Source organism: Mustela erminea, chromosome 15 (genome assembly GCF_009829155.1).
Source record: "Mustela erminea isolate mMusErm1 chromosome 15, mMusErm1.Pri, whole genome shotgun sequence".
NCBI lineage: Eukaryota > Metazoa > Chordata > Mammalia > Carnivora > Mustelidae > Mustela > Mustela erminea.
The window spans coordinates 51,654,491-51,726,579 of record NC_045628.1 but is presented as its reverse complement, the minus strand read 5'-3'; the positions used below and the strand labels follow the sequence as shown (position 1 = coordinate 51,726,579).

The 72,089-nt window shown below is 38.1% G+C and overlaps 1 long non-coding RNA gene across 1 annotated transcript; it reads left to right on the top strand.

Moving 5' to 3' along the window:
* The first annotated feature begins 19,633 nt into the window (after positions 1-19,633).
* LOC116574456 lies at positions 19,634-64,003 on the top strand. Its single transcript, XR_004279321.1, has 4 exons — positions 19,634-19,723; positions 32,635-32,683; positions 43,955-44,073; positions 63,885-64,003. It is a non-coding gene; the product is annotated as an uncharacterized LOC116574456 (long non-coding RNA).
* Positions 64,004-72,089: the final 8,086 nt, after the last annotated feature.

The window sequence follows — 72,089 nt, the reverse complement described above, 5'->3', positions numbered from 1 at the left end:
CTGTTTTATTCTCTTCCCTCTTTTTCTTTAAAACCCAAATCCACTCTGTAGGATTGGTTGAAAGACAAAATTTGAACAACAGACTGCCAGAGTAGCGGTACAGTTACCTTCATTTCTACCATTGTAGCTTTGTAATTATCTAGTCTCTTTCCTTTCATGGCTTCTTTGCTGGGATCTCTCTCATGCAGCGGGTTCCTGTAAAGCCCACTTCACTTCTCCAGCTAGCTTGTCTGAATTGTAGTGGTTTATATTGTCTTTGCCTAAATTGAGGTTCCTGCTACATGTAAAACTGAGATTAGTAAGAGTGTGTAAATGATATCTCATTAAGAGAATATAAAAAAAAATTGTATGATTATTTCAAAACATAGGAAAAGTGTTTGGTAAAAGTCATGCATTTTATGAAAAAAAGCCAGCTGGGAAGAGATTAAATTCTTAATCTAAAAAGTAGACCTAAAAATATCCAGCAGTAAACCTTGTACTTAATGGTAAAACGTTTAAAAAATTTCCTTTGAATTAAAAAATCTCCTGGAAATAAGATAAGGGTGGCATTACCAACGGTTCTGTTTGACATTGTGCCAGGCTTCCTAGCCAATGCAGTAAAGCAAGAAAAAGATAAATGAAATAATGATTGCAAAGAGAAAAAATGGTAATGCTATTATTCACAGGTGATACGCTTATATTTTCAGAGGAACTAAGACTCTATTGAAAGTTTACAAGTTTGCTGAATATAAGCCAATATTTTAAAATGTATTATATCAGCAATATGAGATCAGGTGATAAAAATACCTTTTAGAATTGTATTAGAAATAACAAATGAGTAAGAATCTGTTTAACAAAGGATGTCCAAGATCTCAATGAAGGAAACAAGGCCAACAAAGAAGATCTAAGTAACCGGGGGAAGGGGAGTCAAGACACTCTTGAAGCAGAACAAAGTGGAGGAAGATTTGTATTTCCAAGTATCAGTACTTGATTTAAAGATATAGCAACTGAGACCGTGTGTTTTTTTGGCACAGGACAGATAAATAGGTCACTGGAATACAGGAAAAAAAAAATACCTCTCATATTTGACAAAGGAGAAGATAGTGGGGAAAGTGGCCTTAATAATTAGTGGTCTGGGCCAATTGGATATTCGCACTGAAAAAAAATGAAACCTGATCCTTATTTCTCACTATACAGAAAAATAATTTCGGGTAGAGTGTAGACTTCAATGGCAAAACAATAAAGTTTTAGAAGATAGTATAGGAAAATACCTTCATTATCTCAGGGATAGGGTAATGGTTTTTAAACAGAGTAACCATATGGGAAAAGATTGATAAGTCTGACTACTTCAGGTCTTTGGAGGAAACCATAAAGGGAGTTAAAAGGCAACTTAAAGAGAGAAAGAACTTATTCGTAATCATATTTATGATGCAGTGTCATAGATATTAATAAGGAATTATAAAAATGGGCAAGATGCTCAAATAGGCATTTCAGAAATTGGATATCCTAATACCTAGCACACATATTAAAAGATGTCAACCTCATTAGTAATCAGGAAAATGAAAGTATGACATACCCCATCTGCTTGCATGGCTTAAATGAAAAAGACTGAGAATACCAAGTGCGTTAAGGGTGTAAAGCACCAGGAACTGTCTAGCACTGTTGATGGGGATTGGTATATCATTTGAAGAACAGGTTTTTCCTATTCGCTAGGTTGAAGATGTAACTTATGATCACCCCTGATTCTACCACTAGGGATATAACATACAAAAATTCATACCCATGTGCCTCAAAAAACATGCATAAGAATGGTCATAGCAAATTATTCATAGTAGTTCTAATCCAAAGCCCGTCAGTAATAGAATGGATAAATACATTGTGATATAGTCCTAGAACGTAATATGTGTGATATGATAGCAGCGAAACCAACAGACTGTAGTCACGGACAAAAACATGATCGTCATAAGCATAACTTCGTATTGAATGGAAGAAGCCAGATACAGAAGGTTCTGTGCTGCATTATTACATTTATATGTAGTTTAGAAACAAGCACAAGAGACTATAGTGTTTTGAAATGCGTGCTTATGTGGGAAACCTACAAAGTGAAACTGGCATTGCCCAAGGTGGAGCCCAACTTTAAGTGGGGAGTGGGCATTCAGAGGCGGGAGTATGCAGTGGCCTCCGGAGGTCTTGACAGTCTTTTTATTTTATGGCCTGGGCCGAGTTTAGAGAAATTTTCTTTGTCTCTACCTTTCTTTAATAATGTGGAATTCCACAGTAAAAGTGTCTTCTTTCTTTCCTGTTTTAAAGGAATGTATGTAAAATTCCAGGTCCCCAGTAGGTGCCGCATCCACCAGTATCTACTTAATAAGCATTCTACCTCCCTCTTCCCCTGAGGAGCTCTGCACACCCAGTCTTAAAAAGCAATGAATAGTGTCGGTGTGCATGCACAACATAGACACCATTCCCGCAAGACAAGTTACGCGGAGCATCCGTGGATTGCAAAGGCTCAAGAGGTTCCCCGGCTGCCTCGTCTGATTGCCTTTTCTGCCTGCACCAGAGTTGTCGCGCCTGGGCCTGGGCCTTTACAGAGCCAGAGAGCACATGCTTCATAATTACTGAAACACATGTGCTAAGTCACTGTTTGCTAAGCTGCGATGAGAATTCTCAGTGTTCAGTCGTCCTCAGAATTTCTCATCTCTTCCCTGGGGTGAGCTGCTTTGGTTTAACAGCTGCACATGGGGATTGCATTTAAATCATTTAAGGTCTGAAGTTCAGTATCCCCTAAAAGCAGCCACCATTCGCCATTCTCTCTGCATTCCTCTGCAGGCACACCTGGATTTTTTTTTCCCCCTTTTTTTTTCTTTTTAACTTCAAAGTGAGGAATATCCTCCCAAGGGGAAAGAAGGCTTTGGAAACGCATTAACTCTTCAGATGCACAGGGGTACTGCATGGCCTCTTCTGCTTGCTTCTTCCCAGATGGTGAGGCATTCTTTGGCAGTGGCTCTTTTTAGGTCATTAGCCATCCAGTTCACATCTGAGCGTCCAGAGTGGTGACACACGCAGTGGGGCGTGTGGGTAGTGGAAGGTCAAGAGCAGCGGAAGAGAGTCCAGGAAAGTCAGGGCCTATTTTACTTTTAGGCAATGTTGCCCTTATGATAGACCTGAAACCTCCGATTGCTCAGTTGTTGGTACAGGTGGCTCAGCTTATCATGAAACCATTAGAGTTATGCCTTAGGATAGTAATTTCCTCAGAATCTCATCACACTGACGCACTTACACTGCACCACACACGAGGGCCCCCAGAGCCTTTCGTGAAAACACATTTTTGCTGCGAGATGAGAGAAAGCAGCCGCCACTGGTCTTCGTGGCTGAAACTGAAGGGAAATATTTTGGATGCCACAAACAAATTTCACCACTTAAGGATCACACTCCAGCCCTGCTGCTGCTAATTTTTTTTACTTCCCGTTACCCCAGCTGTGCTGGCAGTAAGCGAGGTGATTGTCAGTTTGCTCAGAATTGAACCGGGAATTGGGGACGATGGAAGGGGTCTTGGAACAACAGAGACAATCGGACTGAGTCGGATTTAGACTTTTAGACGAACAAGTCCTCATTTTCAGAACATACTGTGTTGAGGGGAATGGCTTTTCCATGCAAGCTGTTTTGATAAGCATTTAATAAGCATTCTACCTCCCTCTGGTCGAGCGTCCACTGTGGGCCTGATACTCACTGCTGCTGTATCGGGACTTCTGGAAGGAGGGCTGGTCTGAGGCATGGCGCTGCCTCAGTTATCACTGTGCATGGAGCACGTAGGACAGGAGGGACTGTGCAGTACTAAGCACCACAGGCCCGTGGGAGTTTGGACGGAGATTGTTGGAAAGCAGAGAAGATGTTGGACTCTTCTCTGAAGTGGATCCACAGGCCTTGCTCCTAGCATAGGCAGAGGGCTCATTCCTCTCAGGATCTTGAGAATAATTTGCCAGTCACTGAAACCCCCCTGCCTTTCTCGTTTGTTTGTTTGTTTTCCACAGAGCCATCTGCAGCTGGTGAAAAATGACCCACTGAAACAGGTGAACATTTCTCACCGCTTTTTCCTCTGACGCCACACAGCTGTGACAGACGGTGTCCCAGCAGGGTCCGTGCTGCTCATCTGCCAAGGGGGAGTGCAGTCATGATGGTCCTGACTTAGGTCTGGGGCTCAGCTTCTGTTTGTTCTAACCACCTCTTACCCCCTCAGTATCTACACCCGGTTGGAACTTGGCAATGGAAGTTATCGACTGAAGGACTGGAGAATCTTTTACTTGCTAATGTTAAGAATCTAAATGGGGCTTGAAGGATTGTCCTTCTAAGACAACCTTTAAGGAGAGGGAATCTAAAGACCAAAAATTTAAGGTCAAGGAGGAGTTAAGACTAGGGCTCCAGGTCCTGTATTTTACTGGTTACCTATGGAATTTGTGGAGGAAACGTCATCTGCTTTGGGGAGAGTTTCCACTTAGTGCTTAGTCCTATTTAATACTCATGGTGGTTACTAGTGTAGACATTTGATCTGTTGTGTTAAAAATCTTCTTAGGCTTTTTTAGATACAGATGCTGTTTTACTCTGTGTTTCCAACCAAACTACCTTATCCAAGGGAAGTACAAGAGGCTGCACAGAGTAATGGAAAAGGCTTTGGGTTTTAGAGCCTGACATACTTAAAGTAGAATTCTGATTTCTTATTTACCAGTTAGGTGTAGGATCTTTACCTATCTTTCAAAGAGCAAAAGTTTTTAATTTTTCTGAAGTTCCATTTATCATTATTTTATAGTTTTTGTTTTCTGTGTCATGTGTAAGAAATCTTTGTATAGCCCAAGATCACAAAGATTTTCTTTTATGTTTTCTTCTAGAAGTTAATAGTCTTCCCTCTTATGTTTAGGTCTGTTATCCTTTTGGAGTTAACATTCATATATAACGATTGAAGTTTATGTTTTTTCCCCTACAGCAACCTAGTTGTTCCAGAGTCATTTATAGAACAGACTATCTTTTACTCATTTGATTATCTTGGCACCTTTGTTGCAAGTCACTTGACCATAGTTGTGTGGGTTTATTTTTGGACTTTCTACTTGTGCCAGTGCCCCACTCTCATGATTATGATAGCTTTGTTGTGAGTCTTGAAAGGAGGTAGTGTAAGTTCTTCAAACTTATTCTTGATTTCATGACTATTTTTGCCTATTCTAGGTGATTTTTCCTGGTCATATAATTTTAAAAATTAGCTTGTCAGTGTCTTCAGTGAAGTCTTTTAGGATATTACTGAAATTAAATCAGACATGTGGATCCGGTTTGTGGAGCATTACCATCTTGCTGTTATGTGCCTTCTGAATCAGGATGATGGTATATTTAAGTTTACTTAGGTCTTCTTTCATTTTCATCTGCACTGTTTTGTAGTTTTCAGTGTTCAGTTCTTATACGTTTAGTTCCATTTATTCCTAAATATTTTTATACTGTTGAAAGAGTTAATTTCTTAGTGTTTAATTTCTAATTTCTCATTTCTAGTACATAAAACTTGAATTGATGTTGGAATATTAACCACCTTATGTCCTAAGACTCAATTCACTTGTTAGTTCTAGTAGGGTTGTTGTTTTTTTTTTTTTTTTGGTAGATTCTTTAGGGTTTTCTATGAACACAACTGTGTCTTCTATACATACAGTTCACTTTGTTCCTTCCAATATTTATGTTTTCATTACTTTTTCCTGTCTTATTGAACTGACTAGGCTTTCCCTTGCAATACTGAAGAGAAGTAGGAGAACAGATATGCTTGCTTTGTTCCTGATCTTTGCTAAAAATGATTGAGCCTTTTGTAATTGAGAGTGAGGTTAGTTGTAGTTTTTCGTAGATGTCTTCAGTATAGAAACATGCCTCCTATTCCTAGTTTTTGAAGTTTTTATCATAACTCTTCTCAACTGCATTTTCTACATCTATTGAAAAGATCATATAGTTTCTCTGTTTTATGTTATTTATGTGGTGAGCTACATTGATCGTCATTTTACCAACCATTCTTACCACTTGACCATGCTGTGTTACATATTTTTTAGTATCATTGGATTATATTTGTTAAATTTTGTTAGAACTTTTGCACTCATGCTCATAATGGAAGTTGATTTATGGTTCTCTATTCTTGCGATGTTTTTGTTTGGTTTTGGTATCTGAGTGATTTTGAACATATCAAAAGATTTGGAAGTATTCCTTTCTGTACTGTTTCTGCATAGAATTGGTATTAGTTTTTCTTAATGTGTGATATAATTCATGAGTAGAGCTATTTGGGCCTGAAGTTTTCTTTGTGGGAAGGTATTTAAATTACAAGTTCAGTTCTTTAATTGATAAAGGGTATTCAAGTTTTCTATTTTCTTCTTGGGTCGAATTTTGTACTTTCGGTATTATAAGGAGTTTATTCAATTCATTTAGGTTATTAAATGTATTAACATATTAAGTTCATAAAATTCCATTGTTATCCTTTCTTTTTAAAATGTATTTTTTTTTAAGATTTTATTTATTTATTTGAGAGAAAAATTACAAATAGGCAGAGAGGCAGGCGGGGGAGGGGGGAAGCAGGCTCCCTGCTGAGCAGAGATCCCTGATGCCAGGCTCAATCCCAGGACCCTGACTGAGATCATGACCTGAGCTGAAGGCAGAGGCTAAACCAACTCTGAGCCACCCAGGCACCCCCATTATTATCCTTTCAATGTATACAGGATCTGTAGTGATATACCATCTTTCAATGTTGATATTTTGTTGTGTTTCTCTCTCTTTTTTTTTTTCATGATTAGTGCATATAAATGCTTATTCCTTTTACATATGTTTGAAGTAACTGGTTTTTGGTGACATAAATTTTTGTATATTATTTTCCTGTTTTCCTTTTTATTGTGTTATTACTTTATCTTTATTATTTTCTCCCTTTTACTTAATTTAGTTTCATTTTTCTCTTTGTCTTTTTTTTAAGATGAAAACTCAGATAATTTTTAGATTTTTATTTCTAACTTAGGCACACAGGTATAAATGTCCCTCTGAACACTACTTAACCGCATCTCATAAATTTTGATATCTTGTACTTTTATATTTCTCTGCAATTTTTAAGATGGTTGTCCAGGGTATTACTATGTATATCATTAACTTCATATATCACTACAAATGATACTATCACTTTCTATGAAATATTTAATATTTTTCTACCTTATAGATATATATTCTTTCCCTCATGTTTTAGGATACTCTTATGTAGGAAGCAGAATTATAGCCCCTAAAAATGCCCATTCTCTGTGCATATGTCAACTAATACGACAAAAGATACTTTATAGATGTGTTTGAGAAGAGGACCTTATCTTTGATTATAAGAGTAGGCCATAGCTAATCACATGAGTCCTTAAAAAAGGAGAACCTTTTTCTTCTGGGTCATAGAAATGAGATGGAAGACGGAGGAGAAAAGATATAAAAAGTGACTTGACCTGCCATTTCCTGGGAGATGGAGAAAGAGGTTCATGAGACAAAGGATGAGGGTGGCCTCTAAAAGCTAAGAACAACACATAGCTGATAGCCAACAAGGAAATGGGGTCTCAATCCTGAAAATGTAAGGAACTAAATTCTACCAACACCCTAAATGGTCAAGGAGGCATAAACTCCCCTAAAGCCTCCAGAAAAAAATAAATCCTGACACCCTGATTTTACCTCCATTAAATTCATCATGGATTTATGACCTATAGAATTGTAAAATAATAAGCTTTTATTATTTAATCCACTAAAAGTTGGTAATTTGTTATGAAATTAACACATTAAAGAACTTCCTTCAGCAGTTATTTTAAGCACATTTATGTTGACAACAAATTCTTTTAGTTTTATTTGTAAATATGTCTTTATTTTTCTTTCGTTTTTGAAGAATATTTTCACTGATTGGAGAATTTTTGGCTGACATATTGCTTCAGCTCTTTTAATATGTTGTTCCAATTTCTTTTGGCCTCCATGGTGTTCATGATAAGTCAGCTGTTAAATTAGATTGTTGTTTCCCTTTATGTGATATCATTATTTCTTGCTGATGATTTGCCCTTTGCCTTTAGTTTTCAACATTTGACATAGGCTCTGACATGGGCTTCTCCATTTTTGTTCTGCTTGGTGATCTTTTTTCTTTTTTTAAAGATTTTATTTATTTATTAGGCAGAGAGAGAGAGTGAGAGAGAGAGAGAGCATGCGTGAGAGTTCACAAGCAGGCGCAGGGGTGGAGGGAAAGGGAGAAGCTGAGCAGGGAGCCTGATGTGGGGCTTGATCCCAGGACCCTGAGATCATGACTGGAGTCAATGGCAGATGCTTAACAGACTGAGCCACCCAGGTGCCCTTGCTTGGTCGTCTTTACATATTTTGTATGAGGTGTGATTTATCTTTTTCAAATTTGGGAAATTTTTAGCTATTATTTTTTCAAATATTTTTGTCTTTTCTGGGATTCCAGGTAAACATAAGTTTGACAATTTGATGTTATCTAGGAAGTCCGTAAGGGTAATTCCTATTGATGTCCATTTATTCTCTCTCGTTCATTTACTCTCTCTTCTGTCATATTCGTTTGATTGTTAAGTCCATCTTGTGATTTTTTAAAAAAATTTCATACATTGTATTTTTTAGTTCTCAACTTCTCATTTGACTCTTCTTTATGTTTTCTATTTCTTTACTGGGACATTATATTTTTTCCATTTATTGCAAGCTTATTTTGTTTGGTTTTATTTTGGATAATAATACATGATAGTAATCTGTCATATTAGTAATTAATTTATTGTTTCATAATTCCAGCATCTTATTCATTTAAGACTCAAACTAGATTGATTTTGTTTTCTGTTGAGAATGTCCTACATTGTCTTGACTCTTCAAATATCAGGTAATTTTGGATCATATCCTAGACAATACGAATGTCAAGTTTTGGATATTCTGGGTTACATTATTTTTTTCTCCAATCAGTGTTGTTTCTTTTATTTTGGGGGGCATTAAAAAAAATCTAGATATGAAATGAAAACCCTACTTCTGAACTGGTAACTCTGATTTCACTTCATATTTTTCTTCTTTGACTGAGCTGCATTAATATCTGTTAATAAATATTTATGGTCCAGGCCTCAGTCAGACATGTGGAGTAATAAAAATGAAGGATCCTCTCTTTTCCTTTGGGTTTTCACCATTGTTTTCAACAGCCGTGTTTCACCTGGCTTCAGTTTTCCTGCTGCATGGGCTCAACTCCTTTGTTGGAGATTAACTGGCCATATAGTTGTGGGTTTATTTCTGGGCTGTCTATTCTGTTCTGTTGATCTATGTGGGTTTTTTTTTTAAATTTTTTATTTTTTATAAACATATATGTTTATCCCCAGGGGTACAGATCTGTGAATCACGAGGTTTACACACTTCACAGCACTCACCAAAGCACATACCCTCCCCAATGTCCATAATCCCACTCCCTTCTCCCAAACCCCCTCCCTCAGTTTGTTTTTGCTTTTATACCAGTAGTAACATACTGTTTTGATTACTACAGCTTTGTATTATATCTTGAAATCTGGGATTGTGATACTTCCAGTTTTGTTCTTCCTTTTCCAAGACTGCTTTGGCTATTTGGGGTCTCTTGTGGTTCCATACAAACTTTAGGATTGTTTTTTCTAGTTCTGTGAAAAATGCTTTTGGTATTTTGATAGAGATTGCATTAAATATGTAGATTACTTTGGGTAGTATGGAAATATTAACAATATTTGTTCTTCTAATCTGTGGGTGTGGAATATATTTTTAATAGTTTGTGTCATCTTCTGTTACTTTCATCAGTGTTTTATGGTTTTCAGAGTATAGGTCTTTCACCTCCTTTGTTATTCCCAGGTATTTTATTATTTTCAGTGCAATTATAAATGGGATGGCTTTTTTTTTAAGATTTTATTTATTTATCTGAGAGAGAGACAGTGAGAGAGAGTTTGAGAGAGGAGAAGGTCAGAGGGAGAAGCAGACTCGCCGTGGAGATGGGAGCCCAACGAGGGACTTGTTCTGGACTCCGGAATCATGACCCGTGCCAAAGGCAGTTGCTTAAACAACTGGGCCACCCAGGCGCCCTGGGATTGATTTCTTAATTTCTCTTTGCTACTTCATTATTCTTTGTCTTTTTTTTTTTTTTTTTTTTTACAGTCTTTGTTTTAAAGTCTAGTTTGTCTGTTATAAGTATTGCTACCTCAGTTTTTTTTTTCCACCTTCTTATGCATGATAGATACTTTTCCATCCCTTCACTTTCAGTTTGCATGTGTCTTTAGGTCTCAAATCAGTCTTTCATAGAGACATATAGATGGGTCTTGCTTTTCCATCCATGCTGTCACCCTGTGTCTTTTGATTGGAGCGTTTAGTCCATTTACATTCAAATAATTATTGATAGATGTTATTTATTGCCATTTTACTTGTTTTATGATTGTTTATGCAGTTCTTCTGTGCCTTCCTTCTCTTGTTCTCTTCTTGCATGTTTTATTGGCTCACTTTAGTGATATATTTGGATTCCTTTCTCTTGATTTTTTTGTATTTCTGTTACTGGTTTTTGATTTGTGGTTACCATTCGGTTTGTATGTAACATCTTCTGCATATAACAGTCTATATTAAGTTGATGTTTGCTAAAGTTTAAACCTTACATTCTTTACTCCTCTCTTTCCTACATTTTAGATATATGGTATAAAGGATTACATTCTTTTATTTTGTGACTCCCTTAACTAATTTTTACACACATACTTATTTTTACTGCATTTGTGCTTTCTATTTTTCTTCATTTGGCTTATGACTTTTCCAATCAATTCAAAGAGTTCCCTTTAACATTCTTGTAGGGCTGATTAAATGGTGATGGAGTCCTCTAATTTCTGTTTGTCTGGAAAACCCTTTATCTCTCCTTCTATTCTGAATGATAGACTTGATGTATAGAGTATTGGCTGCAGGTGTTTTCCCTTCAGCACTTTGCATATATAATGGGCACTCTCTTCAAGCCTATAACGTTTCTCCTGAAAAATCCACTAATAGCATTATGAAGTTTCCCTTGTATGTAAATTTTCTTTTCTCTTGCTGCTTTAAAAATTCTGTCTTTATCATTACTTTTTGCCATTTTAATTACTGTGTTTCTTGGTGTGGACCTTGTAGGGTTGATTTTGTTGGGAGCTCTCTGTGCCTTCTGGATCTGGATTTCTCTTTCCTTCCCCAGATTTAGGAAGTTTGTAGCTTTTTTCTTTAAATAAATTTATTTCTTTAAATAAATTTTCGACCCCGTTTTCTCTCCCTTCTCCTTTTGGGATCCCTATAAAGTGAATATTTGCTTGATGGTGTTGCTGAGTTCCCCACATCCATTTTCATTTTTATTATTATTTTTCTTTCCTCTGTTCAGCTTAATCACCTTCCATACTCTCTGCCTTCTAGGCTGGTGATCCTTTCTTCTGCTTTCTCTAGTCTATTATTAATTCCATCTAGTTTATTTTTTATCTTGACCATTGAGTTCTTCATCTCCATTTAGTTCTTTTTAATGTTTTTTAATCTCATTGTTAAGGTTTCACTGAGGTCTTTCTTTAAGTCTAGTGAGTATCTTTGTGACCATTACTTTATCTTCTCCATTGGTCATTTTCCTTATGTCTGTTTCATTTAGGTCTCTTGCTGTGACTTTGTCTTGTGCTTTCATATGGGATGTAGTCTTCTGTCTCCACATTTTTAACTATCTGGGTCTGTTTCTGTATGTTAAAAAAGTCAGCTATGTCTCCTGCTCTTGAAAGTAGTGGCCTTCTGAAGATGTAGTGCCCTGTAGTCCAATGTCCTCTGTTCAGCAGAATCTTAGATTTCAGGGGTGCCTCCTGTGTGTGTCTTGTGTGACCTACTGTTGTGGCTGAGCCACGTTTGCTTTTAGTTGGTCATCTGCAATGGCTCTCTTTGTCTGTCATGGGCAAGATTTGGTCCCTATGTTGTTAGTGGGCCATCTGGGCCTTGGGATGAGTTGAATCAGATAAGGCATTTTCCTTAAAGTGCCCTGCAGTTAGGTGTAGTAGCACCTAACTGCAGGGCACTTTATCTGTGTTGTCCTGTGAGGAGCTTTGGTTGTGGATGGGGCCTGTAGTCAGACCCGATGTCTGCCCCCAGTGTACTTGTTGGGCCACAGACTGGTGTGTGTGGCGTTATCTTCCCCTTTCCATGGGGCAGGAGTTGCTTTGGTGTGTGTTGGCCTTTATCAGGGCTGCTTGCACATTGTCAGTCTTGAAGTGCCACTTTGGATGGGTTCTCGCCAAGAGCATATTGGAGAGGGCAGGTCCGCAGGAGACTGTCAGGGCAGGACATGAAGTGTTGGCAAGGTTTGTATTGGTCTGTTGTGGGAGAGGACCTGCAGTCACAGGGGCTCGGGCTGATGAGATTGAATGGGGTGGATCTGCAGAAGCACATAGGGTGGTATGCCTGGTGTTAGCTAGGTTTGCATGGATCTACTGTGCAAGGTCTATTGGGTCCAAGACCTGGCTGGAGAGACATGTCCGTAGAAGAACATGAGGATAGGTTGTGCCGTGAGGAGTTAAGTAGCAAGTGTTGAAACTATCCACTGGTTCCTGCAGGTGTCTATGGGTCTAGGCTGGGGTGTGGGGGAGGGGAATGGTGCCTGCCAGCTCTTTTGTTCCTGCAGAAGTCTCCCAATGATCCCTGCCCTTCTCTCCCCTTTCGACATTTATGGTGTCCCTCCATCCTGTGGACTGTCCCATGGGTCTGATTATCTCCTGATTGTGTCTCTATCCTTCATACCCTCTTCAATATGGCCTCCTGTCAGCATATTGTTGTGAAGTCTGTTCTGCCAGTCTTCAGGTTATTTTCTGAATTATTTACACTGATTTGGGTGTTATCTAGTTGTATCCTTAGGAGAAGGTGAGCTCATGGTCCTCCTACTCCACCATCTTCCCTGCATGTTCTGAAAAGTCACTCTTGGCATCCTCACTGATAAGACTGATTTATCTTGTTGCTAAATTCTGTAGAAAGAACTGATCTTGCCAGGCTCTGTGGCTTCTGGGTCCCTCTTATGTAGCTCACAGGTGTTCAAGACACAGGTGTGATCTTCCATTTAAGTAGCTCTGGACTAAATCCCAGTTATTAAGGTCTATCCTACTCTACTTTGAGTGGAGGAATAATTACATCCATTTTTGGAGCAATTTAGGGAGCCCAACTGAAGTCATGGTCCTCAATCAGTTTTATCTATATATTAAGCACTACAGTAGGGATTGGACCTTATGTCAATTTTTTCATTGGTTCTAAATTCAAGTGGAAGATAAGGTGGCAATAATTGGTGTTCCCAAATATAAATGAATAAATAATAATATCTTATTTTCTACATGAATTAACTGAAACTTGCAGAGAGTTAGATTTTTTTTTGCCCATGTTTGCACTATTAGTAAATGACACAACTTCAATTTGAATCTAGTTGACTGTTTTTTAAAACTTTTCAGTACTTCATACTACAGTGTCTCAACAGAGTGAGAATGGTGAAACTTCACTCTTTGCAAATGAGTTTTGGGTAAACTAATTAGCTGTCACCTAGCAGACAAGTCAGTTTGGGTGTTCTGTCATTCAATGGGCTGAGTATAGGAATCAAAGGAAATAATCTGAACTCTTCGTGGCATCTAAAAAAACCTTATGAGTTTGGCTGTGAATTACACACAACAAGGCACCTCTGTGTAATGTCTGTAGGGTCTTTCCAGTCCATACATCCACCTTCCGGTCAGTTCTTTCATTTGAATGTCAAGAGGGTCATCTGAATTCAAAAAAGAGCGCATGGAAATGGTGGATCTGCTTTTTGCCACTGGTGGTTAACGCTGGATGTTGATAGTTGAAAAGTATTTCTCTTAGAATTAAACTTTAGTCTCCTAGAATTAAATTTCAGAATAATTTATTAGAGTATGTTATGGGTATCATACAATTCATTAGAATATCTTTAATGAAGAGTGTAATTAAAGTGGAAAGAACGTGCATGCTATAGGCAAATAGCTCAGGTTGTACCTGGATGGCGACAGTTAAGATATTTGACTTCTCTGACCTTTAGCTTCTTCATTCAGAAAATGGGGGGCAATGCTGCCCATGTTAATACTTAAAAGGTTTTGCTATAGTTTAGGTATTGGATATACATGTGACAAAACAGCTATTTTGTTGTGGAAATTTCGAGCTCAATTTTTATACTTGCCTGCTTTTAAGCCATCTCTGCTGTGTTGAAATTTTTAAGTGACTGTCTCTTCAGGGGTGAATCCGTAATGGTACACTCAGGAGTGAATTGCAAACCCAGAAGACAAGCTGCTTGGTTATACGAGATGACAGTGTTTTCCAGAAGCCACTGGGGAATTGTCATGGTGGGAAGGCAGCTTGATGGAAGGGTTAAGGGTAGGGCAGCTAGAGCCAAGTTTGAAGCTGCCTTGGCAAGTTACTGTCTCTTTGACCTTGCACAAGTGTCTGTTCTCTCTCTGCCTCAGATTCCTTGTCTATAAAATGAGGATAATACTATCACCCTCCTTATTAGGTTGTTGCAAGGATTAAATAAATTAGTAGATGTAAAGCAGATATATTAGCACTTGGCACATAGTAGGCACTATATAATTGTTAGAGATAATGACGATGAGGAAGAGGAGATGATGGAATATTTCTATTGTTTGGTTATAAGTTTTTTGTTTTTGTTTTTTTAAGATTTTATTTGTTTATTTGACAGAAACCACCAGCAGGCAGAGGAGGAGGGAGCGGGGAGCCTGATGTGGGCCTTGATCCCAGGACCCTGGGATCATGACCTGAGTGAAGGCAGACTCTTAACTGACTGAACCTCCCAGGTGCCCTTAGGGTTTTTTCCTTTCATATATGCTTCAAACGTTCAGCTAGTTTTCTCGTCAAAAGAGTAGATCATGTGAGAGGCAAGTAAAATAAGAGAAACCTGTGTGTGACTTTTTAGAGACATCCTTGACTTTTGGCGGGTGGGATCTGAAAGTGAACGAAGAATGGAGCTGTACTGGCCGTGAGGAGAGGCCTGTCCAACTCACGCGAAAGTGTGGCCACAAACAGCTGGTTCAGAAATCAGATTGCTCATGGAGCTGGCGTATTTGTGACAGCTTTAATATTAGTTGAGAAACTCTACTAGCAGAGGGATGAAGGGTCTTTGTTTTATAGCTCTCTCTACCCCAAAGAGAAGAGCTGGAAAATGAGGCAAAAAGGCTTAAAGGCTTCCCTTCATTTCCGAGGGGTTCAGTTTCTTACTCAGCTGTAAGGTCTTGGGTCTTGAGCAATGCGTGGCCTTGAGACCCAAAAGGAAACCAAAGTCAGCCCTGCTTGTGGAATTAGGCAGCTCAAAGCAGGGGGTGACTCTGCACAGCTAACAACCCTCTCTGAGTAGGTGCTCCCAGGAGCCTTACAGAACCACAAATCCTCTCCGTGAATTGGAGGCAAGTCAGAAACCTACATAGGAATTAATGAACCAAGGCAAACTTCACAGTGGCAGGCTAAGTCAGAGGCCAGGGCAGAGGAACTGGCAGCGGAATTCAGAGAGAGAATAAAAAATTTATGGTAATCATTGGTGAATAGAAATGGAAGCGGAGAGTGTTAGACGTTACCGAACCTAATTCAACCACAATCCATGGTTGCTATAATTGTGAAGGCTTACATCGACTCAAGTCTTCGTCTGAAGACAGGTGCTTATATCACTGTAAAGTCATTTTCTCTTAAACTTGAAAGCAAATGTGAAAAATCTATGTATAGTTGTTTATGTTATTTATTAAAGATTTTCTTTTTCTTCTTATTGGGCAAGAGCTAAATTTAATAGCTGGAGGGAAAAAGTTCTAAAAATCTACAAGTTAGGTTTCATGGAGAGAGAATTTGACAACTTGAAAGGACCATGTCAGGAAGCCTCCCCCCAATTTGGGGCAAATTATTCAGGATATCCTTAGGATAAGAAGAGAATAAACAGTGTGGGAGAAGCAGTGCCTGTTGAAGAAAATAATAATCTTCCTTAGATCTACTGTCTAACCTTTGTTCCTCTGGAGCTTCATCAGAATACCAAGGAGGAAAAGTTGTATGTGTTTTCTCTGTGAGTGTTTTGGGCAGAATGGGTGGGGACAGCTCACTCTGCAGCCTTGCATGTGAGTCCCCTGTATGCCCACTGGTTCGGGTTGGTTCTCCCATCGCTGTGTGTGTGTGTGTGTGTGTGTGTCAGGGTGAAGAGAGTTATATTCCAATGTGGGGGTGCCAATAGACAGGGTCTGTGGCTGACCCTTGACTCCACCAACCCTTCCCTTAGCGTTGCCAGGTGGTTCTATGTGAAGTACAAGGCAGAAAAGCTCCAGCTCTCATTTCCGAAGGGTAGTGCATAATGGAGCCTAGAGTGAGCGAGAATGCAGGCACGTAAATCACTGTATTGTTTTCTTAAAGATTTTGTTTATTTATTTGATAGAGACAGCAAGGGAGGGAATGCAAGAAGCGGGAGTGACGCAAGAAGGGGGAGTGAGAGGGGGAGAAGCAGGCTTCCCGCCAAGCAGGGAGCCCTATGCAGGGCTCAATCCCAGGACCCTGGCTGGCATCATGACCTGAGGCAAAGGCAGACGCTTAATGACTGAGCCACCCAGGTACCCCCATAAATCACTTTATAACAGGGTCTCTTATTTCCATGTCCAACTCAAGCATAGAGAGTTAGCAGCTACATAGCAACAGACACCACAGAAGGAAAGGTTTTTTTCAATATCGAATGCTGGGACAACTAATCAAATATTTAGGGCAAGAAGTAAATGATCTAAGTAATATGTAAACCAAAAATTACTTTCATGTAAATTAAGTAATCACTATTAATTGAGTGTCATGCTGTGTTTTCAGTATATTATTTAATATTCACAACAGCTTTTCAAGATAGGTATCATAACCACTTAAGAAATAGGGACATCTTAGAAAGGGTCACTCAGTGGATAGGGGCAGGGCTAGGATTCCACACAGACCATCCCAGTGAAGAGTGACTGTATTACACACAACAATGGCCTTCCCTTAATGAGGCACACAGAACAGTGGGGTATGAAGCTGTCAGATGTTTATCCACTTGTGACTGGAAAGGATTTTTGTAAGCATAGACACTGAAGAAACATGAAAGGAAAGATGGACACCAGAAAACCAAACATTAAAAAATAAAATCTAGAATCTTCTGTAATTCCAAATGTAAAGCAAATTTGGCAACCTGGGAAAAATATTTGGATTATGCAAAGACAGACAAAACATTATAGCTCTAATATGTTCAACACTTTTTTTAAAAATCCACAATGAAAATATCTCAGAAAAAATGGACAAGAGTCAATAAAGGACAGTTCAGAAAAGAAATGCAAATGGGCAGTATATGTGAGAACATGATCAAACCCAGTGAGTTACAATTTCTCCCCTTTGGATTGGTAATTTGAGAAAGGTGCAGTTAAACAGGTATTTTCATATGCTATTTATAGGTTGGTAATTTTTTTTTAGTTAGTTTATTTATTTATTTGAGAGAGAGTGAGTGAAAGAAAGCGTTAGGATGGGGAGCAGCAGAGGCAGAGGGAGAAGCAGACTCCCAACCAAGCAGGCAGCCTGATGCAAGGCTAGATCCTAGGAGTCCGGGATCCTGACCTGAGCCAAAGTCAGAAACTTAACCAACTGAGCCACCCAGGCACTCTAGGTTGGTAAATATTTTTAAAAGCCTTTCTGGAAAGCCACTTAGATATTGGGGGAAAGCATGAAAAAGTTAAAATGGTTTAAATTTTGGATTCCACTTCTGGGAATTGTCTGTTTTCCTCCATGGAAATAGAATCATGTATGAAGTAGAGTATCAGATAACTAAATTTTAGTGCACATCCAGTTTTTTATATTTGTGATGCCATTGGACAAATTATTTAATCATTCTAACAGTTTTTCACCTGTAAAATGGAAATGATGGTAAGTTTCTGCGGCACAACGCATTTTAAAGACTTACCTAGTACACGGCAATTATACACTCTAGTAATATTTTTTTGTTTATAGTATTGATGTTATTTTAATCATAGTTTCATTTACCAGTAAAAATAGTGGAGACAAACATTTTGAAAGACAAATAATATGAGAGTAAATCTTCATAATAAATTCTAAAATGAGGCACCTGGGTGGCTTAGTTGGTAAGCATCCAGCTCTTGACTTTGGCTCAGGTCATGATCTCAAGTCCTGAGATCGAACCCTGACTGGGCTCCATGCTGGATGTAGAGCCTCCTTAAGATTCCCCCTCTGCTCAGCCCCCTCCCCCATACTCTCTCTCTCTCTCATAAAGCAAATATGTATTTGTTTATAATTTATACTGTACTGGAGGGAAATATACCAGACTGGTAACATTGATAAATATTGGATGCTTGCATTTCTTTATCCTCTTCTCAATTTTCTAGCTTTTCTTAAATCAAAATCTTCCTTTGCCTAAGTATTTTTAGGAGGGGAGCAAGGTGACAAGTCAGTCATACCTAGAGCATTCTGGAGCAGAGTTGATGGGATAGGGTGTGCAGCGGAGTGGGGATTCTCTCAGAGGTGTGGGGTGAAGTTAATTCCACCAGGGCTTGGATGGCAGAAGCACACTGTGTGAAATTTGAATCTCTGGAGATCGATTCAATCTTAATGGAAGAGAAGCCAGAACTTTAGTGCATTTATTTTCCATGAAGGGCTGAAGGAGGCCAAAGGGAAAGGAAAGCAAAATCTCCAAACTCAGGATATCAAGATAGATTGTGAGTAGTCAAGAAAACAGCTTTCTGTTCTTACTGTGTACTCTGTATTCTTAGCTGTGGTGGCGGTTAGATAGTCACAGCATGAGTCCTAGTCTTTCATTCTTAACACATATTGGCATGTTGTGACTTATAAATGTAAAGCATCTAGGGAGCAAAACAAGAATCACACACACACACAAACACACACACATGCAAATACACACACACACACTAGGATGCGGAATGTGAGGGACAGAGGGAAAGAATTGTTTGTATGAGGAGGGTGAGGTGTTTCGTCCACTGGGCCAAAAGCTATAGTTAAGTGTGAATGGAAGATTCCAGTTTGGATCGTTTCAGTTACAGATACTATGGAAATAATATAGTTTGAAATAAGTTAATGTGTTTTTCTTTTTTATACTCCCTTGGGTGGGGCTGTCCTCTGATTTCCCTGGGTATATCTATTGCCTTAGGAAGGATATAGGCAGGACAGTTAGGGCAAAAACACAAAGAGAAACAGCTTGCCTAGCCAAAGGTTGACTAAAAATGAAGATTTTTGGGGTCCACTGTGAGACAATAATAGGCTAGGGCTTTCCTGAAAGAGGAAGGTTTTGCAGAATTACAAAAATCTTCCCTTTCCATGTCCAGAGCCCAACCGAGGAGACTCGGAGCACCAGAGCGTAGGATTCCTACAGCATAGGAAGGGTTGAAGATGTGACCTGAGGAAGGGGGTTCCAGGACCAGTGGGATAAAACAGCAGAGGGATAGGGATGTTGAGGTAGATTTGCCCGCATTAGACCCGGAGCCTCGGGCCTGCATAAAGTTTGCAAGAGACCTGGGAGTTCCCACGGGCCTGGCGTTGGGGGTGGAGTCAGTGGTTTAGGACTGGTGTTAAGAGCATGTGACCAATAGACAGACTTCGTGTCCGGAGGAGGGAGGAGCCTACGGAGCTCAGGGCATCGCCCCCTGAGGTACACCTGTGAGGCTGTGAGTTTCTCCGACACACCTGGCAAGGGGCCCACGAAGGCCAGGTGAGATGAAGTGGTACCTGGGCTGACCGCCAGGCAGGGGACATTCCAGCTCCACGCTTCCGTGGCCAGCAGTGCCGGCCTCCCAGGAGCAAAAGTAGACCGACCCCATGATAGGTGGGGACTAGCGCAGCCTAAGCCAGAGACTCCTCACCTTGGGGAGTCACAGTGTCTCCCTGTACCGGTGTAGAGGGAAAGACGGGAGGAAGAGAAAATTCCCCGAGGGGTGACGAACCAGCTCTTAACAGGGATTTTGAATTTCAAATTGGCAGATGATTTACCCATTGGATTAGTGGTTCTCAACCTTGGCTGCACATTGGAATCACCTGGGAAGCTTTTAAAACTCCTTTCGGCCAAGCCCAATTAAATTAGAATCTCTGGAGGTGGGATCCCGGCATTAGTATTTTAAAGAAATCTTCATATGATTAAAACGTGCAGCTGGATTCTAGAACTGTAGCAATGAGGAAAAGGAAACTCGGAGGAGACTTTTTAAATTGGAAGTTATCTTTAATTGGCAAGTTTCATTTACTTTAGTTCCCGCCCTTTCCCCCTCCCCCACCCCCAATTACTGAAAATCTTGGGTGATCTGAAGCAGCCTGAGATTATTTAGAGAAAAGAAAAAAAAATCTGTATTGGAATTAAAAGTATTTTCAGCCCTGCTCCACATCATAAAAAATAAGAGCTAACACATCGGGTGCTTCTATTTGCCAGGTGTTAGGTTAAGTGCTCTATACATATTAATTCTTTAATACTCATGACAACCTAGGAAGTAGGCACTACTGATACTCCTACTTTTAGATAAGAAGGCAGTCATGGAGAGGTTAAGTAACTTTTCCAGTTGCTCCATTAGTTAAGTGTTGGAGCAGGTATTTTGCACCCAAACAGGTTGTCCGCAAAGCCCGTTCCTCACCCCGCCAGCTGCTGTCTGGCATTGCTCAAACAGCGTGGCCTGTCTTCCTAGGCTCTTTCTGCTTGCCGGAAATAGCTTCTGCCCTCAGTTTACAAAACTGACTTAAATTTTTTGCAACTGTTGCTGTGAAAACTGCAGCATGTACTTCTAATAACCTGCACTTCTAATAATTTTTTAAAAAGATTTGTTTATTAGTGAGAGAGCGTGTGCATGTGCATGCCTGCAGGCGTGGGGCAGAGAGGGAGGCAGAAGGGGAGAAGCAGACTTCCTGCTGAACCTGGAGCCCCATGCAGGCTTGATCCCAGAACCCCGAGATCAGGATCCTGGCCAAAACCAGGAGTCGAATGTTCAATTGATGAACCACCCAGGTGCCCTCTCTCATAATTTGTATATGCTTATGCCAGTATTTATTAAAAATTGGTCAGGGTTCTAGAAAGAACTGTCACATATCCCGTCCTGGTCATCATTTTAATTTTTCCTGGATATTTTCCTTCTTTTAGAATATCCCTCACTACCTTTATAGGATACTCACCTCAAATGCCGCTGTGTTCTAGAAGCCTTTGCTGGTCCTGCAAAGTGCAGTTCTCCTTGCTCTGTTGACTGACTCTGCTCCTCATCTCTTTCAGACACAGCCCATATTATATAACTACCTCTTGTACTCAATGTCTCTCCCCATTCTACTATTAAGTTCTTGTGGTAAGCTAATCCTAGTTTACCTTCTGTTGGTCAAGAACCATTTTATTTATCTTTGTATCTTTAGAATTATTAACACGTCTTCTTCATGTTCAAAATCATATTTTAATAAAACATCATGAAAATAGTCATGATTGAGTCTAATATATAGAAGGAAATCATTCCCCCTTAAAACAATAACTACTATAAATATAGAATAAAATGAGTTTCAAATGAGGTATATTGAATGGAAGCCCCTAACTAAATAAGAAAAGCATAAGTGAATAAGCAAAAATGCATGTTTTTACTTTTCCTTTCTGGAATAACTTGAGATATCTTCAGTTACTTAAAATTGTGCATCTTTTTTTTTTTTAAAGATTTTATTTATTTATTTGACAGACAGAGATCACAAGCAGGCAGAGAGGCAGACGGAGAGAGAGGAGGAAGCAGGCTCCGTGCTGAGCAGAGAGCCCGATAATGGGGCTCGATCCCAGGACCCTGAGATCATGACCTGAACTGAAGGCAGAGGCTTAACCCACTAAGCCACCCAGGCACCCCAAAAATTGTGCATCTTTTAATAACATGCTTACAACTATTTGTCTTACATTTCCTTATGGGGAAGTTTTGGTTGAGGCTTTTTGTCCTCCCATATTCTCATGACAGGTTCTCCTTTGAGATTTCACAGGCAGTACTGCAGAACATTACTAGACAAAAACATATTTAAAAAGATTTAGTGGTGGGGCGCCTGGGTGCCTCAGTGAGTTAAAGCCTCTGCCTTCGGCTCAGGTCATGATTTTAGGGTCCTGGGGTTGAGCCCCGCATCGGGCTTTCTGCTCTTCAGGGAGCCTGCTTCCCCTTCTCTCCCCCTCTGCCTGCCTCTCTGCCTACTTGTGATCTGTCTGTCAAATAAATAAATAAAATATTTTTAAAAAAAAGATTTATTGGTAACCAAAGATACTTTGTTTTTCAAAATTTAAAGGGTTGTGTCTTTAACTGAACTGACATTGTAATTGCTATGGCATATAGATTGTTGGACTTGTGTCTGTGAAAATTTTGAGTTTTTCCTAGGGCACAAATATTATTATGATTTCTAAATAGCCTTTTTCCCAAGTTGTGGGATCCAGGTCTTCCTTTTTTGATTTTATATTTTCTGGATAGATGCACCATAAAGATGTAACAAGAAGATACATCTTTTCCTTTTCTCTTACTTTGTGGCCATTGAAATTAGTGCTAAAAATGTATTAGGTTTAATGATAATTCCTCTGGCTTATGTTTTTTTCAGTGGATAAATTGGCTGGGAAATAATACATTTCAAATGTAGTATCTATATGAACTGACAGGTATTTGGTAAAAAAGCCAGGCCAATAGCCTGAAGGTCAAATTTTTCCTTATAACTTATGGTACAAACCAAGAGTAAGTTATTTAAAATTCTATAAACCACTGTATCACTTTAAATATTTTTAATCTTCCTCTGAATTCTTTTTGTACTATTGATGTGCCTTTCAGAGATAACTATGCTAAAAAAGAAAAAAAAGTTTGAGAAGTATTTGCCAACTCTCTGAGGAGAGCAAGGGCTCAATGATATATTTTGAATTCTAGTTCAATTACTTTATGATAAGGGATTTTCTTTATTCACAAATGAGTGCTGCTGGTGGAAGGTACAGTTCAACTGTTTATATACTAACATGCAGCAATTATGATGAAACAAAACTCATTCTACAACTCTGTTGTAACTATGGCAACCAGAATTAAATGAATTCTATTAGAAATACAAAAAGCTACCCCAGTAGGACAGAGTAAATATTATCTCTTATTGATTTATGAAGGTTCCAGATGATGAAAAGTGGTTAATATATTTCTGTCATGAAACACATTTGTTAGGGGTTCTTTTTATTGATAGAGCCATTGTCTATTTAAATAATGTCAGCCAGATATCATTAATTTTTACATCTTTTTCCCATCACTTTTGCCTTCATTACAGGAAGCTATCAGCCTTTCCATTGTCATCTGTATTTTATTAGGGTAACAAGGTAGATGCTTGACTTAAGGACCATTTCTGATTATGTTTGTCTAAAATCTGGCTCGACCAAAGATTGTTCATATAAGTGGGTTACACATTTATTTTGAGGGAGAATTAGTTGATTTGGATATTTTATTTCACTTGCATTTGGTCAAAATATAGAACTCTCTTGGCTGCTTGTGCCTGGTGCTTGCAGTGGGATTTGTTGGAAAAGGGAAATTAAACTTTTAGTAATTTGTTCTGTAAGTAGACTAATTTAAAATTCAATCCAAGTAATAATGTGAGGCTAAAATGGAACCACGTTATGTGGCAAGATTAGAGTTTTTGTGTCCCAGAGGGTTTGGTGTGCAGGTGTCACTGGGGTTCTACATGCAAAATGCCAGCACGTCCTGTACCCACTTCTGCCTTTTCCCTAAAATCAACTTGACACTCGGAGTCTTGATTAAAATGAAAAGGTCACTGGCTCTTTTTTCCCTCTGAAATACTGACAACAGTCAAAGGAATGGAGCGTCTGCCAACCAAGATGAAGGAGACAAGACACACACTAGGCGTTGGTCTTAAGACTTTTGGAATTCTGTGTTCCATCATACACATCTTCCTGCCATTGTTCCTGGTCACTTTATGCCTCTGTAAAAATGCTGTTGTGTTGAGTTAGGAAATATGTTTTCTCCAAGGAAAGTGCTCAGTCATAGAAACAAAGCAGAACGTTATGAGAGAGATTTAAAACCTTGAGACATTTAAATAATTTCCTAGTCTTGTCTTCTCTTAACTTCTAAGAACAATGAATTGTACGATTGAACTCTGAGGTGTGTTATGTATCTTAATAGTTGGGGTTTATTTCGCTTGTATGATCCATCTTATCTAGGACTAGCTTTTTCCTGTTATTATAGATATTACAATTCCTGAAATAATCTACAATCAACCGAAGCATTTATCAAAGAAAACAAATTACTTGGAGAACCACAGACTTTCCTTACTCCAGTCCTGATGCAAGACTTCTCTAAAGTTTTTAGCGGGGCCTCAGTCCATTATGTCAAGGTCATCTCCTAAATGCCACCACAATCTGATCCTTTCTACCTGCACTTCTAAGGATCTTGGGACTCCAAAGTTTTATAGGCATTTTTATTACACTTCACAGCACTCCCATGTCAGGCTGACATTCTGCTTCGAATCACAACATATGAGAATTGGAGGGGATTTCAGAGATCACCTCATCTAAGCTGTTCATTTTACAGATAAGAAATTGAGACTCAGAGAGGTGAAGTGAATTGCCCAAGGTCACACAGCTCATTAATAGCACAGCTGGAGTAAGACCTGTGGTCATCCAACTCTTAATCCAGAGCTCTTTCTATTAAACCTCACAACCTCCTGTTTTCTCCTATGTCCAGAGGAAGGCACTTCCAGATCTTCCTTCGTTTGGCATATGAACCTAAAAACAGAAGGAAAGATTACCCATTCCCAAACTAGTGCTTCATCCATTACTGCCCATTACATATCTTCTCACTTCTAAAAGTAAAAAAAAAAAAAAAGTAGTCTGAACATTTTGCTTTTATATTCATTATCTACTCTGTGCCTGTTAGTTGCTCTCGTTTTTTGGTAATGCTTTTACTGATTAACTTGGTCTCTGCAATATAAAATGGTGAAATGCATTATCCTGGGTAAATGTGATGTTATTAATGTGTTTTATTCTAGTTATGGGTCATTATTTCCGATAGATGTAATCGTCCCAGCACTGAGACCTAGCAGGTGGTCTCACTAGAAGTTATAACAGTTTTCTTAATGGTCTGGTAAGAATGTCATTTGCAGGGCAGCAAGGGCAAAGAGAAATTGGTCCCAGAGCTAGCCTGCTTCTGCACTCATTCCCAAGCTTGAGCAAGCAAAAGTAAATACATATTTTCTTACTGATCAGTTGGATATTTTTTTCCTGCCTATTCATTTTCAGTAAAAGTGATGAGGACCCATGTATATTTATTACTATTTACAGTCTTCCCACTGCCCCCCACACACTGATAATATTGCAAATGACCTGGCAGTGCTTTGCTTTTCTGAATCTTAGAGGAAACAAGCCTTTTTGCCTCCCGAGAAGAACCAGCACCCGATCAAGCAATGACTTATGATTAAATCCAGTTGACCAGGCAAAAGGGAGACCACTGGGAAGCAGAAATCAAGAGACAATGTTTCCATTAGAGGTATCTTTCTCTTGAGAGAATGCATGGTATCGTTATGATCAGACAACTATAAATCATGTATTTAAGTGTTAATACCTTCATCTACCTATGAAGCTTCCACACCAGGAATTATTGTAAAATTTAGATGACAGTGTATATGATCATCTTCAATTTTTCTTTGCACAGAGCATGATCACAGTTGAATGAGTCAATGTATAATCATAATCATCCATGCTCAAATGAAATGAACTGTCCACATTGAGGAAGGGGTCTAGTGATGATAAGCATATTTCTGGTCTATTTCGGGTGCCCTCTCATGTGTGCTTGTGTGTGTTTGTACATGTGTGTATGCTGGAAACAGAGAGAGGGCAATAGGCACATGGACACATGGAGAGACATAGAGTCTGTCCAAGGGTGTATGTACGGAGCACTTGTTAATTTAAATAGTTTAGCTTCTATAAAGTACCAGGTTAGTAATTTATGTACTTTGATGACACATCATTGCTGTGATTGAATTTTGTTCATTCTAAGAGGAATGTGTGTTTCTCCTTCCACATTTTAACTCCTTTGAAATCAAGAGTATCTTCTAGCTGATGGTGCACAGGGCAGTTTTACATGGATGTCATTGCCTGTACCTGGGTGAATTTAGTGGCATAACTGGAAAAGTGCAGCTCATCAGTCTGTCAGTCAACATATCATTGAAGGACTGATTGAAGAGGGAGTAGGGGTTTGTTAGTTTGAAGCCTTTCCAAGAAAGCGCCAATATGAAATCTTCAAGAATGAGTACAACTAGCTTAGAAAGAAATCCTGGAGACAATAGGGGAGCACTCTTTTAAGAACTGCTGCATACCACGCTCATGTCTGAGCAAAGAACTGGTTCAGAAGAGCCAATTTCTGCATACAAAGAACTTTTGCAAGTACCTAAACCATTTTATTTCATTTACGCTTTCCCTTTTGTTGTATGAACAAGAATGCAATGAGAAAAGAAAAAGATATGTCTACTTAAGTTTTAAAGGGCCTTTTTCAATGAATTTAAAATAAAAATCTTATAAGACAGGAAAAGAGTTTAATTGGCAATGTTTTCTTGAACTGAATAATAGTGTATCTTAAAATCAGTGGCATTTTAGGTTCAATAAAATATGACATTTAGTCATCATGTCATAGAACTAAATATATCTAATGCCAAGAGGCTTGGGGAATTAGTCTAGCTTCTCCAATTTTGTATTTGAGGGATTAAGGCTCAAAGAAACAAAATGAGTTACCAATAATTACATAGCTCTCAAGTATATGATCGTGACAAGCTAGACTTTGAAGTCACCACTGATGACCATTGTGAATGAGGCTTATTTAGTGGTTATAACATGACATCATTTTTGTCCACACAGTGAGGCTGCTTCTTTCTTCTTAGTATGTAAGAATACTGTATGATCTAACAACGTAAAGTGATAAAGTATTTCTTATATTTGAGAGACTCCCAGGAGGAATAAAAATATGATGTTTCCAACAATATATTTTAAGTTCTTTAGGGGATGGCAGTAGTTCTTAGTATTTTAGGAAATACTATTTCTGGGAGGAAAAAAAGGATAATATTCCTTTAATATCTAGAGAATTCCAGATAAACAACAGAAGCAAAACTCAGAGCCCCTGAGAGTAAAATAATGTAATTTAACTTCATTTCCACTCTGCTGTCTGGTATTTATGAATATTACTGTGGACATTCCCATCACTTTTCACCATTGTCATACATCAGAATTGCTCATGCATTTTCCCCTTTAATTTATTGTTGTTGTTATTATTATTATTATTATTTATAAAGACTTTGTTAGAGAGTGAGAGAGAGAGAGCATGAGTGGGGTGAAGGACAGAGGGAGAGGCAGACTCCCCGCTGAGCAGAAAGCCTGATGTGGGGCTTGATCCCAGGACTCTGGGGTCATGACCTGAGCCAAAGGCAGATGCTTGACTGACTGAGCCACCCAGGTGCTCCTGTATTTTCCCTTTTTAATACTTATTTTAATTTTTAGCAATAACAATGCACTCTGTGTAAATAGTTCTGAAATAAATAGTTCTGAGGCTTAGAATGAAAAGTAGCAGTCTGTTCTCCTTTACTTTGAACTCTGGTTATGCTCCCTAGAGACATTGAATTCTTTTGCCTTTCCCTTGGCATTTCTAAATGATATCTATCAAGCAATAGAGGAAGACATGACTTCTTTCTTGTACAACCATATGTTTCTTAAACAGCTTTATTGAGGTATAATTGACCTGCAATAAATTGTACAAATTTTAAATGTCCAAATCCATAGGTCTTGGCAGATGCACTGACTTATAAAACCATCACCACAAGCAAGATAGTGCTTACATTATTTCCACTCAAAATTTCTTTGTGTCCCCTTGTAATTCCACCATGCCACCTCTCCCTGAAACTCCCCCTGCCTGCTCTGTTTGCTTTCTATTGCTATAAATCACCTAGTATTTTCTAAAATTTACACAAATGGAATCATATTGTAGGTACTTCTTTTTTCCTGGTTTCTTTCACAGATCATAATTATTTTGAGATTCATCTGTGCTTTTTTGCAAGTATGCATAGTTTATTCCTTTTTATTGCTGATTAGTATTCCATTTATAGATACATGGTAGGTAGCTTGTTAATTTATTTACCTGTTGATGGATGTTTGGGTTGTTTCTAGTTTTTGGCTGTCATGAACAAAGCCGTTAATAGTTGTGTGAAAGTCTTTCTATGGAAATATGTTTTCATTTCTCTTGCATAAATATTTACAAGTGAAATGATTTGGTCACATGATGGTAGTATGTTTAATTTTTAAAGAAACCGCTGAATTGCATTTCAGGGTGGTCGCACTATTTTATTTTATTTATTTATTTTTAAAGATTTTATTTATTTATTTGACAAACAGAGATCACAAGTAGGCAGAGAGGCAGGAAAGGAAGCAAGCTCCCTGCCCAGCAGAGAGTCCGATGCGGGGCTCAATCCCAGGACCCTGGGATCATGACCTGAGCCTAAAGCAGAGGCTTTAAACCACTGAGCCACCCAGGCACCCCAAGGTTGCACTAATTTACAATGCATCTCCAGTGTATGAGTGTTTCAACCTTTCCATATCTTGCTTTAATCATAGATATTCTAACAGATATGTGGATGTGTTTAATTAGGATTTTGATTTCCTTTTATCAAGTTGCTAATGATATGAAACAGAATAAATACTATGATAAGAGTGAGACACTCTGGCTGCAGAATTTGAGGGGGGTAGAGATAAATACTATCTTAGAGCAATATTAAAAAATTAAAAAATACAACAAAAATACCCACAATGAGCAAAGTATCAAAATCTTAAATAAAGACTGTATAACATACTGATTTTTCCTTTTGCTTCGGATTCCAGTATGACTTGGCACTGCCCTGATGTCAGGGACTTTTTTCATGTACTTATTTATTATCTGTATATTCACCTTATGAGGTAACTATTCAAATCTTTTGCTCTAATTTTTCTTGTAAGATTGTTTTTGTTATTGAGTTTGAGAATACTAGGCCTTCTTATGTATGTTTTCACAATATTTTCTCCTAGTCTGTGGTTTGTTTTTTTCTTAACAGTGCTTTCAAAGAGAGGGATTTCTTAATTTAATGAAAATCAAATGCTTGATTTTGTCATTTAACTTTATGGGTTGTGCTTTTGGTGTTGAAAGAAAACTTTGCTTAATCAAAGATCTCAAAAATTTCCTGTTGGAAATTTTATAGCTTTAGGTTTTACAGTAAGGTATGTGATGCATTTTGAGGGTCAATTTTTGTCTGGATCAAAGCTTTTTTCTTTTCTTTTCTTTTCTTTTCTTTTTAATTTTTTTTCCAAAACCTATGACTATCCAATTGTTCCAGTACCATTTGTTGAAAAGACTATCCTTTCTTTACTGAATTGCCTTTGTGAATTGCCTTTGAAAATCTGCTCTTTCACAGTATTTTGTTATTCTCCTTAAAAGATGTTTTGGCTATTTTAGTCCTTTATCATTCTATGTGAATTTTAGAATCAGCTTGTCAGTTTCTACAGAAAAGTCTGCTCAGTTTTGACTGAAATTACATAAAATCTATAGATCAACTGACAGAAAATGATAATCATAACTATAGTGAATCCTCTGATCCGTGAACGTGGTTTATCTCTCGATTTATAAAGGCATTCTTAAATTCTCTAAGGAAAATTTTTCAGTTTTTAGTGTGTAGATTTTATATATCTTTTATCAGATTTATCTCTATAAATTTAATAATGCTCACTGTTGTAAATGTGTTTTTTTAAAGTAACTGCAACTTCTGGTTGTTCCTAGAACATAGAAATGCAATTGATTTCTGTATTTTGATCTTGTATTCTATGATCTTGCTAGACTAATTTATTAGTTCTAGTACCTTTGTGATAGAGTCCATATAATTTTTTTCCATAGATGGTCATGTTGTCTTTATATTTATTTATTTATGTGAGAAAGAGAGGGAGAGAGAAAGAGAGTGTGCCCACATGCATATGAGTGGGAGGGGAGGAGCAGCGGGACATGGCATGGGCAGAGAGAGAGAGAATCCCAAGCAGGCTCTATGCCCAGTGTGTAGCCCATTGCAAGGCTCCATCTCACAATTCTGAGATCATGAGCTGAGCCAAAATCAAGAGTGGGACACTTAATTGATTGAGCCACCCAGGCAACCCGGGTCATGTTGTCTTTAAATAAAGAAAAATTTCCTCTGTCCTATCTATTTTTAAATTTCTTTTGAAAGATTACCAGTATGGAACAAAATAAAGATTACAAGTGTGAAGAATCTTCAGTACAGAGTTGAATAGCAGTGGCCTAGTGAACATTCTTGGTTTATTTAAGTTCTGAGAGGGAAATTATTCATACTTTCACTACTAAATATGCTGCTAGTTGTAGTGTTGTGGGAATTCCTCTGTCCTCTTCTGTTTCTAGTTTGCTAAGAAGTTTTAATTAGGCATACCTATTGGATTTTTTCTATTTTTTGTATTTTATCATATTCTTTTTCATTTTTAATTTTATGTGGTCAGTTACATTGATTGCTTTTCTATTCCTGGGATAAACTCCACTTGGTTATGATGTGCTACATTTTCTATATATTGTTGATTAGATTTCCTAAAGTTTAAAAATAATTTTTGCATTTATATGCATGAAAATTATAGTTCTGTAGTTTTCTTTTAACATCTTTGTCCAATTTGGGTACCAGAATATGCTAGCCTCATAGAATGATTTGGGAATTGTTCCCTCTTCCTTTACTTTTCTAGAAATTGGAATAAAATTGTATTACTATTATTTCTTAAAGGTTAACTAGAATTCACTAGGGAGGCTATATGGGCATGGAGGTTTTTGTGGGACCTTTTAACTTCAAATTCAATCTTTAAAAAGTGATACAGGACTATTCAGGTTTTCTCTTTCTCTTTTAGTTAGCTTTAGTACTTTGTGTCCTTGAAGTTGGTTATATATTTCATATGCAGTGTAACATTGCTTTATTTATTTATTTATTTACTTAAGTTGGGCATGGAATCCAACATGGAGCCTGAACTCACAACCGTGAGATCAAGACCTGAGCTGAGATCAAGAGTCAGATGCTTAACCAACTGAGCCACCCAGGCAGCACATAGTTTTCTTGAAATGCTTTTAGAATATATAGCGTTGCTACTTCTTTCACTTTTCACATGGGTAATTTATACCTTCTGTCTTTTGTTTCTGGCCATTATGTTTAGGTATGTATCAATTTTATGGTACTCCTCAAAAAAGGGTTTTTCTGTTTTCTATTTAATCTATTTCTTCTCTGGTCTTTATTGTTTGTTTTCTTATTTTGTTTTTAATTTGTTCTCTTTAGTTTTTTAAGGTGAAAATTAAGGTCATTGATTTGAGACCTTCCTTCTGTTGTAATGTAGTTATTCAGTGTTATTAAATAAATGTTACTGGCATTCAGTAGTACTTTGGCTACATACCCAAGTTTTGATATGTTATGTTTTCATTTGACTTCAGTTCGAAATACTTTGTCATTTCATTTTTTACTCATTGGTTATTTAAAGAGATAATTATCTAGTTTCTAAATTTAAGGATTGGCCACGTATTGATTTGCTATTGATTTCTAATTTAATGCTGTTTTTATAAAGAACATACATGATTTACACGTTTCAAATTACTTTGACTTCTTTTATGGCCCACAGGTTGGTTCAGTTTAGTAAATATCCCATGTGTATTACAGGAATGGATATTCTCCTGTGGTTAGGTGGAGTTATTAGGTCAAGTTGACTGATAGTGTTTTTCAAGCATTCTTTATACTTAATGATTTTTTGTCTATTTATTCTTTCAGTAATTGAGAATGTTCTGGAAATCTCTGACAATAACTGAGGAATCTAGACTGTTTTCATCCCATGATTCTATTATTTCAATATAACATACTTACTATTCAAGGCCTTGGGAAGAGAAAGTTTGGAGAACCCAGCCACTCTTAAAACTATGGACCAGAAATGGCCTTTCTAGTTACTTACCATTGGCAAGAAATAATTACCTGGCCCCAAGCAAAGGGATCTGGGGGAGGGAGGGATACATGATGTGTTTGATAAGTAATAATCATATTTTCTACAACAAATTTTACTTAGAATGTTAGTTGAAAATATTTCCAGGCTTATTATGCCTTAGTATATAGAAATGAATCACTAGACCCTTCCATATCATAAAGACAAGTTTTAGACTTGTCTCATGTCACAGAATGCATTTCTTGGACATAACAAGGGACTTGTTTATCATTTTTAAAATATAACTGGAAATCTAATTTCAGGAAAACTTTGGGATAGGACGGGGTCATCCTTGTCTAAAGAAATAATAGAGTAATGAACAATTTTCTGCCATTATGTGCCAGTTTGCTAGTTGTAATATGTAAGTAGTTTCATGTAATCTTTAAGGAAACTATTTTTTATCCTAATTTCTAAGATTATGGCACTGAAGTGTAGAGATATGAGTAATTAATACATGGACAAATAAGTAAAAAATTAGCAGAACTGTTTCTTAGATACTCATATTAATGAATATGATGAATATTAATGAATAAGGAATATGATGCCAGAGTTCATTCTGTGGGTTTTCTATGTTTCTACTAAGATACATCTGTTCTTTTCTCCAGATTCTGTCAAGTGGATTCTGGGGAAAAAGTGTGAAAACAAGTTCAAATGGTGAGTGGCAGTTGTGTTTCACTTGAAATGATAAACGAACATAATAAGAGATGACTTAGGTATCCCCATGAAATAGTTATAAAGTTACATGATCCATTATAATCATATTAAGATAGCTATCTTCAACTCTTTGGAGAACTCTCATGGAGAAAGAAATTATAGTGCTTAAGTATAGCCCAGCGGGAGGCCATATACAATCAGTTTTTATAGCACAACGATTGAAACACACATATGTAAATGCACATGTATGTGTTTATATACATACATATATATAAATTAGGATATATGAAGTATCTGTTATATATACATGCATGTGAGTATATAGGCATATAAACATATTTACATGCATGTGTGTACGTATGTGTTCTCCATGTTCAGTAGATTCTTGGGTTTCTTAATCTCCACACTGCTCTGTGGGGAAAAGAATAATATATCCCTGAGGAATCAGTATCTTGGAGGTTAAGAGCTCATTCTTCCAACATCCAGTGGAGGGTGTCTTGCCAGGGGGAACCGGAATTCTGTTTTCCCAGTTGCAGGTGCAGAATGCCTCACCTGTGAAGTATGGTTATTATGTTTCTGTTACAAAGGTGAAAGACCTATAAACTCAAGAAACCTAAGGCGTAAGGGAGTTCCTAAGATCTTTCATGTAAGCGACAGAAACATAATTATCGCTCTTCAAAGGTGAGATTGGATTTATTTTTATTTCATTGTGAAAGTAGTGTGTAAAAAGAGTGAAATAATATGAGACACAAATTAACCTCACTAACATGAATGGAAAAATCAGCAGGGATGAATTAAGTGCTATTGTAAATTGAACTCGAATCTCTTTTCAGTGTTTAGAAAAGTTTTGTTTAACGTTCGTTTCATTTTTAAACAATCACCTCAAGCTTCTGGTGCTTGAAAAGTTTAAATACAGTAAGATAGCTTTTTTAGCTTGGTAGACATGTCAGAACAAGGAAGTGTTAAAAATGACAGGAGAAATCTGCCTTCTTGAACATTTTAGTTTTGATTTCTAAACTTTCTATCACATACATCTTTTCGAAGTATTTAATTTCTTTTTTTCCTTCTGAGTTGACATGTTATTCTCTTCTTCGTAGCTCATTCAGATGTTCCCCCCTGTTTCTGGTCTGTGCAATTAGCACTTGCGCAAGGTCATGTTTGGTACTTTGCGATTTTTATATCCATGAATAGAATGAAAATCTGTGTCTGCTCTTTCAGGCTCTGAGAGTTTACACTTGATTTCAGGGCTTGACAGTCACCTTTTAGCTATTTTGTTTTCTAAAGGTAACGCCAAACAAAGATCAAGTCTAGAATAGAATTAGTGATAAATGCTGTATAGATTCTAAGGCAAATAAAAGCAATTTAGGGAATATTTTCTTTAGGGGAGTATCAAAGATATTAATGGGATATTCGTGATCTTTTTAAAAAGTCCTTTACTGTGATAATTATGTGAGATAACACGAAATTTGTATTGCATTTGTTTGAATAGTATCAGTCTCCAATTTCTATCTCTGTCTGCATGTCATCTCAATTTCTGTCTCTGTTCTTGGAAAATGTGTTAGTACATAGTGCCCTTGGATGTGAATTCAAAGCAATTCAATGACTACAATCATATTAACGAATCCGGGATAAGAATTTGACTACCTCTGCAACCTATGTAGTACTGACATTTTCAAAGGGCTGAAGTTCATGTCCAAACTAATGGAGGTGTGAAGAAAGATGCACACATTTGTAGCCACAGGATGTGCTCTGTATTGTTGAATTGATGCTTTTTACATTTAGTTAGGGTCATGGTCATATTTTCAGTAATACTTTTCAGTAATGCTTTTCTGTCATTAGTAAATAGGATGAAAGACAATTGCTCAAGTGGAGGTATTTTGGTGCTTCCTCTGTTTTTCAAAGAAGAAAATAATTTTCAGACCCTAAGGATTGGAAACTCCTAAAGACTGAGCTTTCAGTGGAAACCAAAAGTAGGAAGTAAAGGTGCAGCTTCTAAAGACTGATGTGGTGATTAATGGAAGTCATGCATGTCTGTATTATGATCTGTAGATTTGCAGATTGTCCAGCCATTGATGGCATGTTTAGGGAGATATGTTTAACCAATAGCTTGCTTTCATAAATACTGCAATTCATAGCCTTAACCCTTTGTTCCTCCCCGCTCTCTGCAGCTCCCTCAGCAGGCAGCACAGTTGCTGCGAGGTCCTTACCCCTAGTGTGTCCGATATACACGCCAGAATTTGTTCAGCTGCCTCTTCGCCCTTTCTGCTCATGCTTGAAGCTTGATCCGGGTTTTCTCCTCTCCCAGGCAATGCCTTGCTTATTCTCCTGACCACAGGATCCTCTGTCCATTGTTGGCAACAGCTGCACACACTGTCCATACTTGTGGGAGGAAATGAGAGTAGATGATCCCCCGTTTATATAAGAGCACTATGTGCAAAGTAAGAGATGTTTCCCTGACCAACCAGATGTGTGTACAACACGGATGCTCTGAAGAAAGGAAAAATTCTGTGGTTTTTTTTTTTTTTGAAGTTTGGGAAAACAGAGCAATCTGACATATCTCATTGCTCCTCTAAAGGGAGTATAGGCAATAAGAACTGAAGCTCTGACTGATCCCTGAGAATTGAACAAACTAATGAGAGCTAAGTCACAGAAGGATCTCAACAAGAAGCCAAGCTAAACTAGGAGTTACTACAGGAGTCCTTACAAATTTATGGTGCCTATCTAATCAGATCAGAATTAAGGGGTTTCTGAGAAATTGCCTTGAAATATTCATTTATAAATGGGAAGAAAACTAGGACAGAGAAATAGAAGATGGTGGCAGGATGTTTTCTGAGTATGGTTAGTCAATTTCCCAGGGGAGAAATTCTCCTTTTAGTTCCTGAGTGATGACCATGTACCGATGCAGTTTCTCAAATTATGCACCCGCATTTTTGTAGTGTGATTGGGGATATAGTCTTTTTCCTCAGTTATTTTGTTAGCCTGACAGCTCTGAGCATTAGAGGAGCCCCGTGATGCTAAAGGAAAGTAAAGGACACTGTTATTTGTCTAGCACCTGTTATGTGCCAGCACTGTGCTAGTACCAGAAATTTCCCTGATCCCACTGTTCACAATAGCTCTGTAAGTGAGATATTACTCTCACTGTTTGAATGAGCTTCAGAAGAAATGAGTATGTTTCTGGTGGAGTTACTCAGTTCCACCATGAGAGTGAGATCAGGTTGATAATACAGTCCATCAGAACTCATTTTAACACAACATATGTGATGTGTGCTATGGGCCGAGCTTCTCTGTGGTTTTATTTTGTTTTGACCTGGAAAATTAGTAGGTAAACCTCACTCTAACTTTGTAATCAAGACCTTGCAAGTTTTATGACTTAAAACATTATTATTATTATTTTTTTACAAATCAATAACTCTGAGTTTAAAAGTAAAGGATGTTATAAAAGATATATATATATATATGTATATCTTATATATGTATATATTTTTTCTCTCTCTCTCCCTATATATATATGTGTGTGTGTGTGTATATATATATATACACACATATATATATATATAGAAAGAATCCTTATTTGTTTTTTATAGATGAGCAAGATATCAGAGGAAAGTGGTAAGGTCATTGCCTTCTGATACAATGGGTTCAATGTGAATTTGGTTATGTATATCTTAGCGATTTTACCTCTTCGTCCTCCCATCCCCCTAACTGAAATGGAGGTGCTTATACAAATCCTGGGCTCTGAAACCTGGAGATTGGCAGGTGGGTGTGCTCTGTGGTTTTCTCCATCTCTCTGAGTGTGTGGGCCTAGTTCCCAGCCTGGAGCTGCTCAGCTTAAGTTCAGTGAGGTTTTTCCCCTTGACTTCACATAAAACACCAGATGTGAGCTGCTTGAATTAAAGTGGGTTGGAAGTAGAGAAAGACGGAAATAATATCTTAGCCAAATCACATCTTTTTCTCAAATCTTTGGATTTGCTCTGTGTGTTTTGTGTTTTTGGCATTAGTATATCTCTTTCCACTCAAATAATTGGAGTGTGCCTCACTGCTGAGGAGTTGGACGCTTCGACTTTACTTTCCTTCTACTAGTCTTGGGGAAAAGAAAATCCTGTGTGTTGGCCCCTTTGATACTCTTTCAGAATTTTTGGCTACTTCAGGAACAGAATAAGCACAGTAAGCCTTTCCTCTTGCTCCTGCCTCTGCAGGTGCTTGCTAATCTCTGTGAGGTATGCAAATGATGTAGGTGATTCCTCTTACCCTCTAAATCATCTGGGGGCAATGTTAGGTTTCTGAGATTTGTTTTGGAACAGAAAAATGCTACACACAAGTCCACTAGACTCTGTATTTCTGGAAGGGGTAGCAGCTTGAGGATGGAAGGGATGGCTATTTTCCTTGCCCTCTTTGCAAGTGCAGGGGAGCCTCCTATGACGTCTTTGCTCTGCCAGATGAAGGTCTTAGGTGAGGGGGAGTATGTAGGGAAAGATGGCTTTGGGTGTGCTCTCTCAAGAAACTTACATTTCAACTCCTCTATTTACTTGATTAGGAGGCATGCTCCCTGCCTTTCCAACCCTGATTCTTTAAGAGGCTATCCATTTGGTATTTCCATTTGCTGACTATTTTCTCACTCTAGAACTGAGGTGCCATGGATGGATGGGAAGATTCTATTTTATGAGATAAGAACTTCTAATTTGGGGAAAAGAAAAAAGAAATGACCCTTAGTAAGTTTTTGTGTCATGGACTGGATGTTTGTATCTCCCCAAATTCGTATGTTGAATCCTAATTCCTGATGTGATGGTGTTGGGATGTAGGGCCTTTGCGAGGTCATCAGGTGGAGAGGGTGTAGTCTTCATGAATTGGATTAGTGGCCTTATTAGTGGCGTGTGAGAGATCTAATGCTCCGTCCACCATGTGAGTACACAGTGAAGAGATAGCCCTCTAGCAAGTGGGGCCTCACTACACGTGGGATCTGCCTGAATCTGCCAGTACCTTCCTCTTTATCTTCTCAGCCTCCACAAGTGTGAGAAAGAAATGTTTATTGTTTAAGCCAGCTGGTATATGATATTTTTGTTAAAATAGCTCAAACAAATTAAAGCACTTCCTTGGTTAGAGAGACTAAAGTCGTTTTTTGTTTTTGTTTTTGTTTTTGTTTTTAATAGTTGTAACCATTCCAGGCCACCAAGGTATCATAACTTAGCCCACTTGCTGGGTGAAGCACAAAGATTTATAACATTAGCTAATCAGAGTAATTAAAAAATTACTTTGAATTTGGAAAATACTTTCCAAATTATAAAAAAAAACCCTCATAAACATTTTCTCATTTTATACATGGGCATGCATACAAATACATAAATATGAACATAACTGCATGGCAATGGCGCCCAGGGGAACACAGCATACCTCTGAAGTAGAATCCATTAGGTTGCTTGGAAATCTGTGTGGCTTCCAAGAAGCTACCTGGGTTGACTAGTGGAATCTATCTCAAATACCAAATCTTTCCCTAGATAAACACCTATAATTCCCATTACTCCTGGTATTTTAGTGTAACCAAGGGTAAGAATTTTGGGAAGGAGCTTTGCCTAGAGGAAGTGAAAGGTGATGATCAAGACAGTAATCCAGCCCATTGAGAGTTGGGGATGAGTTGTCAAGGGCAGTCCTTGGCTCTGATTTCATGGATAAGAAGAATAAAATGCAGTTTGTGTTTATTTTTCTTCTTGGCAAGACAAATAAGACAGAAAGAAAATAACTTTCGGACTAAAGCAGAATCTTAATAATAAGCCACGATAACAATAAATTGGAAGCAGAGTTTAATTATTGTTTTTCTTTGCATGATTCGCTCTTTGCCTTCTTTGTAAACTTCCTAGCACTTAGTTTTGATTCTTCGTTTATCCTTCATCTGCCGATGTTATTTACATCCACAATTGTGATGTGTTTACCATATTATTAAAATAGAACTGGATTTTAATTAGATATCAATTCAGGATCACAGCTTCAAGCTATTTGCCAGCACTGATGGTGATCAATAGAAGATGTTGAACAAAGAAGATAAACAGATTTTCTGAATAGTCAAATATTTTTCATTTCCCTCCCTTCTTCCTTCTCCTGTTTCCCTGCTCTCCTGTTCCCCTCCCGACTAGTTCCCTCATTCCCCTTCCCCATCCCTCCACCTGCTTAATTTTTCATATGCTGCATATATTTAATTTCCTGTGTGCTTTTCACTCATTCTATAGCATGCATTCAAACACGGGGAACCGGAGATGTTGACTGCCAGATCATCACGTTTGCTAATTCACAAATCTACTTCTAGTTGCCAGTTCCTTTGGATAAGGCATCTTTGAAACAGTTTCTATTATATGCTTGTTTCAGAATTATAAAATGTTATTTGCTTGATTGTGTATTTATTTTACAACAATTAATTCACCCTGATCTTTTATTTGGAAAAAGCACTGCCTGCAAGAAGTAAACAGTTCTAAGTATTCTAGAATATTATACCTAATTATCCCTTTATTTTTGTAATTGTACACCATTCCTTTCCAAGTTTAGCATTTTGGTTGATTTAACTCTTGCAGAAATTAAATCTCTTTGTGAAAAATGTTGCTTAGAAAAATACAGGATTGTGGATTTGAAAGAACTATACCGAACTGGACATATGCTTCATGGAATGAGATCTTTGCCTGTACATTATAACAAGGTCATGCTGGAGTAGGTGATATGCACTAATTTACTTCTTTTGCTTATGTATGCATGTATTCTTTTTGCAAAATTATCTGAATATAAGAAAAATTGTAAAGCAATTCAGTATTACCTACTGGCAGTAGTCCACCGTTCCATAAAGCCATGAATCTGATCTCATTCACTTATAGCCTGAATGTATAAATTTCCACAAAATTTAGTGAAATAGTAATTCACATTGTGTATTCAGTAATAAGAGAAATTTCTGTATTGTGTTTTTCCACATATAAACACGTATGTTTATGTATACATATATTACATATGTATCACCTGTGTATGATCATTATACTGCTAAAATGGTCCTGGATTTTTAATTTTCTTCTCCTTCTTAGGAACCTGTGTCCATTAAAGTTTCCCGTATTTGTCCACTTTTACCTTTTTCTGACTGAACTTCCTTCTTCCTTCTCTTCTCTGTCCTTTGCTTGCTTAGGAAGATTATTCCCATATACCTCTGCCTATATACCAATAATTTCCTGAGAAAATTGTTAATTAAATCTGTGAACTCCTTAGACTTGTTCTTTTGACCTCAGGGCATGTGAACTCTCTCTTTAAGGAACTCACCATTTTACACATCACTTGCCCTTCAGCTGGGCACATGGCCTATGTTAATAATTTTCCTTCAACAAGCAATGAGCACTTGATTATTGACTCCATGATTTCTGCTCTTCACTAGCCTATGTCTGATATGGCCATTTTGCTCCACTACTTACCCTCGAATACAGTGACTTATTCTCTCCTGTCTTCCATCTCCTTCCTTTTCTCTTGGGGAGAATATTGGGAAGCATGTTTTTATAATATTTTTATGGATGTTAAGGGGAGACTGCCCTATGATGCAGGGAGTAGTGCTGTGTGGACTATAGCTGATGTGTATGCATAGAGATTATTCATGAACTTTCTTGATAAGTAAACTTGTGACTTGCCTCACTATGCTCAGTGTACTGGCCAGTATAGCTCAGGTATGTTTTAATGGTTGTGGAATGAGGGAAAGTATGAATGAAATAGGTATGTGTATATTATTCTCAATGGGGAAAGGCTTAGAGCCTTTCCCTTAAGATCAGGGACATGACAGGGATACCCACTCTCACCACTCTTGTTCGACATAGTACTAGAAGTCCTAGCAACAGCAATCACACAACAAAAAGAAAAAAAGCATATTCAAATTGGCAGAGAAGTCAAACTCTCTCTCTTCGCAGATGATACTTTATGTGGAAACCCCAAAAGACTCCACCCCCAAATTACTAGAACTCATATAGCAATTCGGTAATGTGGCAGGATACAAAATCAATGCATAGAAATCAGTTGCTTTCTTATATGCTAAAAATGTACTGAAGAAAGAGAAATTAGTGAACCAATTCTATTTACAGTAACACCAAAACCTGTAAGATACCTTGAAGTAAACCTACCAAAGAGTTAAAAGATCTATACCCTAGGAACTACAAAACACTCATGAAAGAAATTGACGAGACACAAAAAGATGGAAAAACATTCCATGCTCATGGATTGGAAGAAATGTCTTTGCTACCCATAACAATCTATATTTCAATGCCATCCTGATGAAAATAACAATGGCATTTTTCAAAGTGCTGGAACAAACCTAAAATTTATATGGAACCATAAAAGACTCTGAATTGCCAAGGAAATGTTGAAAAAGAAAAACAAAGCTGGGGGCATCACGTTGCCTGATTTCAAGCTATATTACAAAGCTGTGATCAGCAAGACAGTATGGTACTAGCACAAAAACAAACACATAGATCAGTGGAACAGAATAGAGAGCCCAGATATGGACTCTCAACTCTCTGATCAACCAGTCTTCAACAAAGCAGGAAAAAAAATCCAATGGAAAAAAGACTGTCTCTTCAATAAATGGTGCTGGGAAAATTGGATAACTATATACAGAAGAATGAAGCTCGACCATTCTCTTACACTGTACATAAAGGTAAACTCAAAACGGATGACAGAACACAGTGTGAGACAGGAATCCATCAAAATCCTAGAGGAGAACATAGGTAGTAACCTCTTCGACATTAACCACAGCAACTTCTTTCAAGACACATTTCCAAAGGCCAGGGAAACAAAAGTGATAATGAACTTTTGGGACTTTGTCAAGACAAAAAACTTCTGCACAGCAAAGGAAACAGTCAACAAAACAAAGAGGCAACACACAGAATGGGAGAAGGTATTTGCAATTGACACTACAGTGGGCTGATACTCAAGACCTATAAAGAACTTCTCAACTCAATACCCAAAGAACAAATAACCAACTTAAAAAATGGGCAGAAGATATGAGCAGACACTTCTCCAAAGAAGACATACAAATGGCTAACAGACATATGAAAAAAATGTTCATCATCTTTAGCCACCAGGGAAATTCAAATCAAAACCACATTGAGATACCACCTTACACCAGTGAGAATGGCAAAAATTGACAAGGCAAGAAACAACAAGTGTTGGAGAAGTTGTGGAGAATGGGGAACCCTCTAATACTGTTGATGGGAATGCAAGGTAGTGCAGCCACTTTGGGAAACAGCGTGGAGGTTCTTAAAAAAACTAAAAATAGAGCTTATGAACCTGCAATTGCACTACTGGGCATTTACCCCAAAGATACAGATGTGGTGCAAAGAAGGGCCATATGCATCCCAATGCTCATAGCAGCATTGTCCAGAATAGCAAAACTGTGGAAAGACCTGAGATGCCCTTCGACAGACAAATGGATAAGGAAGATGTGGTCCATATACACAATGGAATATTACTCAGCCATCAGAAAGGATGAACATCCAACTTTTGCATCAACATGGATGGGATTGGAGGAGATTGTGCTAAGTGAAATAAGTCAAGCAGAGAAAGTCAGTTATCTTATGGTTTCACTTATTTGTGGAGCATAAGAAATGGCAGGGAGGACACTAGAAGAAGGAAGGGAAAAATGGAGAGTTGGGGGAATTGGAGTGGGAGATGAACCATGAGAGAATGTGGACTCCAGGAAACAAACTTGAGGGTGTTGGAGGAGAGGGGGTGGGGGGAATGGGTGAGACTGATGATGGGTATTAAGGAGGGCACATATTGCAGGGAACACTGGGTTTTATACACAAACAATGAATCATGGAATACTACATCAAAAACTAATGATGTGCTGTATAGTGACTAAATTAATATAATAAAAAAAGAAATAGGTACATGTAATCCAAGAGATACAACACCAATGCTTTACTAATAGTCCAGTGTCTATGTTTAGCAAAGAAAAATGGTGGAATTAAAAAAAAGTAGAAATCGAGGAGTCATATGAACAAAAGGAAAAAAATCTTACTGAGGAGAGCAAAACCTGGAGATTAGAAGACAAGAAAGAAAGGGCACACTGACTGAGTGAGGCTGTTCAAAAATTAATTTAAAAAATAAATCATAGAGGCTCACATTGGAAGTCTTGTAGACAATTTGTCTTGCTACTGTAACCTTTGGAATCATAACTAAATTATATATAATATTTAAAAATCAATAAATAGTGCAAACCAGACAGAGGAGGGGTTGAATGGCAGAGGGAACTATGGAAGGCAAGCAGAATAGAGCCTTCAAACAATATTAATGAGACAGATGACCAAACAAAATAAATGGTCCACTTGCTACCTAGAAGAGCTTTGGGGTAGAAGTTACAAAACCTGCTGCTGTTCTTTACTTGATTTTGCTGGCTCAAGGAGCGGACCTTCTGCAATCCTAAACTTTCTCTGTCTAGCCACCTCGACTGTTTGTCTCCCCCACACAGTTCTGGTGATGTACGTAAGCACTCACACTCTCCTGGAGGAAAATCTCACAACCCTTGCAGATGCAGGATTCTATCGAACATTGATTAAACTTTAATCAAAGATAAATTTTCTCTTTCTAAAAATGTTTTTAGAATGGAGGAAGAGTTACCAATGAGAATGGTAAAATCCTGCTGAAATCCTTAGGGGAAATGCTCCTGGGTCACTCATTCACAGCAAGGGTTCAGTACATTCAGTGTTCATTTGTTGCAGAAGTTGGCTAGCTTGGTTGATGGTCCACGGTTGCCATTTGGGATAGAACACCTCATGAATAAAACACAACTTGTTCTTGGTATATTGGCATATTTTTTTTGGTCAAAATTAAAAGCAGGCATATTGGCATATTTTTTGGGTCAAAATCAGAAATGTCTGTGAGTGAGAAGTAATCACCTTATGAAATGAGTCACAAGTAGAAAGTTTATATTGCCATTTAGGGAAGGGGAAGAAGCTTTATATGTGTATGATTTCTCCATATGCCACCTGTTCACAAACATTACACACAAACAAACTCACACACACACACACACACACACAGACGCACACACGCATACCTACCCAGGCATCCACGTTTCTGGGTATTTAAATAGTCAGGTAGCTTTTCTCTAAACACAGAAAGATAAACTTCCCAAGTAGGTGTTGACTTTTATTGGTTGACATTTAAGAGGCTTGTGTCAGGTAAGGAAGTGTTTTGTCGAGGAGCTGATTGAGCCATTTAGTGTGACTGCTTAGAAAATTAATTTTGCTCTTTTTTTTTTTTTAACAGAAAGAACTGTTTCCTACATGAGACACTTTTCCTCCCGCCTCTCCTCTACAACCTGTAGCTTTAAGTGAAATTAATACTGGACAGACCATCAATCGTTATCTGTGGGCACTAGGAAACAGGTAAATCATGGTATTGTGAAACTTAAAAAGTTATCTATTAACTCCAGGTAAGTAGACAGTCAAACCCTTCTCATAGGATCATTAATTAAGATACTTATGGAGGGTAGATCTTTATTTGACCTCTCTAACTTGTTTTCAGGCTGTTTATAGAGAGAGGGTTGGGGTGGGAGAGGGAGAGAGAAAGGGACTATAAACAGTTTAATTGTAGTCATATAAGAAAAATAAAAACATTTTCATCTTTTCACACTTGAAATACTCTGTCCCCAAGCAGAGTAATTGTCTTACTTTATTCAAAGCAAAACAAAGTAAAAGGTTGGTACCTTAATCTCCTAGATCCATATTGTGGATAAATTGGCATGTCACAGCTTTCCAAAATCAGGGTTATCCTCTTACCAGTGAAATAACCCAAGGTAAAATATATGGTTTGATATTTCAGAGAAAATCTTATTATAAGCAACTTGGGATCATTGAGATTGAGGATATTTGGCTTTAAATAAACATCTTTCTGCTTCACGTGGGAGATGAAATCACATCTGTGAGTTGGCTTGCCTTACTTGGGGTTATTGCTGTTTCAAAACATTGTCCTTACGAGTCTGACTTGCTACTTAGAATGCTTATCATTAGAGTCACTTTTTTCTTTTTTTAATTAAAACTCCAGAAGGCCCTCTTTAAATACAAATATGTGCCCTGGGAGAACTGATTTCATGAATTCCCTCGTATTGCCATAAGGAAACTACACCAAAGGATGGAAATGCCACACAAGTGCCAGAGAAAGGAATTTGTTGGGCAGAGTGGTGGGTACAAAAGTACTTCACTCTTCCTCTAACACATCCCCATAGGTTATTATTCCCATTTTATGGATTATGAAAATGTGAGATTAAATAATTTGCCCCAAATTCTGCTGTCAGTGAATCTGTTCTCTTTCTTTCATGTCTCTGTATAATGAGTGCCAGCTTTTTAAAATAAGGGTATGGTGAAAAAGAAGGCTTTGTTTGTTTTGGAATCTTATTAGCACACCGACACCCTGCAGAGAAAATGTACACAGTTGAGATGGAGCATTGGGTTCAAGCAGCCTCTGTAGTATTTGGAGCTGTGCTCTTGTCAGGGCGGCTGAAGACGCTGCTCTTCATGACGGCTCTTGTTTTAGAATGTGAGGGGGTGGAGGCAGGGAGTGAAAGGTGACTGGGAGGTAAGAGGCACACGAGTTTACCTGAGAAGTGCAAAGTGTTTGTGGGAGGTTGTTGGAGAACCCTAGTTCACCTGCGACGTTATGTTGTAAGAAGGGTGTAGACAGCCGGCGGAACCCAACTCCTCAAGGCAGCGTGCTTCTGCTTTTGGAGAAGGAGCCGTTCTAGAAACAAAGTGGGGTTTACAGAGAACGTCGATGCAGTAATACTTTTCATGTCCAAGGCGGTGGCAATTTTTTTTTTGATAATTTGTGTTAAAGAGGAATTTGAATTTCTCAAAAGAGAAGGCTGACAGGATGACTTAATGACTATCTTCAAGTATATAAGGGATTGTTACAGTATTTGGAAGATGACAACCAGCTGTTCTCTGTTTCCAAAGAGAAACAAGAGAAAATGGATTTGCAAAGTGGCAAGGATTTAGACTAGAGACAAGAAAGAACTTGATTATTACGTATTTTCTTCACCACGGGGCTGTTAGTTGCTGAAAGAAGGAACTGTGTGTCTGGGGGTCGTGGGGTGGGGTGGGGGGAATCTGCGGACTTTTTAGAGTGAGTGTCATCTGGTCAGCCCACTCCTTCCTCTGCGCCAAAGGTACAGAGTATTGAGGACTTATGAGGAGCACGTTTGAGATGGCTTTGGCACTACATGACTTTATGATTTCTTCCTCTTTAATACTTAGAAGTCTATTGTTTAAAAACTAATTCCCAGTAAAAATTAGTTTTTTTCAAATCTGATCATGACGGTAATAGAATTCAATGCTTATCTTTTTCCTCACTAAGATTTAATTTCTCACTAAGACTCAATTACAGAAAAATGCTGTAGGAGTCTTAAATTATTAGTGAACTTCCAAGTATGTCTTCTATCCTGCCACCTGGTCTTCAATGATACGGGATTGATATGTTGATAAAGAACGTGCTTATAATATTAGGCCTTTTTGTTTGTTTGTTTGACTAGGGTTCCTGATGAATTTTAGGGTGAGATTTTCTTTGTACATTGAAACTAACAGCTGTAATTCTTCTACCTAGAGAGGAAAAGATTCAGGATGGTGTTTGATGATGCTGACAGGGTGTTGTGTGTTTTTAAGCCCTAACTGATAAGCTGTAATTTGATGCAAAATCACTCTGGGTAAGTCCATATAGACAAAGAGTAACTTTGGCACTCCAGACAAAATAACCAATCTGGATCTTTTTATAGAAGGTTCTTAACCTTCTTCAGAAACCATGTTGAAATCAAAACACAGAATCTTTTGTTATCTTAAACTTACCCTTTCTCCATTCATTTTTTTTAAAGATTTTATTTATTTATTTGATACAGATCACAAGTAGGCAGAGGCAGGCAGAGGAGGGCAGGAAGCAGGTTCCCTGCTGAGCAAAGAGCCGATGCTGGGCTCAATCCCAGGGTCCTGGGATTATGACCTGAGCTGAAGGCAGAGGCTTTAACCCACTGAGCCACCCAGGTGCCCCACTCCATTCATTTTTTTAATACTTCCCTTTTTTCTGGTTTAATAAAGTTACATAACATTTAAATACATTTGACAATGCAATTTAGTATATATGTATATTTATATTTTAAATAGCAGGAGATATTCATAGGTAAACTCTTTCCTGATTACCTTTGGCAGCTTAAGTTTTTGAAACCCTAGATGATGGTAGGAGTTTACTTCTTAGAAAATAGGATTTTTACCTTGTTTGGCAGCTTTGTTTGCATTGTTAACTAAAAAATGTGAAAAATAAGGTATCATCTACTTCACTACTATTGTTTATAGCTATTCGTATATTACTATATATATGAAGAGACAAGGCAATGTCATTTTATAAATACGGTGATGTTATTTATTTTGTCATAAGGAAAACTTTCATTTCACTTGACACTATAAAATGGCCCTCTGTGCACGTCAAGATGCCGATATGAGTTGTTTACCTGTCTGCTAATAGCAATTAGATTTCTTGTTAATGACCAGTTTGTAATTGAATGCTGCTAGCTAGTCATTAAAACTCAAGAGATCAGAGGAAACAATTTCTCAGGCTTGTGGCATCTTGCTCCAGAGGCTTTAAAAATAGTTCCATATATATATATATATATATATATATATATATATATATATATATATTTTTTTTTCCTCCTGAATTTGCTACTGGAGTAGAAAGGGAGGCAGTCAGTGCTGTTTTGCTCCGTATACATACTTCATTAAAATAAGTCCACTCCTTATAGAATTTCTATTTTAAGAGAGCTAATGGAGACATTAGTTTATGGTGTGTACTGAAAACAAGGAGGACACCCAAAATGTTTTAAGATTTAACTATACATACTTATACTAAAGTTCTCTAATGTCTGTCTTAGACTGGAACTCATTTGGGGAGGGAACTTGACTTTGCTAACACTTTCTACCCTTTTTTCTTAGCAAGTTTGATTTTTTACACTCTAAGATGGCATTTTGAAATTGTTATTTTTCCCCTCAATTTCTACCAGTTCCCTCCCACTCACAATATACATAAAAAGGAGATTGAGGCAATAAAAGGAGATAAACCTCATCTTTTCATCTTCGAGTCCAGTGGTAGAACAGAGTAGGAACATTGAGGAGATTCCCTCCCTGAAGGACACTGGAGAAATCACAGTGAGAACCCTTCCTCCCGGTTTGAGGTTTATAGGGCTCTGCTGTTTCCCACCCTTTGGCCGATGTTTGGGCAGCTGGAACATACCAGCAGCTCTTGTTAGGAATTGTGCCCTGGCTCTCAAACACCTGAATTTAACCCACTTTTCTGTTAGGCAAACTCTACATTTGGGATACACAAGAGTACATTCACTATTCTATTTCATGAGTGTTCCTAAATGGATACATTCATACGTACACACACAAGTATGCAAGCATACACCTACCAGAACATCGTTCATAGGGCTTTCAAATTTCTCCAGGCATTAGGTGATGTTTTCAGAACCTGATGAGAAAATTTCTCATTCTCCTCCAGTCAATAAAGCGATGAGTTTTCCTGAGTCTTCTCAAGGGCTGATTGCTAGGCAGAATAAATTCTTTAAAACTTTTTTGCCCTTTAACTTTATTAAATGCCTGACATTTAACAACATTAGCTGATGGCAGAAGATGAGTCCTGCTCCGTGTGCTGTATCCTGGAACATGATGCAAGACATAAAAAGAAATCTGGACGGAAATGTTGCCATTAGTTTGGAAGTTGCTGTTTAATCTGAGTTATTTTGGGGAGGAAAATGACTCACAGAAGCTAAGTGTTCCTACAGATTGTGATATTGTAGGAGGCTGGCATGGCTCTTCATTAATCTTATTTCAATTAGAACTCTTCACAGCCTGCAATTAGAATGTTGCTGCTGTGATGAATCCATACTGTACATGTAGCCGAGACTGTTTTCTAATGAAGAGAAACAGGCCGCTTGGCATTTTAAAGACAAATTTCCATTTTGGGTAATTCAGTAAATGCTTAGGCTTTGCCTGTTCTCTCTACACTCTTAGAATTGTTCCCTTGAAGCTATCGAAAGTTCTTGATTAATCCTAATTGTGTCAAACATAACTCTCCCACATCTTCTAGAATGTGTCTTAACTGTGATGAAACGCCCCTGTAATAATGTGACACTTGTATATAGGTTAGCCTAGGGGCTCTGCAGCCTTGCTTTTAAAGGGCCAGATAATAAGTATTTACACCCATGGGCAGTATGGTCTCTGTCACCACAGCACAGCTCTGCCACTGCAGCCAGTGGACAGTACATCAGCAACAGGGTGTGTCTGTGTTTCCATACAGGTTTATTTACAAAATAGATACCTGGCCAGTGAGACATGGTTTTTGACATCTCCTAACCTATACCACCTCTGTTTATCCATTTTCTGGAGCTTGGGGGATCCGGGAAAGATGTTATCACTTTCTAATGTTCCACCTAAATTGTCTGTGTTCTTTATTCAAACTTATGCTTATAATACTGCTTTTAATATTTTTTAATGCTTCTAATATTTCTATCTTTTGGGAGATTATAGATTTGTATTTTGATACATATATTCTTTTTCTTTTAAAGATATACTTACTTTTTTTTGAGAGAGAGAGAATGGGGAAAGGAGCAGAGGGAGAGAGAGAGAGAGAGAGAGAATCTTAAGCAGATTCTGTGCTCAGCACAGAGCCTGATGTGGGGGTTCAGTCTCCAGACCCTGACATCATGACCCTGACATCATGACCTGAGCTAAAATCAAGAGTTGAGGGCTCGCCAAATGAGCCACCCAGGTGCATATATTCTTTCTTGTCTGCCTCCCACTGATGCAGTGAACCAATTTGGACAAATTGTTTTCCTCATTTTCCTTTCATAATTTCCATCACTACAGAATGACTTTTTGAAAGCATTAGAAATGTCAAGATGTGACAACATGAACATTACTTTTTCTTTCAAATATTCAAGTGATTGGCAAATATTGCCTGTGCCAAGCACCTTGGTAGACATCATAAAAGACAATTTACATCCTCGTTCTTGAATAGAAACACAGAAATAGACTCTTGAAGACAGCATGGGCCAGAGATCGTGTATTCCAGGGTCTCATTTCAAACTTGCAACTTTTTTGAAGAGGCTAGACTTGCAGTCCTTCAACAGTAAACATTATAAAGCTGTTTTAAATAAGGATTCAATATTGAAGTTCACGTGCTAAGGACTGTAAGGACAACTTCTCCATTAGCATTAATTATCTGTGATACACCAGGCACAACGCTTTGTGCTGGAATAGAAGAGGACTAAGACAGCAGCTCACAGGGGCAGGCATGTGTTTGAGGCAAGGAAGACAAAAGAGAGAAAGTGTAATACAGTCATCACAGGTCAAGAAAGATTTTCTAGGGGTGGCATTTGACCTGAGTCTTGCTGATCATACAGAGAGAGCCTGAAGAGATGGTCTGTACAGAAAAGACAAGAAAAGCAGTTGCAAGTTAATCTTACTCTTACCCGAATGTAGTAACAATATCTGCCCCCACAATGTAGTAAAAAAAGCAGTAGACTAGGATTTGTAGAGCTTTCTGAGCATGAAAAGTTTATGTTAGCACTAACATCAACTTGAGTAGAGACAGTAAGGAGTATTGGAGAACATTAATTTCAGACTGAGGTAGAGCTAGACATATCCTGTTTTTACCACTCAGTTACCGTGTCCCCTCAGGCAAGTTATCAAACCTCTGAGGGTCAGTTTCTTCATTTGTGAAGGGGACTATTTATAACTGTCACTTGGGCTGTTTTTATGTGCAAATATCTACATAAGGGCTTCAAGATGACACGATGGCTGCAGCAGTTCTAGCCATTGCACCCAGGTGTGACAATGTCAAGCAGGAGAAGAAAGATAATAATCTCATATGGCTTGCTTTACAGGGAAGATGCTTTCCCAGAAGCATCTCACTGGATTTTCTTTTATATCTCATTGGTCAGAATTGATCACTTGCCCATTCCTGAACCAGTCTTTGTCAGGGAGTGTTGGATAGACCTTGGGCCACCCAGGGGAGGCAAAGGAGGAGTCATGATCCCCTGAAGCACATGGCTCTGTGGGAAGGGCAGGGAACTTGCACAAAAACAGAATTTTGGTAGGAAAGAATGGGGAAAAGAACCAGTAGTGTCATTGTCTTTACGGGGATTAAAAAGGATCATGTTGAAAAGGGCTTAGGTTAGCAATTGGTATACAGAAGGCACTTAATAAATGATAGCTAAAACCATTGTTAATTTTATCACTTCAACTCTTAGAGATTCAGTTGTATTTTATTAACCATCGAATGTTCTTTAAGTTTTCTGCATTAATATAATACGCCAGTTTTGCTTCTTTGTTTTTTTATATGTGGTCTTTCCTAAACTAAGTTTTATTGAAGTATAATTTAAATAGAGGAAAATTTTTGGATCTTGCATACATGATATTTGATGGATTTAGACACATGAATGCATTCTTATGGCTACCACCCCAGTAGAACATTTGTTACCCCAAAGAATTCCCTCATGTCACTTTGCAGCCCCTTCTTAAACTTCGTATGAATGAAATTATTCAGTATGCTGTCTTTTGTCTCTAACTTTTTTCACTAAATACAGTGCTTCTTTACTTCATCCATGTTGTTGTTTGTATTAGTAATCATCTCTTTTAATTACTGAGGAGTATTCTATTACATTGATATGTTATTCTTTATGTAGGAGTTAATAGACATTTGGACTATTTCTTTCTTTTTTTTTTTTTTTAAGATTTTATTTATTTATTTGTCAAAGAGAGAGCGAGAGCGAGCACAAGCAGACAGAGTGGAAGGCAGAGTCAGAGGGAGAAGCAGGCTCCCTGCGGAGCAAGGAGCCCAATGTGGGACTCGATCCCAGGACGCTGGGATCATGACCTGAGCCGAAGGCAGCTGCCTAACCAACTGAGCCACCCAGGCGTCCCTGGACTATTTCTTTCTTTCTTTTCTTTTCTTTTTTTTTTTTTTTTTTTTTTTTTTTTGGTCCCTTGTGAACAAAGTTTTTGTGTAAGTTTGTGTTCATCCATTTTCTTAAAAGATTTTATTTATTTACTTCAGAGAGAGAGTGAGAGAGAAAGAAAGCAAGAGCGAGCACAAGCTGGGGTGGGGAGGAGAGGGAGCCTGATGTGAACTGGATCCCAGGACCCTGAGATCATGACCTGAGCTGAAGGCAGATGCTTAACTGACTGAGCCACCCGGGTGCCCCTGTGCTCATCCATTTTTATAGAAATACACTATCATTTCTTTTTTAAATACACCAGAAGTATTGTTACTGGCCCATAACTGAGGCTTGGTAAGAAACTACCAAATCATTTTCCAGGGTGATTGTGCCATTGTGTATTTCCATGAGCAATGAGTAAGAAAGACAGTTCTTACACATCATCACCAACCCTTGGTATTATCAGTCTTTTTGTCATTCGAGTGGGTGTGAAGTGAAATCTCATTGTGGTTTTAATTTGCATTTCTCTGATGAAGAATGATGCCCATCCTCTTTCATATGCCTGTTGTCATTTATCCTCTTTTGTGAAGTGTCTTTTCAAGCCTTTGCCCATTTATTTGTATTTTATTATTATTATTGATTTAATACCATCTCTTATATAATTCTTGATACAAGTCCTTTCACAGATGTCTGTGTTATTCTTTCTGTGGCTTTTGTTTGTTTATTTGCTTGTTTGTTTTCTTAACAGTGCCTTTTGATGAGCTGAAGTTTTTAATTTGAAGAATTCTTATTTATATATATTTCTTCTGTTTACTCAGTATTTTTGTATCTATTACAAGGATGCTGTGCTAATCTTCGGTATGTTTTCAGGAATTTTTATAACTTTTTTTTTCCAACTTACTTCTTGGTTATAGATCTATTCACATTTTCTCTTTCTTGAGACAGTTTTAGAAATTCTTTTCTAGAAAAGTATCTTTTTATTGAGGATTCTACATGTTAATTTATACATGTTCCCACAAATACAATTTGTCTTAATACAGAAGTAAAATTGTGTATGTGCATTTTTTTTGAGTATATGTATTTCTTTAAGATTTTATTTATTTGACAGAGATCACAAGTAGGCAGAGAGGCAGGTAGAGAGAGGTTGGGCGGAAGCAGGCTCCCCGCTGAGCCTGATGTGGGGCTCGATTCCAGGACCCTGGGACCATGACCTGAGCCAAAGGCAGAGGCTTTAACCCACGAAGCCACCCAGGTGCCCTGTGTGTGTGCATTTTAAGAAGATGCCATGTATCTTTTTCTTTCCCATTCCCTCTCCCTACAGCAGCATCCCTACATGAACATACCCCATATTAATAATCTAATAGTTATCCATCTTCTGTCTTTCTGTCCATCCATCCAACCATCCATCCATCTACTGTTGAATAGCATTCATTCTAACAGATGAATCATATCTTGGTGGAGGGAATTTGAATTGCTGTCTTCTTAATTTGTATCTGGTATTCTGTTCTTTTTTCTGGGTACCACTATTATAGGGGAGTAATCTGATGCTGTTCTAATACTTTTTGTGCCATATCTCTCACTTTTTTACTTTTATACTTTCATTTTTCTCTGATGACATTTTCTTCCTCGTTTTGTCATTAATGATTTGGAAGCCATGCAACTTCTTTATACTGTATTTATTATTACCTTTAAGTGAAAAACTTTTCTGAATTTGGGTTTTTCTAATTTTAATCGGCCAAATGGCTATTTTACATACACAGTGTAAGGTAGAAAATTTGTATACTTTTTTCTCCTCTTACTTCTTATGGCCTACCCCTTAATTTTTTGTAGGTAAGTTTAGTTTTTCCTATTTTTATGGTTATTGGCTTTTTAAAAAGCCTTATAATTCAAATGTTTTGCCAAGATAGATCTAGAAAGGAGTATCCTATCTTGAATTCTTCAAGGAGTAAGTCTTTTCAACTTGCAAATCCAATTCTTTATTTTACTGGTAGATTTGTTTTTGGTACTATTTACATGTTCATTGCTTCTTGCTTCTCTTTTGAAATTCATTGTAATGTGCACTTTATCTCCTGGATCTGTCCTCCAAGCCTCTCACCTTTTCTCACATCATTTTTTTTTTAATTTTTTATTTTTTATAAACATATATTTTTATCCCCAGGGGTACAGGTCTGTGAATCACCAGGTTTACACACTTCACAGCACTCACCAAAGCACACACCCTCCCCAATGTCCATAATCCCACCCCCTTCTCCCAAACCCCCTCCCCCCAGCAACCCTCAGTTTGTTTTGTCTCACATCATTTTTATTACCAGCATTATCCCATTCGTGCTTTTAAGCTGTTTTTTGGAACTTGATTTTTTACCCCTAATTCGTGTGTGTGTGTGTGCTTGTGTGCGCATGTGAGCGTGTGAGCGCTTGTGAATGTGTGTGTATGTATGTTTTGAAGGGTGGGTAGTCTAGAGATATTCTTTTTGTGTAGACAGCTTCAAGCTTGCTCTGTCATTTCAGTGGAATATTTCCCACTTCTTATTTTTTAAATATTTTATTTATTTATTTGAGAGAGAGAGAAAGAGAGAGAGAGTGAGCATGAGCAGGGGAAGGGGCAGAGAGGGAGGGAGAAGGAGGGATCCAAGCCGAGTGCAGAGTCCCATGTGGGGCTCCATCTGAGACCCTGAGATCATGACTGGAGTTGTTACCTAGAGTCATATGCTTAACCAGCTGAGCCACCCAGGTGCCCCACGAATATTTCCCCTTCTGTGATTAGGCACACAGAACCCTACATTCCAAGAGTAGCCAGGAACATTTCTGGATTGGCAGCTTAGAGTGTATTAGCCTTATAATCTTGCTAAATAATTTTCTTATGTCTTTAAATACTCCCCTACCCTAATGAGTCTTAAGTCATGACCCATCAACTTCAGTAAAAAGAAAGTTAACTACAAAGGAGAATTCTCCAACACCCAAAGCACCAGTTTCCATATTACTCATATTTCCTTCTTGGTGGTCAGCACATCAGCTTCAGTTATGAGTCATTCTGTATGAATATTCAAATAATGAAGTTCATTTTGACTCTCAGTGCTTTAGTGTCACTGGGTTGTATGATCACAACAGGTTATGTCAAGTGGGTCATGTCCCTTCTCTCTTTGTTAGAGGATCAGGATATTCTTAGGAGGTTGGATGACTAAACTAAAGTCATACATCAGTTAAACAAGGGATTCCATTTAGAACTCACAGCTTTCCTGATAATCAGTGTGTGGGGTTCGTGCAGAATGTTAATGTAACTCTTAAATACGGATGACATAATTTTTAGTCTTCCATGCTGTGTGCTGGACAGATTCATTATTGGACAGAATACATAATAAGATGTGAGTAAGTATCCTAACTAAGAGAAACAAACTATTTTCTTTTCATGTTGGGGGTCTGGTAATATTTAGCAATATTTAGTCTTTGGGATACTGAATCACTAATAGTTTGTTGTTTGTTTTGAATATTTGCTCCCACACATTGTACTGTGAATACTTTCTCATTATTTATTTGTGACTAAAGTCATTAATTGACTTACGTTTTTAGCATTTTAATTGGCAAATAATGTTCCCATGCATTTTAAAGCTTTTTTTTCTATGCTGAACCAATAAATTTAGTGCTAATTGACACAAGTAAACTTAACGCAAAGCATATTTCTAATCTTAAAGAGAATTTATATCCCACACCATTTAGATATGATGTGTTCATAGCCCACATTCTTGTTTGTAACTATTAGTGGTATATTTAAGAAAAAGCACATTGAGCAAAAGATTCCATAAGTTGTAAACAGGAGGCTCAGGCTCATAAGACCTTATATGTTGTAAGGACTTATACGTTGTAAGGAAACCTCCCCTATTGGATGATAGAATCTGGCTGTAGATTGTAGTGATCATTTGAATTTCAGAGGGGGGAAAAAGGCATTAATAGGAAATTATTCAACAGCTCCAAGATCTTAAATTCTGTTATCAGTGGTAGTGGATAACTAAAATGTGGTGTACATTTAGTAACTAACTAAGGCAATGGTTAGAAACAATGAATTGGAAGTACATACAGCACAATGGTCTGTTCCTAAAAGGTAGATTTTGGGAAGAGGAGTAAGAACTCGAACTGTGTCCATACCGTTTAGGGAACTTAAAACCACATTCATGCATACTGAAGCACGTGTACGATGAATGGGCAAAGAAAATGTATATATTCAAGACCATATATTGGTCACATTTGAATGAATTCCTGTGTTGAGGATAGGAAATGGAGAATAAGGAGAAAACATCTTTTAAAAAATTAAAAGAGTATCAGGGAAAGGTATTGTATGGACTTAAGGCGACAGTATACCAATAGCTGAGGATTATGAGAATTATGATCAATTCAACCCTCTTCACAAGTCTACAGAAATTATAAATTCATTGTTGCCCTGCTGGGAAGACTACTGACTGGAGAGTCAGTAAACTCAATCCTAGCATATGTTCTGCCATATTTGCCCTGCTGCCAGCTAGTGGAATAGAGTTGACCAAGCCACATCAAGTGGTGGACCTGAATTTCCTTCTCTGTAAATTCAGGTATTTGAAAATATGCTCCACAAGGTTTCTTCTAGCTTTAAGCTTTGACATATATATATATATATATATATATATATATATATATATATATATATATATATATATGTGTGTGTGTTCATTTATTTGCACATTCAATGGGGGTTACACACATATGTATGATTACTGGAAGTGATGTATTTAATTATAATGAAAAACTTATTGGACGGAAGTCTGGTCCTCTCTTGGTCAGTATTAGAAAAAGGGCTTTCCTGAGCTGTATCTGATGGAAATCCTGCTGATGTGTATTTTGGGTGCCTGCACCTTGGGGGTCATCTTGTGACGGCAGTAGAACCAGCATTGTTGAGGTAAATTATGGTTATGCCCAAGGATCGGGCGCTTCTCATCCTAAACATTGGATGGAACCAAAGGCCAGATTAGAACTTCAAAAATTGTTTACCATCCCAAGTATGCTGTCAGAACAGATTTGCCTCCTGGATGCCTTTCTGGTACCTTGCTCACCGCTCTGTCACTCACGCCTGGTGTCAGACTCCGGCTTTTCTTTGCCTGCTTGGCACTTTGATTTGCTGCTGCCACTGCCTCTGTGTGGTTCTGGCATTGGGGGATGCTTCACTGACGTATTTGGTGGTGGTTGGTTGCTGCTGTGTACTCCCTAAAAGCTTCTATTAAAAAAGGGCCAGACTCTAATCTCGTACCTTGTAATCCTTTCCTGCCACCACCCCACCTGATTTCATTTTGGCATCCTGGCCTCTCTCGGGTTACGGGATTTATAATAGGCACTTGGTAAGAACGACAAAAGTCTCCTGTTTTAGTCCAGATCTTGGATTGAACTAAATTACACCAACAATTCACATTTTTATGTTTCCACAGCACCGATGTCTTTACTTTTTTTGGTACAAGAAAAACATGTTGGGTGTATAGCTGGTACTAGACCTAAATAAGTCTTTTTAGATAAGATTTTCTCATACTCACATTTTCTTATAATTTTGAAGGGCTTTAAATACATATGCCATGACAACTTTGAATAAAATCTTGGGGAGTTTTTCTTTCCTTCTTGACAGCTTTTTTATGAAAAATCTGTTCTCCCCGTTATCAGGAGACTTCTGATTTTAGCAACACAGAAGACTCATTTAACATAGCCCTCTTCCTAGTAGCAATAAAAATCTAAATGCATATGAACAAAGTGGAATATATACAGAATTTAGATATGTAAACACTGAGCTTGGAAAAAAAGAAAAGGGAAACCCAAATGCCCACACCAGTGATTAAAGCCAGAGCACTAAGTATCCCAGCTGATGTCACAGCAAACTGGGACCTAACACTCCTGGTTATAGGAGCTCAGGGGCTGAGTTTCTAACAACCATATGGGGATGGGAGGTAGAAGCCTTGGCTTGTGTAAGATGTGGAGCTTGAATTAAGACTCTTGCATAAGACTGGTTCCTGAAAGTGCTGCCTGCTCACTGAGGTTCTGTGTACTCTCCTTGAAGCTCTGGGGTGGGACAAAATTTCCCACGAGCTAACAAAGCCACCAGTGGTGCTATGTGTGGATATTTTGACATGACATGGAATTCCCCAAGCCAGGAAATTTATTATAAAAATTAGTCTAGTCCTTTGGGGTGACTGGGTGGTGTTGTCAGTTGAGCATCCAACTCTTGGTTTTGGCTGAGGTTGTGATCTCAGGGTCATGAGATTGAGCCTGGCCTCCGCCTCAGGCTCCATGCTTGACCAGGGAGTCTGCTTAAGATTCTCTTTCTCCCTTCCTCTCTGCCCCTCCCTACTGTGCTCTAAAGTAAATAAATAAATCTTAAGGGAAAAAAATTAGTCCCACACTGGTAAAACCCATGGATCTCCCTCAAGAAGCAAATGTATCACTCCTCTGTCAGGATTTTTCTACAACCCGGCTAGTACAGAACTCCTAGAGTTAAACAGCCCCTGGTAAAAGTTATAAACCATAGGAGGAAGTAATCCACTGTGGAGATCCAGAAGTGACCTACTAAGAATTTGGGTAAAAAATCTGAAAGACATTATAAAACACAGATGCTTAAAATGACTTAAGGAATAAAGAAGGAATAGAAACCCAAATAAAAGAACAAAATACAGTGAGGTTTAAAAGTTAGAAAGGGCTAAAAGGGGAAGGAAGTTTGCGAGCGCAATATATTTAAAATATTTTATGTTCTCCCTCATGAGTTGTCATGCCCTGCATGTATTTATATTTCTTTTTTTTTTTTTTAAGATTTTATTCATTTACTTTACAGAAATCACAAGTAGGTGGAGAGGCAGGCAGAGAGAGAAAGAGGGGGAAGCAGGCTCCCCACTGAGCAGAGAGCCTGATGCAGGGGCTCGATCCCAGGACCCCGGGATCACGACCTGAGCCGAAGGCAGAGGCTTCAACCCCCTGAGCCACCCAGGTGCTCCTGTATTTTTATTTCTATCATATATATATATATATATATACACACACATATATATGTATACATATATATATATACACACATACATACACACACACACATACACACACTTATAATTTAGTATATAATTTAATATGGTTAATAACTACATAACTATAAAAAATATATGTATATCTATCTATCTCGTCTCACTTGGGGTCAAGCCTATTCTAACAAATGCCATTAAAACCAAATCCATGGAATGCCTGTGCGGCTCAGTCAGTGAAGCAATCCAACTCTTGATTTCGACTTAGGTCATGATCTCAGGTTCCTGGGATCCAGCCCTTGTGTTGGGCTCCACACTCAGTGGGGAGTTTATGTCTCTTCTTCTCCCTCTCCCTCTGCCCCTCTGTGTCCCTTCTCTCTCTAAAATAAATATACCTTTTAAAAAAATCTTTTAAAAGACCCCCAAATCCATAATTGAAGCAAATTTCAATTCCATCCAATGATGACCAGTTTTTAAAAATTCTCGTCATAAAGGTTGTTACTTGTAGTTATGAGAAGTTTTTAGACTAGTCCATTCTTTTCAAAGATCCAGGTGTTCTACATCGATTTCTCTTGGGTAAATAGGTTTCACTTAAAGTAGTGTTTAATCAAAGGCTCTATATTTACATTCTGTAATACTACAACATAATGAAGTATCCACCTCCTTGCAGATTTGAAGTACACGATGTTTTAAGATAAACTGTATCATGGACAAGAAAAACTTTTTAAGACCCCCCTCATCTGAAGCACTGCCTTTAATGGTCTTTTAGGGAGTGTTCTTGTATTTTATTTCACGTTCAACTCTTTCATTCTAAATTCAGTGCTGTGATTACTACTTGTCTCAGTTGAATTTCAATGCTAGCCTTTCCAATTATTTCCTAAATGCTCAATTCCTTACTTATGTGCAGTAAATTTCTCATACCTTATAGAATTCCAATCAACATTCCTCAGGGCACTTTGCATTCTTTCAAAGTCTTCAAAGTCTTCTTTCCCAACGTCAGAAATGCTTGTGTTCTTTCTCTTCATAAGCGGCATACTCTCTTGAGCATTTCAAATCAAATAATAAGTTGATAACTAGATTTGAGATGCTCCCCAATTTCAATCTGATTTATCATACTTGGCTGAATTTTTAAGGAAACATCCAGGAGAAAAAATAAATAAAATAAATACCCCCCCCCAAAAAACTCCACTTCTCTCCATAAAGACTATGTGAAGAAACTCAAAGGAACAAAAACCAGAACTTTTATTCTTGAGGACAAAACTTCTATTCTTTTCTATAATTAAATTGCCATTATCCCAATCGATATCAGTGTAATTAAAATCTTTTGTGGTCGATATTCCAGCCCGTCCATGATTGTTCACTGTTAGTCTTAAGAAAACTCACTCTCTTCAGTTTCTCTACAAGTTGTTTGTACATGAAAAAGTGCTATGTTCAAGATTGGGTGGATCCTAGCTTTTGAGGGAGAAAAAGAGATGGAGAATGAGAGTGAGGGAGGAATGCAGGAAGGAAAGAAGAAAGAGAGAGGAGGTAGGTGGAGGAAGAGACAGGGAGAGAGAGATTTTAATATTGCAATTAACAGACTGGTTTGACCACTACTACATTCCTGGATACTTGTTTGATTCATTGCATACTTTTTTTCTGAGTAAACATGAAAAATGTTTTAATCTATAAGGTATTTCATATATCACACTTATAATATGTTAAAAAACATATCAATACTCAAGTGTATGTTCAGGGCTAGGGAAGTGAAACTAACATAAAGAAAATAAATCTAATTCCTGCCTACAAGATACTTCAGCTCTTGACTCTTGTCAAGATAAAATATCAATAGATAAAGCAAAACAGTACACCAGTTGATTGATCAGGATGTCACACAACAGAATTAGTATGTGTTAATTTTTCCTTGCTATTTAAGGACTTGTTTATTTAAACCTCTGTGTTGGGTTTGTATATCACATAACCATTCTTGGTTTATAGTTGGAAGACACAAGCTTGTGGCCAGAGATCTATCCTATCTATCTATCTATCTATCTATCTATCTATCTATCTATGCCTGGATATCTTTATATAGATATATATACATATAGATAGATAGGTAAAACATGAAGGGAGGGTGTTTCTTCCTAGTGCTATTTTCTTATGGATTTTAATTTTGAAGTACCAATCTGGAACATAAACCATGCTGATTAATATTTACTAAGACTGGAGATGCCACCTTACGTGATCCAGGATCTGGTCATGGTTTGGTAGTCCAGAGCCTCCTTCAGTTTTGTCTTTGTGCCCAGAGATGTCCAGTCTCAAGAGAAATGATTCTGGTGGTTGAAACATATGGCAGCTTATGGTATTTGATAGTTTACAGTGTGGAGTGAAAAGTGAAAACAGAACTTCCAAACAGAAAGGAAAGCATGTGTCCATGGGTAGGTGAATCCTTTCCCCAGGATGAAAGCCTATCTAGGAAGTCAAGTTACGATCAAAAGGCTATTTTGTGAGCCCGGTATCAGAACAAAGGAAGTTTGGTCAACAGTTACAGCTGTTGAGTTGACTGACCAGAACGTGAGTTCAACTCCTCAGAGTTGAACTAGACACCTCTATTGCTACAATCCCCGGTCCTGTCTGGCCTTGCTGTTTGGGAGGGGGTTTTCCCCATGTGCCTTGGGTTTGGAGTTGCTGATGCTCGTTAGTATCGAACCCCCTCAACATGCGGCACAACTCAACCATTAGGGGTACAGTTTTACTTGTCTAATTTCAGTTTAGAATCTGCCTTTAAATATGGTGGGCATCTCACCATCAGCCTCTATATACTGTATACTAAAATATTATGAATTAACTTTTCATGAATGGCCATCTTTCATGCTCTACTGAAATGGTAGTTCCTTGAGGGTAAAAATGTAGCATATTATGAAGTCTTCATAATTCTTTTCAGTGGGCACACCATAACCTTGCTGTCAGGACAGAACTTTGCACATGGGGAAAGGAGCATGTATTTCCTGAGCAATTGTTGTGGACTGCTATCTTACCTCATTCATATATATATATATATATATATATATATATATATGCACACACATATATATTATCTTATATATAAATATTTAATACTTTGTGGTATTATGATCCACATTTTATTTTTTCATTTTTTAAAGATTTTATATATATATATATATATATATCTTATATATAAATATTTAATACTTTGTGGTATTATGATCCTCATTTTATTTTTTCATTTTTTAAAGATTTTATTTATTTATTTGACAGAGAGAAATCACAATTAGGCAAAGAGGGAGGCAGAGAGAGGGGTGAAGCAGGCTCCCCGCTGAGCAGAGAGCCTGATGCAGGGCTTGATCCCAGGACCCTGAGATCATGACCTGAATCAAAGGCAGAGGATTAACCCAGGAACCCCTGTTTCTCATTTTATAAACAAGGAAATTAAAGCTAAGGGAAATTAAATGCATTGTTCAAGTTTGCAGCTAGTACATTGACAAAGCCAGAATTTAAATCTGTGATTCTTTGACTTCTAAGTCTGTGTGTATATGTGTGTGTGTAGAGTTGTGAGACAGATAAATTGCCTTAGGTTGCCTTCTGATAAATATACTATGTTGTCACTTATAATATATGGTCAGTAAAGGTGTTGTTTGATTTATGATCAAAAAGTAATATTTATCACTTAATCATTTTCTTATAGCTCCCACATATTTTCATTTGCTCTTTATAGAGATTTGGGAAATGGGGTGGATTTTAATTGTTTCAATCATTTAATGTTTGGCAATGTGAGCATATAGTAACTGCTCAATAAACATTTCACATGGAAAGGTGAAGGGAATTATAGAGGGATTTTGATTCCCAGCTAGACTTATGAGGTATAACTAGTTAAAGGTCAGTCAGTCCTTCTCTGTTCTCTTTATTCAAAATGTGAATAGTATTAAATCATATCTAATATAAAGTTATTGCTACCTACATGAAAAGGATCTAGAGAAAATATTTGCTATTTAAAATGATTCATGGCAAATGTATTAGAAAAATAAGAGACACTTTATTATTAAAAGACACACACAAATTAACCCTTCGTGGGATGAGATTTTTCCTTGTAAAGTGGGCAGGTGGATGTAGACACCTGTATCACTCCTGGTAGTTTCAGACCACGCAACCTAGAAAGCACAAGGTGAGAACCATTCGCACTGGCAGTGGACCCACTGTACGAGAGATGTTGTGCTGTGGCCTCACAGCTCTACTAACCAGGGTGCTGAGAATGGAGTGAAGCAAACCACAGGTTTGTTGTATAGTGAAAGGGTTCTTAACGATTGGAGAGCAGTCTTAGAAAAGCACTTCTGTTGCCAGCGTAGCTGACACCCACAGGGAGCCTTTCTGCCTAGTCCTTGGCACCCTAGCTGAGATGTTAGTGTAGGTACAAGTGTACAGTCCCAGACGAGACCCTGTGATGGCTGGAGATTGCATGGAGCCCTCCTCCTACACTATTTTATACCGCATTCCTTAGACCAGTGTCCACCGCCCCTCCCAAAGCCCTGTATGCTGACCTTCAAGCAGTCCTGTGAAATTCTGTTTGAGTAATACACAGTTCCTTATCTAATGAGATATTCATGCAATACATTCATATGAGTTTTACTAGTTCTCATTTGCAATGTTATTTTTGCAGAATTACATATTATGTAGACTGTGCCCAATATAGAGTTTGGTTTCTGCATGTGATGAAGTGGCACATTTATTACCTATACCCAATGCCCTGTTCTAGAGTCCTCTTTTGCCTTGCTGCTCTTAAGACAGTTGATCAATTACTAAGGGTTGTTTTCAAATTATCATGGTATAGTTCTTTAATTCTGATTTTTTGTTCATCTTCCTATTAGGCCTGTTAAAGGTCATTTAAAAATATTCTGCATTCTAGAGAGAATTGATGAAAAAAGTTGGTTATAGATTTTGACTCTCCTTACGATTTGTCAAATTTTAATTAACATTACTCATATAATGCAAAATTCCAAACATCTCCTCCCCCGCCACCAAGTGCTATCACGTTGATCTTAGGTTTACTAGGAAAGGCCCACAAATTAGTATTTTTAATCCAGTGATTTGGGTATGTTTTATCCAGTTGTTATTATTGAAGAACTTACATAATTTAAGTTGGGAAAAAGCTAACATTTATTGACTGACTACTGTGTAGAGATTAACCTGTCACATATATCACCTTGATAAACAGATCCAGCTCTGGGAGGCAGATATTAATATTTCCATCTAGTAGACAAAGTCATGAAACTTGAGGCATGTTAGACAACTTGTTAGAGTCTACGAGCCTGACTCCAAAGCCAGTGCACCCTCGCACTATTTCTGTAAATATTTGTGTATGTGCTTTCTAAACATTATTTATAAAAATGAACATGGCATATATTCTCTAGAGATTGATGCTTGCTCTAATTTTGTCCTCATGTTCTATGAATTTATGACTTTTCTAAAGAAGATTTATTTGAGAGAGAGAGAGAGAGAGAGAGAGCGAGCATGAGCAGTGGGAAACAGCAGAGGGAGAAGCAGACACCCTGTTCAGCAGGGAGCCCTACTCAGGGCTGGATCCCAGGACACCGAGATCATGACCTGAGGTGAAGGCAGTCAGTTAACTGACTGAGCCACCCAGGTGCCCTGAGTTTGTGACATTTTGATACATAGTTTGAACCTCTGATTCTTCTTGAATACATTCATCACCCACGATTACTATGAGATTGCCACTTCCATTATCTTCCACAAATTCTCTCCCTTGCATCCTGTTACTCTTACTCCCCCTTCTCAGTTAGCATCTTCTCTGCCTTTTTTTTTTTTTAATTGTGTTACATTAGTCAAGATACAGTACATCATTAGTGTTTTGACATAGTGCTCCATGATTCATTGTTTGCATATAACACCCAGTGCTCCATGCAATCTGTGCCCTCCTTAATACTCATCACCAGGCTCACCTATCCCCCCATCCCCCTCCCTTCTAAAACTCTCAGTTTGTTTCCTGGAGTCCATAGTCTCTCATGGTTCATCTCCCACTCTGATTTCTCCCTCCATTACTTTTCCCTTCCTTCTCCTATTGTCCTCCGTGTTTTTCCTTATGTTTCACAAATAAGTGAAATAATATGATAATTGACTTTCTCTGACTTACTTCACTTAACATAATCTCCTCTACTCCCATCCATGTTGATGCAAAAGTTGGATATTCATCCTTTCTGATGGCTGAATAATATTCCATTGTGCATATGGACCACATCTTCTTTATCCATTCATCTGTTAAAAGGCATCTAGGCTCTTTTCCACATTTGAGCTATTGTGGACATTGCTGCAATGAACATAGGGGTGCATATGGCCCTTCTTGTCACTACATGTGTATCTTCGAGGAACTGCCCAGTAGTGCAATTGCAGGGTCATAGAGTAGCTCTTTTTGAGGAACCTCCATGCTGTTTTCCAAAGTGGCTGCACCAACTTGCATTCCCATCAACAGTGTAAGAGGGTTCCCCGTTCTCCACATCCTCTCCAACATTCGTTGTTTCTTGCCTTGTTGATTTTTGCCATTCTAACTAGTGTAAGGTGGTGTCTCAATGTGATTTTGATTTGAATCTCCCTGATGGATGATGATGACAACACTTTTTCATGTGTCTATTAGTTATCTGTCTGACTTCTTTGGAGAAGTGTCTGCTCATGTCTTCTGCCCATTTTTTGACTTGATTATCTGTTTTTTTGGGTGTTGAATTTGAGAAGTTCTTTATGGGAGAAGATATTTGCAAATACACTCTTATTTCTAATAAGCACTTTCAAAAGTTCGTACTACTGGTTTTTAAAAATTTTTACTCCTGAGTTCAATATTCACCATGCCTCACAATACCCTCCTGATGGTACTCATATTTTTTCCTTTACCTGACTGAGACTGTATAGTATATTGAGAATAATATCAATAAAGAGGTTTTGCTTTTTTGCAGGTAGTCTAAATTCTGCTAAGATCACGCTGTCCTTAGATAAGAACTGCTGTGGCTGTAAGTCCCATAAGCATGAGCCTGAGAAGACATATCCACTTTAATGTACTTGTGGCCTTAGCAGTTGGGACTCAAATGGAAGTGGCCACCACCAACTTCCATCAGCTAGATAGCTGCCATTTATTAGGCAGTCCTAATGTGCAAGTTATTATATGGGCACTTTATAAATATTTTGTATCTTAAATATGTATCTGACTTGACATGTATAGCACTCAGAATGGTGTCTGCTAGTAAGTTGTACACAAATGTTTGCTTTTATCATTTATATTTCCTCACCATTGTGTTGTTTAAAACCTTCAATGATCATTGGATGGAGGCATTTAGTCTCATTTTAAGGCAAAGGAAATTGAGGTTAATCAATACTGAATTACTTGAATGGTAGAGACTGAATTTCAGGTCAGGTATATTTGATTATTTTTTTATTTTTTATTTCTTTTCAGCATAACAGTATTCATTGTGTTTGCACCATATCCAGTGCTCCATGCAATCTGTGCCCTCTCTAATACCCACCACCTGGTTCCCCCAACCTCCCAACCCCTGCCTTTTCAAAACCCTCAGATTGTTTTTCAGAGTCCATAGTCTCTCATGGTTCACCTCACCTTTAATTTCCCTCACCTCCCTTCTCCTCTCCATCTCCCCTTGTGCTCCATGTCATTTGTTATGCTCCACAAATAAGTGAAACCATATGATAATTGACTCTCTCTGCTTGACTTATTTCACTCAGCATAATCTCTTCCAGTCCCATCCATGTTGCTACAAAAGTTGTGTATTCATCCTTTGTGATGGAGGCATAAATACTCCATAGTGTATATGGACCACATCTTCGTTATCCATTCATCCGTTGAAGGGCATCTTGGTACTTTCCACAGTTTGGCGACCGTGGCCATTGCTGCTAAGCACATTGGGGTACAGGTGGCCCTTCTTTTCACGACATCTGTATCTTTGGGGTAAATACCCAGTAGTGCAATTGCAGGGTCATAGGGAAGCTCTATTTTTAATTTCTTGAGGAATCTCCACACTGTTCTCCAAAGTGGTTGCACCAACTTGCATTCCCACCAACAGTGTAAGAGGGTTCCCCTTTCTCCAACACCCTCTCCAACACATGTTGTTTCCTGTCTTGCTAATTTTGGCCATTCTAACTGGTGTAAGGTGGTATCTCAATGTGGTTTTAATTTGAATCTCCCTGATGGCTAGTGATGATGAACATTTTTTCATGTGACTGATAGCCATTTGTATGTCTTCACTGGAGAAGTGTCTGTTCATATCTTCTGTCCATTTTTTAATATGATTGTCTGTTTTGTGTGTGTTGAGTTTGAGGAGTTCATTATAGATCCTGGATATCAACCTTTTTTCTGTACTGTCATTTGCAAATATCTTCTCCCATTCCGTGGGTTGCCTCTTTGTTTTGTTGATGGTTTCCTTTGCTGTGCAGAAGCTTTTGATCTTGATGAAGTCCCAAAAGTTCATTTTCTCTTTTGTTTCCTTTGCCTTTGGAGACATATCTTGAAAGAAGTTGCTGTGGCTGATATCGAAGAGGTTGCTGCCTATGTTCTCCTCTAGGATTCTGATGGATTCCTGTCTCACATTGAGGTCTTTTATCCATTTTGAGTTTATCTTTGTGTACGGTGTAAGAGAATGGTCGAGTTTCATTCTTCTACATACAGCTGTCCAGTTTTCCCAGCACCATTTATTGAAGAGACTGTCTTTTTTCCACTGTATATTTTTTCCTGTTTTGTCGAAGATTATTTGCCCATAGAGTTGAGGGTCCATATCTGGGCTCTCTACTCTGTTCCACTGGTCTGTGTGTCTGTTTTTATGCCAGTACCATGTTGTCTTGGTGATCACAGCTTTGTAGTAAAGCTTGAAATCAGGTAATGTGATGCCCCCAGTTTTATTTTTGTTTTTTAACATTTCCTTAGCGATTTGGTTTCTCTTCTGATTCCATACAAATTTTAGGATTATTTGCTCCAGCTCTTTGAAAAATACCAGTTGGTAAATTTGATTTTTAAGATTATTTTCTTCCTGCTCAGTTACACTGCCCCCCATAAGTGGGTAATGGCCACAGAGAAAAATGTTTCCCTGCTTCTGACCTTCGCCAGGTGGGAACACCTTCCTGTCTTCCCGAGGAGAGCATGTCACACAGGGGAGACTCATCCAAAAACCATGGCTGACATTTTCACTGCCTTGACTACTGTTTGAAGAAGTCTCTGTGGCCTTGAGGAGAAAGTAGCTGGATTCCTAGGGGCCCCTCTGAATATTTAAGATGTTTTGATTGCTCTGCTTATCCCAGGGAAGATAACTGCTAACTCCTGTCTCCCCCAGGGCATTCTGATTTTCCAGACAGAACTGGACTCTGGTTCTATAAATGCTTGTCTTGTCCTCTCCTTTGTCCCTTGTCATCACTTCTTCTGAACCTGACACCAGCTGTGTGCCATCTATTAACCTGTCATATTCATTGATCTCCCTAAGAAATCAAACTGTCCCTCTAATTCCCCTGTCTGATCTTTGCTTGCCAGAGCTTACTGACAAAATTGTCCCCTCGCAGAAAAGCGTAGTCTATTCACTTTGGCTCTAATAGCCTCAAATGCTGTATAGTCAATACATGATTTTCTGTACATTTTAAACTTTATAGCCTCATTGAAGATGAAAACTGTTTGCAGATACCTCTGATTTCACCTCCAATGGCTGTGTGAAAATACAACCAAAGTTAACCTAGAGATTAAGGAAGCCCCCTAGAGATTAAGGAAGTGGAATGTATAAAACCTTTCCATTGGGACTTTACATTTTTTTGACAGAAAATAGGGTGTACTTTGAATTCATAGTATCCAAATCCAAAATGGTGTCTAGTTTTCTTTCTTCTTATTTGTTGGAGAATGTTGATAGAGGATTATAAAATCTCCAGTGTAGCTTAATATGGTTGTAATGAAGCTATGGTCATTCCCTTTTCAGGAAATCCTCCATTGTTTGATGATGCTGTTCTTCTCATGATGTCACTGTAAATGCATGACTTCTTTGCCAGAACTAGGTAATTTGAGAATAAGCACATCCTCATTAGTTCTTTCATTATTCAGTAATAACACTGTACTTGGAGCTTATATTAGTCAATGTCCAGCCAGGATAACAAGAGTTATTCTAGGCACTTCAAGCAGAGATAATGCAACAGGGGAAGTAAGTTAAACATACTGGCTGTTGGATGTTCATTGCAGCCTTATTCACAAAAACCAATCCATAGAAACAACCTGTGTCCATTCATGGGTAAGTGGACAAAGAAAATGTGACAAACGTATTATGTCTGTGTACCTATAGACACATAATGGAATATTATGCAGCTGTAAAAAAAAGAAGAAAGTCCTGTGATTTGCAACAATATGGATGGGACCTTGAAGATGTTATATTGGAGGAAATAAACAGAAAAATACAAATACAGTGATGATCCCACTTCTCTGTGGTATCTGAATGAACTGGAGTCATAGATACAGAGAACAGATTGGTAGTTGCAAGAGGTGGGGGAGGGAGGAAGGTAAAATGGGTGAAGGTGGTCAAAAGGTACAAACTTCCAATAAGAAGACAAGTTCTGTAGATGTAATATACAGCATAGTGACTGTAGTTGGTGATACTGTATTACACATTTGCAGAAGGCCGAAAGAGCAAATCTTAAAAGTTTTCATCACAAGAAAAACATTTTTGTAACTGTATGAGGTGATTGTTGTTAATTGAAATTACTGTGATGATCATTTCATGGTATAAGCCTATATTAAATTCTGTTTTGTGTTTTGGACTAATACAATGTTCCCTGTGAATTATATCTCACTAAAACTGCAGAAAATATATGTTGGGAGGATAAAAATAGCAAAAGAAAAAAGTAGGTGGTGATTCAAAATTGGGAACTACTCCCTCTGGGGCTGAAGGCTAGGCATTCAGCGGCCAGTGTGCAGGGGTGGGAGGGGGGTCTTCCAGTGCCTTGATGAGTGCTAGCCTCATGCTGTGGCCACGGAGCAGGAAGCTAGAGTCTCCTCTCCTACAGATGCTCTGAAACTGCCCTAGAAGCTGCTGGGGATGAAAACCTCTGGCAGTATCTCCATAAAGTTCTAGATAGGCTACTCCCTGTCCTTGGAACTCACTCTTCCTCCCTGCACCTGTCACCCCACTGCCCTGCCCTCCACTTGGCTATCTTTTCTATTTCTTAAAAAAAAAAAAAAAAAAAAAAAAAATTAAAATATCAGTGTGCTTTTTCAACACCTAGCACAAGATTGTTACATGTGGAAGTCTCCAACCTTATCATAGTTGTCCCATCCCTTGTTTCATGTCTTATGTTTGCAGTGTCATGGTGTATGTTACCTGTGTACTTGTCAGCCCAGCCTCTTAAAGTTGAGAGCTTCTCAGCGTTGCACCTTTTTTTGGCTGTTTATATCCTCTCAACTAGCATGGGACCTATTAAGTCTTGACTAATATTTGTCAAAGGTATTTTAATGGAAGTATGCAAATACATAGAACTATGGTTTATCTTGGTGGGTCTCATCTCCTGGGTCAGGAATTGAAACGTCTTGCAGCTGATGGGGACTAGTGCGTTGGGAGACTTGCAGGAACTTGCTGTAATTCAGTGAATCTGAGATGGAAGAAGTTAGAACTCGGGCAGAGTGCTCTCCATATCTGCCGTAGCCAGTAGGAGCTGAGGGTATACATCTACCTTGACTCTTCAGTGACCACTGTTTTTGTTTTTTTTTTTTTCTTTCCTCTTTTGGTTCGTGGGAGTATAATCTTATCTTACTTTATTGTGGAGGTGGGGCTTTTTTCAGGATTAAAAAGTACTCTTTTTTGAGCTTCTGAAGGTATCTGGCTGACAGGTTGGCTGAGGTTTTATAATCAACCATTTATAATCATGAAATGTTCTAATTATAAAAAGTAATGTAGTCAGACATTCTAAATTATGTTCCAATTCACTTTGCCAAGTGCCTTTTCAAACCTTTTTGCTCTGGCATCTTTTTTTTTTTTTTTTTTTTTAATTCTCTTTTTACAACCCAGAAAACTGAGACTGAGGAGACTCTAACTTCGGAAACAGTATAACTCTGAACAAATTTAAAGGTGGGAGTATAAGTGGCTCGAGATAAATCACAATCTAATATCCTACCTTACAAATGTGAACTCGAGTTTTTCCTCATGGTACACTCATGTTCCTCATGGAACACTAGAGCTAGATGCCCATCTGCCTGAAGGGGAAATAACAGTGACAACGCAGTCATCCTTCCTATCTCAAGCTTTCTGTTCCTCCCACAAAGTCTCATTCTCAGGACAGAGGCCAATCTGATCTAGGCCAGTGGATTTCAAACCAGGTCCCACAGATCCTCGGTGATGCCTGAAGGCTCACAAGGGGAGGGAAGGAGAGACAGAGCAAACAGAGCTCCATCTGCTCCAGCCTTGCTTGTCTTCGACCTCAGAAGATCCAGTCTTCTCCTTTAAGACATTTAATTCTTTAGGAAACTTCATTTACAAAAGGAATTGATCACTAAAACATTGTAAAAAAAACCCAAAAAACAAAAAACACTGATCTAGTTTGCACAAATATTAAGGGACTATGCAGTTGCAGAAAAAGCTGTGTGAAGGAAAATTCCATAGATCTAAACTTATAGAACCTCTCCTTTGATTTTTGATTTTGTTTATCTAATTAGCTGTGAGTTCTTGAACAAGTTACTTAACCTCTCTGGACCTTAGTTTTTTCATCAGGGATGTGAAATTTAAAATTACTGAAGCTTTGAAGAAGTGGTTTGCAAATTACAATATTGTATTGAAACAAGAGTCGTTGTTTTCCAGAGAGTGGGTCAGTCAATTGATGAAATTCTGGAGTAATAAAACAAATGTGTAATTATTATTGGATAGTTTTGAATGCCAGCTATGATGGCCCAGTCAAGTGGACTGGGTCACAGGGACTCCAGATAGTTGATTAGACTCTATTCTTCTGTTTCTGTGAAGATTTTTTTGGAATGACATTAACATTTAAATCAGTGGACTCGGGACACCTGGGTGGCTCAGTTGGTTGAGTCGCTGCCTTCGGCTCAGGTCATGATTCCAAGGTCCTGGGATCGAGTCCCACATCGGGCTCCTTGCTCGGCGGGGAGCCTGCTTCTCTCGCTGCCTCTGCCTGCCTCTCTGCCTGCTTGTGTGTACTCTCTCTCTCTATCTCTGGCAAATAAATAAAATCTTAAAAAATAAATAAATAAATCAGTGGACTTGAGTAAAAGAGATTGTCCCCCATAAGTTAGGTGAGCTCATCAATTGGAGGCCTGAATGGAATAAAAAGCTGACCCGCCTCAAGTAAATGAAAATTCTGCCCGTTGGTCTTCGAACTGGGACATCAGCTCTTCCTGGTTCCGCAGCATGTTCTGACCTTGGGACCAGAACTGGGACAT